Below are 72,089 nucleotides of genomic sequence, written 5' to 3'. Positions count from 1 at the left end.
CAATTTTCATTTTTGTTTATTTAAATTTTAAATAATACTAAAAATAAAATCAACTTATTAAAAAAGTATAAAACAATTTTAATATATATATATAAACATATTTAATTCTAACTGAAGAAATTACAATCTTTCATACTCTTGAAGTACTTTATTTGATACCACAAATGATTTCCTGTTGTCAGAAAATGAGATTGATGATGCTATTAATTCTCTAATTTATACTTAAATTGATTCTGTCTTTTAATGATATATATATAAAAAAATAAAATGGATGTTAATGTAATAATAAAAAAAAAATTAAATAAATCACTTTGTTACTAGTAATAAATGCCAGATAAATTCTAAAATTTAATGAATTCCTTTAAATCAAATTTCTTTATTCTCATGAAAGTAATAAAAATTATTATTATAATATATATATATATATTTTAATGTTGAAAAGCGTTACACCTAATTAACCATCTTCCTTACCTTCAATTTACACCAAGTATACGTATATAAATTTTTTATACTCGAGAAAAATTCTGATAATAAATTATTTTATCTATAATCTTTAATTTTTGACTAGAAAACAAATCAATATCAATTTTTATCAGTGGATATTATTATTATTTTTTTGTCTGTGTACATCTTTGCTTCTCATATAAATCGAAAGTCGTTGCTTCAACTGATTCACCATCAATCTCAGGCACGATATTCGTGACTAGAATAATTTCAAGTGAGAAATTTGATGTGAGAATCTAATTCTAAGAATATTTTAGTACGAAAAGAGAAAAAGGGGGGGAAAAATATATCATAAAGAATTCTTACAGAAACTTGTCAAGCGTTGAGAAATTTTTGGATTGTTTATAAATGCTATAATAAACTGTTTTTCCTTCCACGTCAGAAAATGTCTGAATGGTTACTTTTTTGATAGAAAGAGACCATTTATTGAAGACTTTGACACAGTACAAAATACATTTTACATGCACTACAAAGGAATTTTAAACAAGGCCTTTTCGTGACATGAAATGTCAATATATTTAACTAGAAGTATCCAGTTGTATGTTATTAACGCAACAGCTCAGTGATTCACATCGGTATGTACTAGTTCAACCGTAACAAATTTACAAGTTGTAAATATTTAAAGTATGTTCCTTGAAATTATTCAGACTATTTATTAACAAAATTATCATAGAAAAATATTGTTGTGAATATATAACACCGTATATAAGTTTAGTTTTGTAATTTTGTAGATGTTGAACATTGTTACACTTGGTTAATAAAAGAAGATATTTGATGGAATAAATTCTTTTATTATCGCTTCATATTGTAACTAGAATTTAGTTTTATGCCTTTACGATGCTTTGAAAGGGAGTAAAACAAGTACTTGCAGCTTATATCATTTGTAAATATTATCAAGATAAAATTCTTTATTAGCTTAGTTTCATTCGCTTTTATTTTCACGGTGTTTTTATCATGCAAGTTTCAGAAGAATTTTCTCAATTTTCTCCTTCAGATACAAGCATACTTGCATTGTAATATTTTGAATTTGGGCTATTTCTATTGAGAACTTTCTTATTGTTTTAAATTTTATTTGCAACTTCTTAGTTAACGTGAAAATTTATTACAATAGTTTTAATATATAAAAAATTTAAAAAAAAAAAAACGTTTTTATTGGTCGTATTTTCGAGTTTGGGTGGAGAATGGTGGTGTCATTCCACTGTATCATTACAGTCATTTACACACACACACATTGTAATTTAATATGGTTATGTTTATAGAGTTTCGGCGTGGGGAGGAATATGCGGCAACCCCCTAAAATATCATTAAAAATGCATTGTCAAAGTTTCAGCCTTCTATCTTAATCAAAAGTAGATGAAATTTGAGTTGCACAATTTCACAATTTGAAGATGATACAAAGCACACAGCACTTAAAGAATATATAATAAACGTACACTACTAAAGTGTATTGTTTTCATTAGAAAAGTGAGAAATGAGAAAATTTGTTCATGTTCATTTTAATACATTTTCCATTATATATTTATTAAAATACATACTGTACAAGGTGAAATTTATAATCGAGTATTAACTCTAAGGTAAGATAAGAGAGGAAGAGCTTCTTACCTAATATTTGAGAGAAATAGAAAAATTCTTAATATATTTATCTTTTCATTATCAAGTAATACATGTATTTTTAATTAATCTATGGATTTTGTATACATATCACTTGTAATTATGGGTTTCAAAGCTAATTAGAATGATAATACAGTCAAATTTCAATTCAGCGCTATCAGTTGGGGCACTAAATCGAGTGTAGCGATAAACTGAAGAATCTGAAACAATAAGAATTATATATAATAAGGTCGTTTATTAACAAGTTTGATTTTCGGAGTATGGAAGTCATGTAATTTGGTAATGGCATTGTCATATTTCCCATACAAATAGAACTTATACTAATTCACAGATGCTAAAGGATTTTCTATTTAATATTTAAAACAAAGAGTATTCAAAAGTATTCATTAGCGCTTTAAGAAAGTAGCGCTATTTAGAGGGATGCTACATCGAGATTTGAATATTAGAAACAGTTTTAGAATATTACCATTTAATGTACTGCACTTTATTGTAAAGTACAGCTGCATCTTTTGTAGAAAATCTCAAGAATAACTCAAAGATAAAAGTTAATTTTGCTTTAATTAAATACCAATTTTTATTTTTCTATAAGAAAATTTATACCTGCTGAATATATTTAACTATAAATTTAACAATTTATGATTTCTTAAAATGCATTTATTTTACTCATTTATGAATTATATTTTACCATTTAAAAACTTAAATAAAATTGTTTTTCATTCGAATTAATTTCCAAAATCAGAAAGTTTATACAATTGATTACTAATAATTAAATTTCTCTTCTACTGAATACTGAATACTTGCTGCTGATTGAGAAGTAAAATTGTTGGAATGCTTCAATTCGTACATTCGAATTTGTCTATATGCTCTCAAATATTAATTAAAGGAAATTAGATTAGTTAGGAATTTCCCATAATTGTAAAACTGTTAATAAATGCTATAAATATGTTCATTTTTTATCATTAATTTCTAAATTTTTACTTCCTTCTTCTTTGTTTATTCTTATTTATTTGTAAATATATTATTTATATTCTTTTTCCTTTGTTTTTCAATAATATTTTCATTTTATATATTTTTTAAAATCTTTTTCATTAATATATTATATGAAGGTATCCCGCAATATCCAAATGTTTCTAAGAAAAAACAATTGAAAATTTTATTTTTTAATTTACAGAAGAAAAACGTGGATATTTCTCATTTAAATGTTTTCGTTTAAATTATATTCTTTGATTTTTTATGAGAAAAAAGTAATTTTGTAATGTTTTTTTCGTGTGTCTAATGAGATTCTGAGATATTTTAACTCAATAATTTTCAAATAGAAACTTAATAAACACCGAAACATACATTATTTTAAAAGAAATTCAAGCATAACAACGAACAGACAAACAGATTTACTAAAATTCTTTTTTTAAAAAATTGACATTTATTTACGTTTTATTAATGAATTTTAAGTATATTTCTAATTAATTTTCTCGTTAATTTATTCAGTAAATATCAATGTTATTTTATTAATTATTTAATCTGAAATCAAGATTTATTCATGCATTTATGAAATATAATATTTCGAATTAATACTTGGTAATATAATCAATCATTTTATAGCTGAAACTACATTACTATTGTATACTATCTGCACATAATCACTGGAATTCATATTACAATTTACGTATTTGTAAGCATGATTTATTCTCATAACAGTAATAATCAGTTTATAGTTTTTGTATGTATATTCTATCTAATATAATTTATATAAGATATCCTGTATATAGGAGAATAGGGGTAACATAACTGCAGATATCTTAGAAAACATCACAATCGATTTTGATGAACCCCCTTCTCAATCGAATTTTATCGACAATTCTGACAACTGAGATTTACAGATCAAAATCTAATGTTGGAAAAAGTTCGTGAAATACATTTTTTTATACCTCTGAGATGAAATTTCATTTAATTTTTTTTAAATTGGAAGAAAATGATAATGATAACAAGCACATCAGATGAAGAAAAATATAGTTGTATATAGGAAAAACAGAGGGGGAAAACAGGAGCGATGTTGTTGAAAAATGAGAAAAGAAGCAGTTTTTATGCAGTAGAAAATTGTAAAATGAAGAAATATGATAATGGAAAATAGAAAATAAGATTGAAAAGAACAACAAATTGGTAAGAAAGTGAGAATGGTGCAAAAATCTATAGAGAAAAGTAAGAGCAGGAAGACCATTACAACACAAATAAAGCTATTCATTAACATAAGAATCGTGTAATGCCCGATACAAATGGTCTTAATTGTTGTTTCTTACGTTCACGAAAAAGGAAATTTATAAATACTGGACGTAAAGATAGAATTATCTCTGAAATTAATGTTTACCGATTCATTGCGGCTTTATTACTGCGTAATCCTCACTTTCTTAGGTACAATATATTACTTGCGGATGAAGGAGCTAAACTTCAGTAAATGGGCTAACTTGACATCGTTTACTACAGCTGCAATGCTTTTTCCAGTCCGTTTGACATTTGAAAAATGCCAACTTTTGTTCATGTGGATGACTGTAAGAGTCCTTTTTTTCAGAATAGGGCGAAAAAAAAAACTAAAATTTCTTATACATTTTTAAGAGACTAATTAGGTTTTTCTACGAAACAACTGGAAAAGTATACAAGCAGACGTCACACCCCCTTATGATTACATCCGTTTTGGTTAATACAATTAGTGCAATTTGTGGTTCAATGGCCATTTCTCACTTAAGGTCATTGCAACTACTGTGATAGAATGTTTCGTTGAGTGGCTCATGTACATCCGGTGCAGGATGCCAACGGAAGGGGAAAATGCTTTTATGGATTCTACACAGGAAATGGTTTACTGCACGCTTTTACACGAAAATGTATGTGCTTAATTCCTTACTAAAGAAATAAATTTCATAAATTCTTATTATATGATCTATAAAAGTTAAGAAATGTTGTTTCTTTTCCCGTTTTTTACTTATATTTTCTTCCGGTTAAACGAAACGAAACACTTTTTATCATTATTTTCGGCATTTACATGTTTAAAACATGCGAAAATTCCTACATAAAAAGTAAAATTAAAAATGTTTCTTAAAAAACGTAGCCACCTTTTCAAATAAAAAATCCAATTAATACCTTGTAAAGTGTTTTTAAGCATAAAAATATTTACCTTTTGCATAATTAAATTTTCTGCAACAACTTAAATGTGCAATTAATATTTTTTTATTACATGTAAATTTAGATTAATCAATTTTTTTTCCTAACATTTTTCAGTTTTCGTATTTACTTTTTTAATCAAACATAAAATTACTTCCATGGAGTATAATGTTGTTTCGCTAATTAATCTTTATATACATGAACTCTAAATTGGATTATCTGTAAATTTAATTAGTACTTTAAATGCTTAAGAATAATCTTGATTAACTTCACCATATTCTACACCTATTGTATCTGTTTTATTTACTGAGCAAAGAGATATAACTGAATGTTCTTTCTTTCAAACGATCACTAAAGAGATAAGTTGGATAAAGAGTTTCATTCATAATTTAAATAAAAATGTATTAATGTATAATATTTGTAATTGGTTTTGATTTAAAATACAGCAAAATGTAATAAGATAATTGGATTAGGAAGAAAATCCTATTAAGTACACACACTTTTCATAAGGATAACTTGGAGTAGTCAAATATTCTTTCATGATGTAAAGCCAATTTCTATTCATTATTATTAAATTATCGAAGAGAATATTATTCTAAACGTTACTTTTATTTTAAGAATTAAAAGAAAAAGACCAAAAAAACATAATAAAAAAATTGATAAGACAAATTTCTTTTTCAGATAATTATTACTGTTGATGCTTGCAACAATTATCTGAATTACGTGAAGAACTTTACATTAATTAAGATCTGTTCCTCAGAAGAAAATTACTTAAAATTAGTTTTCTTCTTGGTTTTTTTTTCCTCTGAAATTTTTTCTTATATTCAGAATTTATATTGGAAAGTTTTAAATCGTTCAAAGTAAACGAATATAAATTACAAAAATAATTTAAAAAATTATCTTAATATAATTATTTAATTAATTTGAAAATTGCCGTTAAAAAACGTTGTTATTATTAAAATGTACAGAATAATTAATATAATAATTTCGTTTTTTAATAATTAAAAAATATAATTATAGAGACAGTTTTATCTTTATAATTATTTAAGATAATAATAATTATTATTATTATGTAACTACAAAACATTAAAGTTTTAAGTGAATTTAGTAATATTGGTTAAATGGGAATAATAATACTAACTCAATCAGCTTAGAATAATTAGTTTTATGCAACTCATAGAATAATTATTAACTGGTAACAGTAACTTATGCATTAACTCTAATAGCATTCAATACCTTTTATGCTCTTTCTAACAACATGATTAATTTTAACTTTAAATAAACGTAGAAAACATCAAAGAAAATTTAAGATAAAATCTGTTTGTTTACTTTATACAAACTTTTATTTATTTAATTTATATAATTCTCACCATTTAAAGCTTTATTTACAGTTGTAATTTAAGATTTTAAAAAAATCAAGAATTCCTAGTTAAAATGAATAAAAATTCTTGCTTAAATTAAATCTTGTAAGCTTAATTTTTATATAAAAAAATAATAATAATAAATATATCCTATATAAAAAAATCACTTCTGTTTTTTAGAAATAAAGTTGAATAAATTATCTAATTTAGTAAACATTTCTTTATTAAATAGATTTATTTAAACAAGGCAAAGCGCTTATTAAAATTCATTATTCAGAAAGTAAATTAAATACAATTAATTTACATCAAAGCCTTTCTTCTTTTTTTTTACTCCTGACGTTAGTAAATGATCTAAATTTTAATAAAATTATCGAATGGTAAAGATATGTAAGCTAGTTTGATAAAGAGAAGCTAAATAATCGATTTTAACGTATGATTAGGCAGAAGTAGCCAGATAAAGAATTTCTCGTCGTATTCACTTAAGGCGGTCATCCATCTAAATCCAGTGGCTTGGGAAGACTTGATATTTACTGCTGAGTTTGTCTTTCCTATTACGTCATCGACTTCATTGAATTGCCAAAGAATAAAATAGGAACTAGCGTTACATCTCGTGCTCTTCCTTTTCTATTTTATACATTTAAATTTATGTCTCTTGAAATGAATATTGTCGAATATCTCTAGCCGACACGGAAGTAATTTTATTGATATTTTAATGCAAAATTATAATAAAATATTAATATTATAGTTAGGTTTTAATTATTAAGATATTTTCTACTTGTATAAATTATCTAAGAGAAACATGCCTAAATAATTAACTTTCAATTATAATGTTAAAAATAATAATTAAAATGGATAATATTTCATTAATTAATGCTTAAAATCAAAGGAAATATCTAAAATTTTTATTTTAACTTGACATATACATTTTGAATGGGGTTATATGGAGTGAGGAATGGAGCGAGCCCCTCTTACTCCTTAGCGGGTCCTTCTAGCTCTTTAGCTGCGCCCTTATGCCATGTTTTTAAACAAATTAACTACGTAGAAGATGTTTTTTTTTATTATTATTAATTAAAGGTAGCCTTAAACAATTTTATTTGTATTTAATAAAAATAGTATTAATTTACAGGTGTTCCCATCCAGACCCCTATTTTTTCTCTTGACCCTGAGAAAAATCCCCAATTTTCTCCTCTCGACAGACCTGTATATACCCCTCATTCCTCTTCAATACTATTATCTATAAAGATGATATAAGTTCTATATACCTCCCCTCATCAATAAAACTTAAATTATTCTTTCTTAATTCTTTATAGCATTAATTTATGTAACAAATATAATTAAATCTCAATATTTCAACATTTAACTTAATAAATATTCGTTTATAAATATATAATTAACAAGTTAACCATTAATTGTTAAAAATAATTTCATTTTTGTATACGGTATTCATGCTTTAAGAATATTTAAATAAAGTAGACACTATCAAGAAAGTTTTGTGGAAAATTACAAACTGTTCCATATGCAATTCTTGTCAGAAAACTCGCATGTTAACTACTTTGGTGATTAGAAATGCAAACTTTCATCGATGAATGGTCCTTACTGTACAGAACATCTGTGTAAATTTTAGTTTTGATCAATTCAGTATAGTTGATAGCGGTTAGGTAAAGACAGTATTATATATACCGAGGTGATTTTACTTTCAAATTACATTAAAATATTTTTATAAATATATATATATATATATATATATATATATTCATTTTTACGAGTCTGTATTAAATTAAACTAAAATCTTAAATATTTTATCGTGCTCACATAAAACGGATTTTTACAGTAAATATTTTATTAATTTGAACATTAGATGAAACTGTAAAGATCCTTAAAATATTATTTCATTTTACGCGAATTAAATTATATTAAAATCGGATTTAATTAATGCGAAAGTAAATCAAGCGCAACCTCTAACAGTGATTCTACCAGAGAGAGTTTCGAACTTATTCGAAATAACTCGAGAATTAAATGAATATATAACATAATCTTATCAGATTGCGCCTATGTTCATGTAGTTTCAGCTAAGCTGATTTATTTCAGCTATATTTTCCGGGTAAAGCGACGAATAGCAATTAACTAGCATATGTTGTGTGAGAAGTGCTCGATGAATGGAGATTAGAAGTAAGGTAGATCATCAGCTTCCTGTTTGTTATTGATCGCTGAGCAAAGTCTGGCATAAATTATCAAGACACCAGGCGGGTGGAGTTAGAAGAGCCGAGAGGGCAAGAGACAATTCATCCATCTATTGGAGACGACTGGACAATAGCAGTTTGACAGTGCTTCACCCGAAGGGGTAGAAAGATCCATAAATGAAACACACAGAAGCAGACACGATCGGAGAAGTAATCGAATGCATCGTTCTCGGAAAATTTTCCGCTTTCCAACTACATCTAAATGACATTCTGTCTTGGTAATCCTAACAATCACTCCAGACATACAGTGATTGGTTTCTCATTTGCCTTTTATGTATTTCTATTCTTTTCTTAAGTAGATACGCTGGAATTTCGATCGTTTGAACAAGAGGTCGAAGATGCATTCAATCAGTTCTCTTCTTAGTCCAACGTCAAGTAAACTTTCAAAGGAATGTTAACACCATCTTATACCAGTAAAGTCGTGTATACTTTAGAAAGATCCCTTTTTTTAAATATATATATTTATTTCTTAAAAACAAATTTACTCAATTCGGTTCCAGATACAAAGTTCTCATCTTGTAAGAGTTGTACATATATTAAATATTTAATTAAAGCTAACTTGTTATGTCGTTAGTTCTTAAATTTAGAAGAATGTTTAATTGAAAATTTAATTATTAAAAATAATTTGCATATATTAAGCCTATTCTAAACTACGCTCGTTTAACATTGATTATTAATTTTAAGGCAGTAAAGAATTAATATAATGCATTTAAAATAAACTGTAAGTCATATTTACTTTCCTTATTTAATTTTTCTTGTTTTAATTGAAAAAATATATGACAAATAAAAACATATATATATTTTTTTCAATTTATTTATTTATTCTTTTAATAATTTTATTCTATTTATTTAATTCGCTTAATGACAATAAATATGTTTATTTATACATAAAAAAATTTCCTAAATATTGCAGCAAGTAAAACAAATAAAAAATCAATAAATTATTATTCAAACAATAATTAAAAATTAAAAAATTATAAAAATATTATTTAAAAATCATAACTTAAAAAATTATATCATTTATATAATTTTTTTAAAATTTTAATTGTATTTAAATTTATTAAGGTAGACATTTTAAATATATTACAACAAATATATCACTTAGGGAATTAATATTTATAATTTAATTTAAATTATAATTATTTAAAAGATAACAATAAAACATTTTAAGATTTTTTTATAACTTTCTACATTATCAATATATAATAATTCTAAATAACAGTAATGTTAATTATTTTATGCGCTTTTTCTTAAATAAGCAGGTTAAATACATAAGCTTTTTAAGTAGAATCATATAAAATGAGAATAAAAAAAAATATTAATATAACGCCTTCCAGCTATCATCGTATATATTATTATTTTTTTCTTGTTTTTAATCTCTCCTTTCGCAATTTTTCTTATTTTTATTGTTAAGCAGTAGCGAAATTAGAGTGTTGATAACGTTATCCTTCATTATGTAACCCATTCATCATTCTTGTATATATGAGTAAATATGTAAACGATCAAAAAATAAATTTTTACTCGTTATAAACTTATCTGAGTAGTTTCTATGTAGCTACACAATATTTAAATCTATCAAATATTTAACCCGATAAAGAATTAATTTCTAGGATTTGTAGGGTCTGTATATAATTGTAGTAAGGTCATAACAACTCATATTATCATTAATTTTCGAGACATGCTTGACAAGGAAAATTGTACAGATAGTTTGACCTATGCCTCGAATTATACCCTTTAACTCATTTACAATATAAACTTTACGTGCTGATTAATTAATAACTGTTATATAATTCGATTTTATAAGTGTTAAAATGTTTTAAATATCGTGCAAGGAAATATGAGGGGAAAGAGAAACAAATATAAAACAAAACGAAACTCACTAATATCAGATTTGAACAAAGATTGTTTACTTCATATGACATTGGGAAAAGAATGGAATGTTGTGATAAAACCCGGGAGACATTGCTGATGTGCATCGAAAAAATAAAAAATAATAAATAAATAAAAGTATTCATATAAAGTAGATTTGTTTAGCGTGCTTACATTGAATAGTTTCAGGTTGCATGAAAGCTTTCACCGAGAAATAAACAGGAAACAGGATACTATCCAAGGTTTATTGATGAAAGAAAATTCGTTTCTTTTTATATTGATTGTTTTCTTTATTATTATTATTATTTTCTTGTTGTGTATTCTTTAAAAATTACTCCGAAAGTAAAACAAGAAAGTATAACGAAAAAAGAAATATGTATACATGAATATTCTTAGCGTAAAAAGTGATTATCGAACGTAAGTCGATAGTACTGTATATAATACATCTTGTAATAGTGAGAAGTGTAATATAAAATGTGAAATAGGTGTAGAATTTTTCTTTAAATGGTCGCTGTTACTAACCAATTTTCGATAAGTGGTAATTCGGCTTTTAGATACGACATTATCAATGATGTCTCGTAAATAATTTAATCGCAGAAAACACAATATAAGATTTTTACAAGGTGTAATATTATCTAGAAATATTTTTTTGTTCATTTAAATATTTTACATTTGTTATTATATAAAAATAAGTAATGTGATCGGAGATAAAAATCTAATTCCAATTTTTTTATCCATATATATATATATATATATATATAACTTAGGAATAAACATAATAATAAAAAAAAACCTTGTAAAATCTTATAGAATTTGTAATCCACTCCAAAGATTTCAACTTTGATTTTTTATGAATTCTTTCACATGATAACGTTGACTGAATTTAATAGATAAAATTTCGTTTTTAATGTGATATTTGAAGAAAATAACAAAGTTTTTTTTTTCTTTTATAAAAGCTTAAAAGTTTGAATGCTATTTTATATAAAAAGCTTTCAGGATAAATTCTTGTCTCCCTGTTGAAATCTCAAAAATTTTTCTTCATAACTTTTCTAGAAAGGTTATTACTTACGTGAAACTATTTATTTAAAGTTTGTGTTAAGAAAAATATAAGATAAAAGGGGAAAAATGATCTTTTAAATAACGAAAAGACTAGTTTAAAATTAATATTTAAAAAAATAATAATAATAATAATAATAATAAATAAAGGTTGTAAATCAATTTTGTTTTACATGTTTACATTTTACTTGATCCCAATGATTCAATGTGACTTTTGTAAACAAAAATTTCACTTACATAATATCAAAAAATGTACGTAAAGCCTTAAGTAAATATTCATAAATTCGTTGTGATCATATATCAGAGTTATTTTAAAATATATAATAGCTAGTTGCTCTTGATCGATAAGATTTGAGTTCAATATGCTTAGAAATCTTATTTTTAGATGAGAACATCTTTTCATAATATGAATAGCTATTCACAGTATACTGTCAGAAAAGTAAGAAACGATGAGAAATTTTTGGAAATTTTATTTAGATAACGGTGTTAAACATTATATATTTAATATTTTTAATCGAAAAATATGAATAATTTATTATAAATTCAACACTTTAACACAGTTGTAAAACATTCTGAAGTATAAGCGAAGCAGTATTTTAATATAGCATCATTATATTTTAAGATATTAACAGTAAAATGATCGTTAGTTTGATAAGAAAAAATAATAATAAGGTATAATTTAATTATTCAACGATAAAATTATATTTTCAAAATATATTTTTAAAGTTGCTTTAAAAGAAATTCTTTGATTCTTAAGGTAAGAAGTAGTGCTGTCCTTTTGATGTATACACGTCGACAACTTCCTTCTAGAAATTTCAAGGCTTTATATTTCATGATTATGGTAAAAAATATTGTGAAGATGTGACTCGAAAATATATAAGTCTACGATGAACATGTGCCAAACAGCATTTGAAAGTAGCAAAAATGTTTGATTTTCTTTTCAAAAAAATAGCACAGAATAACTCAGAAGCTCTGTAAATCATATTTTATTATTATATTTTACATGTTTAATAGGTTTTACATCAATACGTGATTTTTATATTATTATTTAATTGTTAAAAATATCGAATTGAAATTTCGTTAAATCAAAATTTTAATTTGCAATAAATTAACGTAATTTTTATATATATATATTTGTTACTCCATCGTTAAAAGAAGTTAAATTGTTTCTGAAGTGAGGATTATTTTTATCTTGTAAATACTTTCAAACAGTTAGAACACAACACAAGTTTTTATAGCAGCATATCTGGTAGCTTCCATGTAATTTTACTGCAAAGAACAAACATCATATATAAATTGTCACCTCAGTATTGTTTCTAATTGTATTTTTATGTGGCGAGAAGAACATTTCATTCTGATTGTTTCTTATTTTAACTGAGACAATGGCTTTTCTTTATCGTTTCTTTTGTATTTATTGTAAATTTAGTAATTTTGTTTCTCTTATTTCACCTTTCCAAGAGCACAAACATCTGTTAATGTGGAATTTATTCAAATGTAATAAAACTGTGAATACTGTAATGAAACATTGAGTGACGAGTGCAGTGTATAGAAACTTACAGTACATTACATTACGACATCCAGAATTAACTTGATGAATAATGTTTAAATTAAATAAATATAACTCGCATTTTGATATCAAGTTTATTGCACTTTCTTATTTAATACATTAATATAAAATTATTCTTTCATGATAAAAATTAAATGTTTTTTATTAATGTTACATAAAAGTTCGTTTTTTTCAAAAAAAAATATATATATACTTTTAATTTGACGTTATATCAACTTTCTTCTAACAAGAAAGTGTCAAAGTGACGTAAAACTGACGTAAAAGTACAATATTTTGACAGAACAAATGCCTGTGTAGGTCTGTTTGACTGGTCGAATCAGTACATATATTTACGTAAAATTGACGTCATTCTTTAAAAATTTCCATGCAAAACCGAAGACATGATGATAAATTGACTGTGTGCTAACTCGACCCAACAAACAAACCCTATTATTTGCCAATTACGCATAGAAATCTGTTCGTTTGAATAGCATTGAGTACATTATCACGCCATTACTTTACAACTAGAAATTTACGTAAAATATCTACTATTTCGCTTATAGATCTAAATTTAGAGGTCTGTTAGAATTAGCAAACGGTTAACTTCAATCAATATTAATAAAAATGAATTTACGTATAAATACCATTTAGTTCATTCATTTGCATTTTTGTCCCATTTTTGCTTTATAATTACATCGCATTAACCATCATTATCGATCTTTATGAAATGTGTTACCATCTATTATGAAAGGAATTCCTATTTAATAAATAACTGATACATCTCCATACAGGTTAATTAAATAACTCGAATGCCATACTTCTATCAAAATGTTTTGGATGTTTTCGTATCATTTCATTTTTTTAACCGGAAAAAAAACTTTTAATAAAGAATTATGATCCCCTTTTTTTATAATTTAAATCGGATTAAATTACTAAATCCATCATAATCCTATCGATATTTCATATAATATTCAAAAACTAATCACTTTTTTGTATGTAATTTTATAAGATTCATCAGTTTTATTACACTTTTTTTAAAAAAAAATTTCATTTTTATTAATTATAAAAAATGATTGTTGCATTGAATAAAATATTATAAATTAAAAAATAATAATAATATTTTGTTAATCAAAAAAGAAAATAATATATATATATATATATATAGTAAAAGTTTATCAAAAAAAAACCTTTTGTGTAATTGTATTTTATTTTTTCTATTTTATAATCTGTTTAAAAATAATATTACTATTTTCTTTTTGATATTTACAATTTTAATTTAATTTTTTTTTTCATCTTTTATTCACAGAAAATTGCATTAAGTAAATTAAAAATTTGAAAGAGGGGAAAAAAATTATAAATTAAAGAAATGTATGTTTAAAAAGTGGATTTTTTTAAGTTTAAATTTATTAAAAATAGAGATTTTTTTAAAATAAAACTTAATTATTTCCACAGAAAAAAAAATATATTCTATTGCATTAATTTATAGCGTTTTATTTTTTTATTTATCATTATTAAAGCTAAATATTATTAAACATTTTTTACAATATAAAATACTAAATTTTTATTGTTTTACATATAATTTGATGATGAAAAATTACATTTTTATTGATGTTTTAAATTTACTTTAAACATAATTAATTTTTTTTATTTTATAATGTAAATAATATTTTTAATTTTAAACAATTGTATAGTCTTTTTTTAAACAAATAAAAAAATCCTCGTAAATTTTATATAAAAGAATTTCATTAAAAAATATTTATTTTATGCATAATTTATTGAATTATTTATCATATGACCGCGTATCATTAATTATACATTTAAAAAAGTCTATTTATAAACAACAAGTATATCAGGTAGAAAATAAATTTTAATAAGAATTCCATTAATATTTAAAAATAAAGATTTAGATAACTAATTTAAATAAGATTTTTTTAATCTATAGAACAAAATAATTTACATTTTTATTTTTATTTTTTAAATATAGGTTTTCTTCTCTTCTGTCTTCAGCAAAAAGAAAAAAGAAAAAAGAAAGAAAAATATTATTGCTCAGTCAGCGTGGTACTTTTTAAAATGAAAATTAATCTTCTGAGAAAAGAAATTAATAAATATAAAGGACGGAAGAATAAGTAGTTCTATTGAAATTAATAGCCTCTTCTATTTTCTCATAAATTAAACCTCGATTAATTTAACAATATTGTAATTTTACAGTAGAATCGTCTAGGTTAAAGAATAGAGAATGGTAAGTCAATCAAATCGTTTATTAATGTTCTTAGTGATAATTCAAATGTCACGAAACGATTAGATTGTCATACCCAAGGGAATTCAAACTTCGACTCCATTAATATAATGACAAATATGAATGTTTCTCCATTAACTTGTCCTATTTAATCAAATTATCTTCTTTAATTATGAAAACTCACCAAACTTTTCTAGTAACATTTTTAAAGAAGTGAAAAATATTTATATATTTTTTCTTGATTTTAAAACTACTTTTTAAAACAATGTTTTCATTGATTAACATTGTTTTTTGGTCACTAAATCGAACTTTAACCGATTCTAATCCAATATTTTAGATTTAAGATAACAATAACCCTAATGTGTTGGATTAGAATTGTCCTTTTTTAAATTAATTTAATAAAGAAAAAATGAAACTATTTTTATTTCAGAACTTTTTAAGCATTTAATTTTCATTAAATACATTTATAATAAGCTAAATTTAATCAATTTTAATTCTAAATTAGAACAATTTAATCTACAATTTATTGAACAATATGTAAATCATAAGCATGGGAATTCTTTCTACTGATGTGTTTATGTTATTTATGTATAGAAAAATTTTAAATAAATTTCAAAAATTTCGTTTCAGTTAATTATTATCGCTTAATTTTCTTATATGATTAAAAATTATCAATTTTAGTTAAGACAAATTTGTGTATAGACGATAATTAAGCATCGAAATGAATCATTGATACGGACTAAGCGATAACACATTAAGAACGTTAATTGACTTAGTTGGACAGAAAATGTCTGATACGTCATACAAGATAATAATTATTACTACAGAAGATGTTAAGAAAAGAGAATTGGTTGGTGGGCGGAGCGGTTGAAGTGGGAAATGATGTCAGATGATTGACTGTCTCCTTCATCTAAGTGCTTTCTAACAGGTCGAATAAGCTCAATTGGGCCTGGTAACATCATGAAGAAAATTAACAAGATAAAAAAATTATTATAAAAAAAAACTTATACTGTAAAAAGAAAAGCAATGCCTGACTTATGTATGACGTGTTTTTAATTACTTCATTATGTATTGTGGATGACATTTAAAAAAAGGGCGAAAAGTCAATCATACATAATTTTTAATGGGCTAAATTGTTTCTGTATTAAAAACCTTTAAAGTTTTCAACATTTAAACCTATATAAAACTTTAATTTTAAGATTATACGTGTATAAAATGCATAGTAATTATGTAAATTTAAAGTACGATTTTTGTTTTTAAGTTTTAAATTCGTTGACGCATAATTTGTTTTAAAAAATGAATTATTAATATAAATAAATTGATTTAAAATAAAAAGCCAATATAATATTTAACATATTATTAATACTAATAAAAAGTTTATTTTATTTTTTTACTCAAATATATAGCATACAATATAAATAATTTCATCTGTATGAAACATATATTACAATATAGCCAAAATGTTCATTCAATAATTATGAAATATACCTATAATTATTTATAAAAGCTAACCATGTATCAATTTATCAAAATAATAAGAAAATTATATAAAAATTCAAGAAAAAATTAAAAAGATAATTCAAGAAGTAAAGAGAAAAAGATTTATATCTCAATTCAAACTGTAAATAAAATTACACTTACTAGAACGTTTATCATAACTTTATTCATTCTTTCAGCTCAAAAACAGAATAAAAGAGTTGAGCTATTATCACCAGTATAAGAAACTACGGCAGCATTATCTCTTAACGTGGCAAGAATTTACACGTGCACGCAACAGCATTATCATGACAATCAATCTACATGATCCAGCGAAAGAGTGGTGCAGATGCGAGCTGTTCAAAATGCACCTCATAGTCCCTACAGGTAACAAAGAGTTCGATTTGAAACATGACGATATTTTCTCATCAAAAATCATCACTGGATGAAGTCATGATATATATAAATTTTTCAACACTGTCCCTGTCGTGAAGGCAAGCAATGAATCGCATTAACATGCGATGTTCTTGATTTCATAGCGGTTTTTTTTAATTTTTTTTCACAAAGAGTGCCCGGTTTCTGGTATAAAACATTAAAATCTGTATATAGTCCAAAGACAAACAGATAAAGATAAACAGATATCGTAAGAAGGCTGAGCGAAGAAGCTCTCAGTCTCATAATAACCACCAGAGAGGGCATTTTTTTTTTAATAATAAGTTTTGTTTGGTAAGTTTTGAGGTTGATATTCCCAATTTGGTGGATATGGAAATACGATCCGTAGAATTAAAATTCAGTCCTTAGCTATACAACCCTGTTTGTTCGGTATCCGTATAAATATGGATTCTGAATCACAAAAACGGTTATTTTGTCACACTGGAGGAGAAATCCGGAGACATTCTCTGTCGGGCATTGAACTCTGCAAAGATAAAAAAAGAAAACAATAAAAATAAAATTTTACTGTAGTCAAGAGTGAATAAATGAAAGAATCAAGAAAAAAAAAAGGGTCAACTTCTAGCATGATTCGAAACTTTATTTTTAATCTACGTAACTTTGTTTTCGGGAAAAATATAATTTAATATGGATTCAGATTTATATTTTTGTAATATTTAAGGATTAAAATTTACCGTGCAGCCAGAGAGCTTGCTAGTAATCAATGGGGTCTGAACGCAGTCATCTTCTTCATTCTCGTTGCCTGGAGAAGATACGGTCTTAGTGATCTTTTGAAAATCAATGTCTGCGTATTCAGTTGGTGGATCTATCCTTTCTCTTACAGCTGCTTGTTGGTTGTTGGGAAGGTCCAACTCTGCGTATGTAATGTCGTCGTAATTCTGGAAAATATGATTGTGCCACTGAAGTAAATCAAGTAGAAGCAAAGAAAAAATAAAAAAAGAAAATAAAAATGCTTATACATATACCGAGATTGAATATAATTCAGATCAGTCAATAGTAAAGTTTTATTGGTCAGATCTTAAGAAATATATTTGTTCACTTTAGTAGTTTATTCCTGTCTTGTTTTATATATAAATATAAATTTTCAGAAGAAAATAAAAGAAGATAAACGTTTAACTTTTCAGATTTTTATGGTTGTTTACTTAAATAGGAATTTATTTGTAGCTGCGAGCAAAGTGGTATAAAGTTAAAATTATTTTATCTGATAAAATAAGATATATTTTTATTCATTTATGTAAACTACAAATATATATTTTAAAAAAATTTTTTTTCCAAATATATTAGAAACAGAATTCTTTTACAGTATACTTTTACAAATTTATTAATTAAATTTAAATTACTCACAAGTTTAGGTTTATATTTCATTCTTGGAATTATATTTTCATAAGTATGTTCTTTATTTTCTTCAACATTTTCATAGATCCTTTCGTTTCTGTAATCATATTCTTTCTTTTTACGAGGGCTGACTTCTGAATATTCTGCATCAACAAATAAAATGAAACTTTATAAAATATATATATATATTTTTTTTACAATACTTAAAATGAAATTTTTTTGAGAAATAGAATAATATACTAAGTATTTATAAAGTTGAAATTTTAAAATTACAAAATTTATAAGTGAGTATTTTTATGTAGTTTATTTTATTCAGTATCCTCTACTTTAAACTTAAATTATTGATATATAAGAATAGAATGGAAAGTAAAAAAGAAAAAAAAATATATAATTTAATTTTAAAACTACTTCCTTTACTTGTAAACTTATACAATATATATTATCTTATTTTAAAAAAATTTTACCAACATAAAAATAAATATCCTTTTATACAAATCATTATTCATTTTGTTTTTGTTTTCATTTTGTTTACTTTATAGATTATAAGAAATACTTTTGGTTATCTTATAAGTTATGAGTTTGCACTATTTTATATTAGGAAATTATATTTTCCAATGTTTAAAGATAATGTATGACTAAATTTTCTAAATCCCTTCTATAGCAGAAAAGTCAATAAAGTAAAAGCAACAATGACAACATTGCTTTATTGTAATTTGACCTTTAATCTCAGAATATTTTAAGGTTTTATTTTTTGAATTTTAATCTGTTTTCTCTTATCAATTTGTTTAAATTTGATTAGATTAGTAGTTATAAATATGCAGATTTTCATACAAAGTCTAAACTGTTAAAATATTTTAATATGTAACAAAATATTCAACAAGAAAAACAGTACATAATTAATTTAATTTAATAAGTATAATACTTAAAAACCCAGTAAACATGCTAAGCCAATATTAATAAATACCAAGGTAAAAAATAACAGAATATAATGATCTTAAATTAATATCATGAAGAAAAAATAGCATGAAGGACCATGTGAACAGAAATTGATAATATAAAGAACAAACACCAAGAGCAACAACTATCTATATAAATAATATTGTTTAAAAATAAACAAAGGTAAATGTCAATAAGTAGAACATATAATTTAATAAATATTTAATATAAATAAGAGAGGAAATTATTAAAAATTTAATAATAATTCAGTAAACAATGAAGGGGAAAAAACTCATATGTGAATAAAATAATATTGAGAAACGTCTCATAGTATGTAGATGTACAGAGGCATTTAATGATAAATATGGGATGTTATTAAATATATTGATTTTCTTATAATACCCAAGGCCAACAATTCAGAAATGAGAAAACAAATTAATTAAGTAACTATGAAAAACCAGTCTCGTTATATAATGGGGTAAGACAAATATTAGAAAATAACGGAAAAATATTCAAAATGGTAAACAAAATTCATGTAAATATGAGAAGGACAAATCGATAATAAATGAAAAATTCAATTTTTATAAAAATGTCAAAGATATGTTTACATATAAAATTATTTTATATTTTATTCGAATTTAAAGCGAGTAAGATAAGAATTAAAGTAATAATATTTATGAAAGTATGTAATATGAGATTTATATCACCACTTAAAGTATCAGATTTTCAATAATTCGATTTAAAACAATTTAAAATTGCATATCATTGCATAAAATTACATTTATTAAAAATAAAATTTGTTCCATTTACTTCTTGGAGAGGAATAAATTCATTATTCATTTTTCTTTATTAATGTGTGTTATTAATGGTTTAACTTTTTTAATTTAATAAAATTAATTTTAATTAATTATTCTTTAAATACGTTTATCACTTTTCGTTATTAAAACAATTAATTCAGACATTAATTGAAATTCCAAATTTTACAAAAATAACATAATTATAAATTTGAATATTTATGTTAATTATACAGAATAATGTGCTTTTGTTTTTCTTTTAAAATAATTATTCTATCTTTACCTGTTGAATAATTTTTTGATGGAATAACATCAGGACTACCATCATCAAACTCCTTCTTAATTGGAGATGGAATTCTGTAAATACGTAGCATTTCAACTTATTAACACTCTGATAAAAATATTAAAATATTTTAATAAAAGGTAATTAATATGATATTTAATGCTAATATCAACACAATTTACAATTTCAAATACTTAATTAAAAAATGTATATTTATTCATTTAATCATTAAAATATTCCATCACAATTTAAATTAAATATTGTATCTTCATTAACGTATATAATTAAAGCAGTTAAATGTTTACTATCTTGCATTGTTTTAATGTAAAATTCTAAAAATTTTAATAATTTTCATTTACATGATACTTACTTTTCTTCGTTGTCAATATTAGTTGATGCTCCTAATTCGTTAATGAAAAGAAAAGAAGGAGGTGAGAGGTCATTAACTTAATATTTATAAAATTGATTTATTTAATTGTCTTGGAGATAGAATAAACATAATTGGAATTCTAACAATTTATATTAATAGCTAACCTCTATTTTCGTTGCTTCCTCTTGCCTTCATGATGAATATAATGACAATAACTAACAATAGCAAAGCACCCACTGTACCCATCAATACAGCCAAGACAGCGTTAATTGCCACTGGTTGAAGTTCACCTAGACGAAAATGGAAGCTGTTATTTATTTAAGTGCAGTGAGAATAAAAGAATATATTATACTAAATATTATCTAAGATTTAATTAAACTAATATTATTAAATCTACGTTTTTAACTAACTAAATTATATCAAATTAAAAAGCATTGTAAAGAATAAAGGTGTGAAGATTTATAATCATTGTTTGTCTATTACTTTATTGGTATGTAAAAAATTAATTCTGTTAAAGTAAATTTAATTTTTATTGCAATTCTAAATTCTCTGCCCCCCTTTTTTTAACTTAAACGTTTATTTACTGTGTTACGAAATGCAGTTGTCTTTAAGAGAATTAATTAAAGAATAAATATCTAAATTGATTTTTATCCTTATTCTCTTCATTTTAAATAACTTAAAAAAACTGAATTTAAAATAAAAACAGAAAAATTAAATAAAAATTAAAGTAAAAGTAGTTATGTAGCGATTAAAGGCTCTCTTGCCTGTATGCCTTTCTGCAGAAAACAGGGTACTGGCAGTCAAAGTCACAGCTCTACTTCGACCTTGGGTATTGGAAGCGTATATTACTAAAATAAAAGAACTCCCAGAGGTAAGTCCTTGAGCTTCGAAGACTGGGAAGTCTACTGAAGTAACATTTGACTGAAGATTCTTATCATCCTTCATACTATACACTTCCAGGTGAAATACCTGTTGTAAACCGCCATCATCTCCAGCTTCACATCTCAAGATGACAGCATCAGATGTCAGGTTAGTGATGCTACAGTTGTGCACAGGATCTGGAGGACCTTCAAAGTACAAGGTGGTACGTGCCGATTATGTCAAGCTGAGTATTAAACTACAGTACATGTGTACAGTACATGTTGTGACGATAATACTTTACTTTCACAGATTTTTAACAATATTAATTTATAGTCGTTCCATTCATAAATGTTTATCAAACATTTTTTCCATTATTACAATTTTTATAAATATATAATTTTATACTTGAAATGGGATATATATATATATATATCAATGTCAAAAAATATAAATTATATATATATATATATATATTTAACAAAAACCCAAAAAAACTTAAAGAAAATAATGAAAATAAAGCATATTGAAACAACATAATAAAATCACAAATAAATATAAATAAAAAATTAAATAAAAATAAAAAAAAATTAATGTGTGCTGTTATAATTTTATTTATGTATTATTCTATTATAAAATTATTTTAAAAATTTCATTCTAAACTAATTAAACTTCTATGTAATTACGTATGTTATTTTATATTTTAAAGTTATATTTTAATAATTAATTTATTAATTAAAAATTATAATTATATTTTAAAATGATTAAAATATTGCATAAATATAAATAATTTCATGTAACATTTTAATCTCAATTAAGTATTTTTTTCTCCATTGAAGTTTGCATTCAAATTTTATAACAATTTTAAAATATATTTACAATAAAATATTTTAATGGAAATATATATATATATATATATATATATACAATTTTCTTCATTTAAAAAATAAATACTTTTAATTTTTTTAAATTCAGAAATTATTTCTAATTATTTAACAATTCATCATCTATTTAAAAATAGTAATTTGTAGATGTTACATGGAATTTTAACATCATTATCAACCACTTAATGGAAACATCATAATGCATTATATCATAGAAAATGGAAAATTAAATTCACATTAATTCAAGTATTATAATTAACGTAGTAAACACAATCACTGCAAATATTATTATTGTTAAATTGTTCTCGTAAAGGCGATCATTATGATTTAAAGATTAATTAAATTTTAATAACTCAAAAGTACTAAAAATGTAAAAATCTTTTCTACAAAGAAAAGCAAAATAATAATTTAAAAAAAAAATTTATCTACATTTATTTTATTTTATTTCTTTCATTTTTATGCATTTCTATCATACTTAAAATTGATTCTGAACTAATTATATATTTTTATTATCCTGGTTTAATAGATATTATTATGGAAATTGCTCAATTTTCTTTAAACAGTTTCCGTTTTTGAATTCTAATGACCTTAGCTATATTTTCTTAGAATCCATTTACAAAAATATTAAAAAATATTAGATCTTGTCTTTGTATTTAAACAGAAGGACGAACAAGAAAAAAAAAATTAATTTGTAATGTGGCTTATGTACACTTTTCTTCTATCCTACTCTCTTATATTTAAAATTTGCATAATGGTTTATACTACACCATTTCTCGTCAGAGGTCAAGTTAAAAAAATGAGGATTTAAAAAAAAGAAAAAAATTTACAAACTTCGTTTCGTACGAAACTCATCAAGTCTCTGTTGAAGCTACGTAAAGAACCATTGCTATCTGCATAATGGAATTTCTTTTTATTTTAACTTTCATTATTTTCTTTTCTTTTTTTCCCTCTACCTTGTGCCAACATAAATCAAATACCACGAAGACAAATTTAAGAAATACTGTTTTAAAAAATCACACTAGATATACTTAATTTAAAATGAAGATACGTCTACAACCCATTTATATAGCTCATTTACTATTTTCTTATTTTAAAATTTAACTAGTTGTAATAAAATAACAAATCCCACAACAAACAATTGAGAACAGAAAAAAAAAATATATATATATATATATACATATATGTCTAGAAAATTATCTTTCTCAGTTTTTATGTATTACAGTTTATTCTATAACCAAATTTTTGTTGTTGTAGTAGTGCATTTTTCGTAATTATTTTAATGATACTAACCTATGGGTACTATACTGAATATACACGGCTCTAATTGCATTCCAACTTCATTTTTTCCCCAACAGTACAAATAACCGTAATCTTGTTTATTTCTTGGAACATATTTTGCAACACTTTTCGTTCCTGATGTCGTATATGATACAATAACCAAACTTTCGTCTGTGTTATTAAATCCCCAACGAAATTCTACTGATGGTGGGTCAGCATCAACTTCACAGGTGACTCTGACATCTTCGTGTCTAGCAGCTCCATACACAACTTTTTGTCCACTACTGCAAACAGGAGCAACTGTCAACAGAAAGGGGGAAAAAAAGACAATTATTTTTCACATATGTTGTAGATTTGTCCAGTTCTATATATAGAAAACTTAATTGCTTTGTGATAAATGAATAAATAATAAACTATTCGTTGTATGATCTAGCATATATTATTCATTAAGATATAAAGGTGATGAATTTTTGATAAAGTAATGGTGATTTTAATTAGATGATATTATTCATTCATTTAATATTTAATATATTGTCTAGTATATCTTTAATTATAATATTTTAAATTAAATACACATCAGATTCTTACATTGTACCCGTAATAAAACTTCTTCGCTCGCTCCTTCTCCTTCTGCATTGCGAGCAACACACTGATACCTTCCTCTGTGAGATCTCCTAACGCCTTGTAAGAATAATGTATAGTTACGGACATTTATGCCCGATGGAGGATCGTGTACTAAAGTTTTTCCTTCGTATTTCCATCCTATTTCATATATAGATGGATTTGCTTGGATATTGCATTCGAAATAAACATTGCTTCCCTCACGAATCTGTTCGTGTTTATCACTAGCTCCTAGAGCTAACGATAGCTGTGGAACGTCTGTTGAGAAAAAATAATATTAAAAATATCAGATTTGAAATAATTAAAACTGAATAAATAAATAAATAAGATAGAAAGAAAGCGTTAAGTTTTAATTTTTTTTCCTCATTTAATTTTAATTTTATCGTTAAAAATTTAAGTTATATTTAGCGTTTTTAATTAGCTTTAAATTACATTAAATTTACATTAAAAAGTTATTACGAAAGAAATAAATTAAAAAATTTCGCAGTAAATATTTACGTTAGTAAATTGGTAGTTGAGAATATATAAACTTATAAATAAGATATTATGTATTAAATTTTAAAATTGTCTAAACTTAAAACGGAAAAATTAATTTGCTTAATGCATTACTGCTCGTAACAAAAAAAAGTAAAAAAAATTTGCTAACTTGCTTTTAAACATTGAAACTAGGTGCATGCACTAATACATTAGAAAGACACTAAGAATGTAATTCTCTAGAGATGAGGGTGGTAGTCTTTAACAGTAATACTAAATTTGGATAAGAAAAAAAAATAACACAAAAAAGAGGTTAAGCTTTCCAAAGCAAATAACCGAAATTCTTGTAACGACGCGAGATTTACAACCCTCATCTCACTATATCAAACTACATGTTACACCCATTACCACCTACAGAGAACATTCATCGTCCACTCGTCATTTAAGGCACTTTCTGGTAAATCTGGATTCTCGGCACGGCACAAAAGGCTTTTTCTGTTATCCTCGCTGGAGGGAACGAAAGTCAGGGTACTGGTAGTTGTGTCGCCATCCTCCGAAGTGATTTCTTGGGAACTGTCGATTTTGACGTTCCCCTTCATCCACGTGATCTGGGCAGGAGGTCTGGAACCCTTCGACTGGCACATCACTTCGTACTCTTTGCCTTCAGAGAACGTTCGGTGCGTAGAGATGATACGTACCTCCAACGGCTTCACTGGGCAAGGACGGATAGACTCTTGATGTTAATACACCTCAATGTTCCTAGAAAGGGTAGTCAGATGTGCAAAAACAATTGCTACCCGAATTATACTTTCATTGTGGGCTCTCACGTTTTTTTAAAAAAATTTTTTTCTTTATAATTCATAGCTAAATAGCCAAAAATTTGTTCAAAATTCAAATTTTTCATTTTAAATTTGTTCACAAATTTTATAGCATATCTGCTACATCAAATTTTATATTGTAGCAAATTTGCTTAATTTGAAAACATTTCGATAATCCCTAATAAATTTTGATGTCATTTTTGAATAGGTTTTCGGGTACATCTAATACTTTTTTTAATTAAATAAATTATAAAATATTATATATAAAATCATTAGAAGCAGATAGAGATAGAGACAGACAGACAACAGACAGAAGAGAAGGATATTTTCATTTATGGAAAAAAAGTAATAATAATAATAATAAAATTTCAGAAAAAATAATCAGCCGGGGAAATTTTGTTAATTTTTTTATTAAAATTATTTTCTCAATAAATTCAATAATTAATAATGTAATTATTCTAAATAATATTTTACTAATAAAAAATATATATATATATATATTTGTAATATAATAAAAAAGGTTTATTCTTATATAAATAATTTAAATATATTATTTTAAAAATAAACATTAAATTTAAAATTTAAATATTTTAAATTTATATGAATTTTTTTTTCTTATTCTTATCTTGATAAAAGGAAATAACCGAGAGTGAAAATGTTTATTGATCAACAAAAATAATAGTTTTATTATTTGCTGAAGATATTTTCATTGTCCAATCTTATCTAAATAGCATCTTTATAATAATAAGTATCTTACAAGGCAATTTATTAGGCATTTTTCCAGATACTAAAATGCGATATCCTATCAAAACATGAACTTTTATAATAAATCTTATATAATTTCATTCTTTATTTTTTACTATGATTTATCATCTCATCGAAAATACACCTTATATAAAATGCTACTGATTAACATTCTTTTATTATTGTTATTCTTCGCATGCAATCGCATTTTTTTTATTTAGTTAATTAATGAATTGAAAAATAATTAGGCTATAGTGTTCTTTTTTGTTATTGCAATAAATCATATACTGGTATTTATTTATTTAAAATTAATAAGTCAACAGTTATAAATTTATCTTAAAGATTTTTTAAATAATATAACAATTTTGTATGATTTTTGAATAATAAAGTAACGATATTACATAATTTCTTAGATGATAAGATGATAATTTTATTATCTAAAAATTTATATTAATGGTTTCTTGTTGAAATGTTGATGCACTAAACTATTGTAAATGAATGTAATGATTTTTTTTCGTCACTAAAACTTGAATTTTTGCTTGAAATCTTAAAATAAAATTAAAACATCACACCCACTACTAAGAAAAAATGTATCTTTGAAGGCCGAAGAAAACGAAATTCCAAACACAAGTTTTGGTTTAAGAAGAAAGGATGATGACATATTTTCCATATCAGAAATCACATCACATTGTGTTGTACAAGTCATATATGCTCAGACATCATCAGAAAATAGGAGGGCATTGCCCTTTGCTTAGTAAGTCTGGGTGTTTCGTATCTAATGGCTTTATCCAGATTCCTAAAAACTGCATTATACGTTTCAGCATTGATTATTCGTCTATGTGGAAGAAATTCCATAAGCAAGAGTCTAGAACCGTCCCGAAAGACCATCTGTACAATCGTTCTGGCACACTGTAAAACTTTAAACTTTCAAGTTTCGAGAATAAATGCCCTTTAATCTATCCACATCATCCTAATATTCTATTTTGCTTTTTTTGAATACGAATAGTTCATTAGGTATTATAAACAGTTGAAATACAAATAATGTTTTTAGTATTTGATATATTATATACGTTCAATAAGAAAATAAACTTGTAATAACAACTTTACCCAGATGAGAACCCCCTATAAAATATTAAACACGAATAAAAATAAATATTGAGATATTAGATAGTATTCTTTACATTATTTTCTATGCGAGTGTAGCACATTTATACTGATGTTGATGGACGATGTGATGTTCATACTCTTGGGGATCTGTCTTCTATTGTGACACTTCCTGCATTACTTTTTGTGTTTCTTGCAATTCTCGTATTTTCCTTTCTAGCAGTTATTCGTGATGAACATTACAGCGTGATTACTTTTGACATTTTTACTCGATAAGTCTTAAAAATAATAGACTAAACATTGTTTTGTATTCTCTTATATGACTTTAATATTCGTCATATAACAAAACTGACAATATAATTTAATATAGATAGAGATATATTTAAAGAAAACAGCGTATTTGTCTTTTTTATTAATTCTCCAAGTGTTCTGTTAGATTTAATCAAATAAATTTCTTGAATTCCTTGATGTAATTTTATACATTCAATAAATTTCAAGAGGTTCCATCATGGGAATTTCTTTGTCAACAATACAAAAAAAAAACAAATTATTTTAATAAATATGTTTTTGTAGAATATCTTCAAAAATATAACAATATTACCCTTAATAACTGTTTACATTTTAAAAAACATTTATTTATTTTACTCAAACCAATTTATATATATATATATATTGTAGAGCTGTAGAACTCTTCATCATTAAAATATTATGATAAATGAGAGGAAATTAGATTTTTCTTTTTGTTCGACACTCAGAAATAAAATACATTTGTAATATTAATATTAATATTTTTTGTAAGCTGTACAAAAATACTTTCTATATATTTGAATTTCTAGTTTTTTTATTTCAACATTTTGAAATCATTTCTGGAAAAATACCTTATATAAACTTAAATATAATATATATACAATCTATAAAAAATTTGACTAAATTTTTTCTAGATAAAATACAAATTTATGCTTCGTATAGCACCATTAAATTAATAATAAATTTTTAAAAAAACCAATAAAAAATAAAGATAAATAAATAACAAAAATAATAGTAAGTTAACAAAACGTATAAATAAATATTTTACTAATTTAACAAATTAAAATCGTAAATTTAAAAATACATTTAAAATAATTTTTTAATTATACAAAATATTAATTTATTTAAAAATTAAATGGTTCATTAGATGCTTACAGTTAAGGTCTATGGTGACTGATGTAGATATTGGCACCGTTAGATTTGTATTGGACGCCTGGCACATGTAAACGGACAATAAATCGTCTCTTTTCAAATTCGTCACCAATAATTCATTGATGACCAAACCTCGTTCTATTCTAGAATAACTATCGTCGATCTGGGTCGACTCACGCCACCAGGTTACCGCTGGAGATGGACTTCCTGGTACGAAAATGAATAACAAATTTATAAATTTAGTAATGGATACGTAAATATTGTTCTATTTATTCTCTTATTAAAGACTATGAACAACCTTGAGAACTATTTTAGTGAATTTAGTCAATACTTTCTTCACAACATTGCTGTAATGCAGAGTTGTTTGTTTGTTTGTTTGTTGTTTGCATAAGAAAACACGACTCGCGAGCGATCTTCAAAGAGGGATGCCTCTCGTGAGGACATTCTGTAAGAAACTGGCCCTTATTCAGGTGCTAAAAATGTGAAGAAACCAGGAAAATTCCACCTGACAGCCCGTTGTTGATGCGTGAACCCACTATCTAATACCAGTGCTCAGAGGTTTATTCACTCGTGGTGGGATTAAATTCATTAATTTTATTTTGGTAAATTATATTTTTTTAAATAATAAATATAAAAAATTAATTTAAACAAATTTTGAAAAATAAATATTAAAAATTAATAATATGTACACTAATAGAGTCTTTTCTTCATAAAAATCCACGTAATAATAATATAATAAAATGCTTTTCAAAATAGAAATTAATTTTAAAAATATAAAATATTCTTTATACGTAATTATGTAATTAATTCGATCATAAATTTAATTTAGTTCTCATATTTCTATATCTTAAATATTTTAATAAAATTTTCGTTCTTCAACTCCATCATCTAATTTCGTAAAGTGCTAAGTGTATCAAAGTCCGAATAATTTAGTTAAGTTTGACGTTGGATGTTGAATTTTTTTCCTCATTAACGTCAAGAAACGACACATTAAGTAATAAAAAGTTTTTAATAATCTACAAACTAAAGGTGTCACCCGAATGAATGCATTTTATTGCACGTCTAAACGTTAATACGAAGATGAAATGCGTTCGTCTTACTATAGTATCATGCAAATTACCTTTATATTTACAGCAGATCTTCAGAAACTTATAATTATGTTGTTGTAGAGAATGTCAACAATGTAAGATTTAATGCTTAATGCATTTCTCGCCATCTAATTTATCCATTAATAATAAAATCGTTGGAATATTTATTCCACCGACAACGTTCTTCTACGTTTTCCTTTAATATCATTTCAATGTATATACTACTTGAAAAATAACGCTTTTAACCGTGTTTATCGATTAAAAGATTGATTTTTTAAGTTATAATTTAAATTACATAATTGTTTATTTATAAGAATTTATAATACTTACCTCCTCTGACTTCACAGGTGAGGTTTAAATTTGAATTTTCACGAAATGGTCCGATCATACTTTTATTTTCATTATTGTAGATAAGTATTTTCTCAGGAGGCACTGAAAATTTTAAATAAAGAACACATTAAGATATTAATATTAAATCAATGTAGGGTTTTAAGTTTTCCTTACCTATAACATTAAGTTTCATAGCTTTATTCGTCGTTCTTGCTCTTTTAAAGTCGACACGACACCGATATTCTCCGGCATCTCCATCGACAATAGGTTTTATTTGCAGGTAAGCTGGTTTCGCTGTATGATTGAAAGTAGCGCGAGATCCTAGTATCTCGCTTGCAATATGTTTTGGCTCACCTGTATGTTGATCCCGGGCATCCAAACTATAAATGGGATTTCCCGAATCTCCTCTATACCATAGAACCAATGCAATGCTGTCATCTGGTGATGGCGGTGTAATGTTGCAAGGCAACTCGACTTCTGCATCAATGACAGCATTGTACTCTGGGTCATCTAAAGGATATAAGTATGAAAAAAGAATCAGTTAAGTAACTTACTAATAGTAAAGAAAATAGAGAAAAGATTTCAACTCCTCGTGATTAAATTACGATTGGTATTCTCTAGAGAATTTTTTTATTTACTTTATTTTTCGAGAAAAGAAAAAACAGGTATTCGTTTTGTATTAACTTTTTTATTAATCCAAGTAATCAGATTTAATATAATTGAATTAAGAAAGAATTTACAGCAACACTCATTAAAACTTAAACAAAGCAAACATCCTTTATTAAAAAAAAAAAGTATTTATTGTTATTTAAAACGAAAATCCTGTTTTAGTTGCGTTAATATTATACAAACATTTTCAATGAAAGAATTAAAATAAATAACCACACGTTGTGAATTTTAATTCGGTTTATTTATATATTTTTCCCTAACTTCTTTTTATATTTATTTCTAGTTCTTCTCAAATGTAATGTGCTGCAGCTACCTAATCTCTAAACTGAAAATATTGTCGACTTCCTTCGACTTCAAGAAATAGCTTTAAGGAAGGAGTATACTAGACACCATCCTCCGTCAAAAATATCGTTCTGTATGGATCATTTCCGACTTGTAAAACTTTTCGTTATCTTCTATGTACTCTCCATGTTAGTATAGCATTAAAGAAAAAATTTTATGCTGACAACAACCTGTAAACTACCACTGCAGCTACCCCATCCAGTGTTATTCTTTATAGCAGCCAGGAGGTAGCTTCTGGACTAGAGAAAGTAAAAAGAATATTCCACCGTTTAAATTATTCACGTATCTTTTCTCTGTTCACAAACTTTACATCCTTCAATGTTTTATTTGTATTTTCTGAACTTTCTTGGTGAAGACATGATTGCATTCTTCGTGAAGGATCGAAATTAATTTTCTTGTTTGTTCTCTTGCCTTTATATATAATACAAATAATTAATTAAATTTCGAAAATTTTATAAATTATATTACTGTAAAATATATAATATATAATTAATTAATTTTAAATTTTTTCCAATAAACATGTTTTAAAACTTACGCATAACTTTCTTCTAAAGCATTCTATTAATTATGATTATTGATAATAAGATAAATTTAGTATGATTATCTGTTAACTGTAGCGTATTAATTGGCAATCTATTCTATAATCTGGAATTTGTAATGCATGCTGACTACGCCACTTGCGTTACTAATGTGATATGTATTAATCTGTAGCATTCCTTCCATTGAAAACTATACATTGTACTGTTTTTAAAAGTCTTCAAGAATTCATATTTTTAAAGTTTATTACGTGTAATTTTACTACAAACAAGCAGGGAATTAGAAAGAAAAAGGGGGGAAAAAAGATTTATTGACTGATTTCGGATAAGTTTCCTGTAGGGAAGCAAAGACTGAAAATTATAACTTATGTCCTCATTTACACCAATTTCCTTTGAAGTCTTAGGAAGTATAATGTATTATAACCTATTTTAGCTTAATTTCCTGTGAAATTTCTGATAGTATTTACTCTGTGACACGAATTACTGTACACTAAGTATAAATTTCATCTAATCAAATACTTTAGACATATATAACAGTTCTTATTTGTATTATGAAGATTTAATTATTAAGTATTAGTCTCTAAATTTTTTTTAAATTTTGGAAGACACTTTCCATTAAAATTCATTAAAATTCGAACCATATTGATATAGAATGTCTTTCGAGAGTATAATTTTAAAGTTCTTTTTTTTTAAAGAAAAACTACGTATAGTAACCTACAGAATTCATGAAGTACCTAAAACTTTCACATAGAATATTCTGTGACCGAACAGCTATATTAAAAATAGAAAATCTTCTGGCAGTCACGAACATGGAAAATGGGCTTCATTACTTTATGAAACTTTCTTTTTCTTCCTTCTTTTCTAATTTTAAGTTTGTTCCAAACTTTTATTTGATTTCGTTAGATGTTATCTTTAATCTTGAAACAGATACATGTCATTTGGATAATAAGATGTTTATATGTTTAAAAAACCCAATTACGTAAATAAATTTGTTTATTTTAAAATATATAATTTATATTTTATCAAATTGTATACATAAAATATATATAAACAGATAGTATTAGACGTTATAAGAGATACTGGTCTGCTCTTTTTTTTTTCTTTGGTCAGCTAGTAGCTATGGACGAGCTTAAGAAGCTTAGTCTCTTGGCCTCGGTACAACTGTACGTAGCGGTCTTTAGGAATTATAGTAAATACCGTATGGCTGTCGTGGAATTCCTGTTTGGCCAGTGATCAGTCTCTCCTGAGGATAAGAAACTCACTGCCATTGATCAATATGACGAACAGAAAACATCTGTTGGTTAATATCCCTCTGCAGCTTATGGATCATTAATAAGAAGTTTTTGTCTTAATCGCTATATATATATATATATATATATATATATAGATTATCGAAAATCTTTCTTTTATTTTGATTTTACTCAAAAAAACTCGTTATTATATATAAATATTTATTTATTATTTTCTTTAATTTAGAATTGATTTTTAATAAATTACTCTTTTAAAATCGATATAAAAGTTTTAAAATTAATAAGATATCGATTTTTATCCAGGAAATTTTTAATTATTATAATAATCGATAAAAGAAAATTTAATAAAGTAAGCTCTTTTTATTTATTTAGCCTCATACATAGTCGTGCATCCGCACATTTATTGATTATTTGTATCAAATTTAAGCTAATTTTTGTCTTTTCACAACAAGCCATGATACGGAATATCTAGTTTATCAGATCACTTCTTACATTCCTTCTTCTGCATACTCATGACTTTTTTATATTCGAGTCGAAATTCTTTCTTGATTCACTAACAAGTATTTTCTGCATAAAGAAACACATTGCAGAAAGTACCCATCATCATTTTCAGTTCGTTAAATGAATTCTCACACTTTTCATTTTTAGTTAAAAAGAAAAGTGGGGGAAGAAAGTAGTTTTTTTAAAGATTTTAAGAAATGTAATTTTTTAAATTGCTTTCTACTGATTTTAAACTATTTTAACTAGTTCCATTTTTCTGGCAGATATAAATATAGGTTTCATTTTCAGAACTGCAACGAACGAATGCACGAATTGTATCTGGAATTTTGCCAATCGAATGCAAGTAATTATTGCAATTCAACATTTCCGTAATTAGAAATTATTATTATTCATTCGTAACAATTTTCGAACTATAAATAATTATAACGGTTTAATACCTAATAAATAGAATAAATTCCTTAAGATGACCGAAATGAATATATATATAATTTTAAGAATTACATGTAAATAGTTATCAAACGATATGAAAATTGTACTTTAAGTAAGTATTTTATAATTGGCATTCTTCCATTTATAAAGTTGCTCTTAGTTTGGACATTAAGAATAATCCATCTTCCGCCGCAATATCAGAAACGTTTACATGAGTGACATCTCTTAATAGTTAATTTGTTTCCCGAATGCAGTTGCTCTTGCTCCATCACCTCTTTCGTGAGAGGTGTGGACCACGCTCGAACCTGAGGAGCATTAGCTGGACATTCGACCATACATCATGACGACATTATCACAGAAGTAGAGGCAGTTCTCACACCCTAGAAGGACAGCCGGAGGACAATAGGTAGCAATTCCGAAGTGAAGAATCGTGCCTGATAGAAGGTAATATTTTTGCGCTTCGTGTCAATTGTACAGCTTGGAACAAATTTTATACAGAATCTCCAGTATATGACGTGAATTCCGAGACTGCTATAGAATTCTTTTACTCTATAAATTTTGCTGCTATCACATGAACTCTTTCAAGTCTCTCTCTTTATAATATTGGTAATCTAAATTGATTTTTCTAAAAATTTAAGACTGGAATTTGCTTGTTTAATAATGTTATCAAGTAAATTCTCTTTATTTGTTTATAAATTATAGTTAACAGAGTGTTTTTCTTTCCCTTATATATTATTCTTCGAAATAATTTTAAAATTTTATAAATAGTTTTTAATTATATTTTTAATCGATTCTGTAGTATTAATTCGTTGTAGAAAATTGCAAAAATCAACTTTTCTTAGTTTAGAATTGGAATTAATTTTAGTTCATGCATTTGTTAAAGAACATCTCAGAATTCTTATTTTTTTGAAAATAACTGAAGTAACATTTAATTAGAATTTAATATTTTCTAAGTGATGTATTAAAAAATAACAAAAAGTCTTTCGAGACGATCAATAAATTCTTTTCCACTATGTAGAAGTTAGTAAAATTGATTCGTTGATAGAAAAAAATAATAAAATCCCTAATTAAAAATACTTATTGAAATATATATATATATATATCGTTTGAAACTTGTTAATTTTGAATTGTCCAAAATTCTGACAGTAATAATAAAAATAACTGATGAAGATTTAAACTTATTCACGACATAAGAGGATATGCCGGCTCCAAATTTCTTGTAGATTGAATCAAAGAAGGCTATGAGACAGAACAGTAGTTATGAGTCACCGATGTAGAATGGAGACATTGTTGACTATAATTGATATTAATGACCAAAACCTGCGAACTCTCACATTAAGTTTGGTTCGTTGTCCTGCTAAAAGACAAATTGATTCTCAAGACAAATGAAGTGGCATTCCCACACCAGGCTGATTCTTGACATATCTGATAAGTAGAAAAATATGTGGCAGAAAAGGCCAACATTCTTACAAAGAACAGTGAAAAAAAAATTATGCTACAATTCAAGGCTATGCCTTGCTATATTGCCCGCTAGTAAAGGTTTCTATAGTAGTTTTCTTCACAACTGATACCAATATTCGATAAAATATTTTTACAGAAAAGCACCTTAAGCAAAAGCAGAATATTGTACTTGTGCTTATAAAAACATTTATTTATATATAAGAACATATATTTATCAGTTAAAACCAAAAAGGGAATACGACATTTGTATCGAACATGCAATCATTGAATAAAAATACAGGAAAGGGTGCACGGTTAAAATAAAAATAGTGACAAAAACAGCACACGGGTATACGAATAGCATGCTATCTGACAAAGCCAAACGGAATAAGTGCTTTTCTCTTGGGATATGTGCGTATTCCTGGTAGAACATAACAGAAATAACTTCAAACACAAGGGATTTGCCATATCACACAATATGAGGATATAAATGTCCATTCAGATAAAGTTTTTCCTACCTGAGTGGTCACTGAGCACATTGACGGTCCTGAGTTTTATGCCAGGAATTCCTGAAGTGATGGATAAAGTATAACATCACAACATTATGACATTCAATGCTAACTTTATGATAGTATAGTAAACATTAAAAAACTATATTTAGTACATTTATATATATATAAACAAGATATTTATCGGTTAAAGCAAAACAAATAAAATATACATCATATTCAAAACACTCTCTTTAAATTTTATAACATAAATTTTTTATTATTATTAATTCTGTACTGTTTTATGTATAAATTTTTGTTTTATTTTTTAATGTATTTTTCGATTTAAAACTTATACTTGATAAATTGTAAAGAAAATACTCGTACGTGGCCTTTGAAAGAGTGCAGAATCTTTATTTACTATTTTCTTTCTTGAAAATTATAGATGAGAAATCGAAGTAATTGCAAGGTTTTCAGAAACAATTTACTGAATCCGAGTGTGACGGGTATTACTCATACGACAGGTTTTGAAATAAAAAAAAAACAAAGTGAAAAGTGTAGAAACCATTAAGAACAAAGAAAATCATTTTCTTGTTCAATCGAAACAGTTACAATTGAAAAAAAAATTGGTGTAGTGTTTTCCAGTACAGGCAAAAATAAATAAATGTGATCATCATCCTTACAAAACGATCATCTATCGACGTTTAGTGTTCGATGATACCTGCTAACCTAATGGGCCAATAAGTCCGGATGAAAAATGGCCAAAAGACGACTTTCGACAAATGAAAAACGTTAAAAAAAATATCTATAATCACCTAGACCCTGCTAGCCTGACGAAACGGGTGCTTAAACGGACAAAGGAAAAAAAACACTACAGAAGATATGATAGAAAAGATTGTTTTTGACAACTCTTCGTCTGTTTAGCTCCTCTAACGTCTAAACAGAGCAAAGAAAAAATATTCTGGTTGTAATCGATATTTAGCCAGAAAAATAAGATAAGAGGAAAAAAAACTATATAAGATATAGGAGAATAAGAATATAACTGAACTACGTCAGATTGCTGGAACTAACAGTTTCGCCAAAAGAGAATTTTTAGAAAGAAAGAGTAATCTATCAAAACTTCAAGGACATACCGAAGAGCTTCGGTCATTGATCTCGTTTCTAGTGAATGCGGAGATTTCTAAGTCTTCTCAGGAATTAGAATATCCAACTACATTACTGTAATACTACATCGATTTATTCTTACTCTTTAACAATGACTACGAATGTGCTTAGAGTCTATTTGCATTAAATGCCGGATTTATTAAAATTACACGATAAACCATAAATAAGTCTTTGGTTCTAATGTGGGATTTATGCTAATTTATTTAATCTTCTAATAATTACTCATATTAAGAGTTCCAGTAATTAAAATATGGAATGTCAACATTTTATTCAGATATTTTGAAAGCTGAGAAACACCAAAGTAAATGCCGTTTGTCGAAAATTTAATGAGGTTATTTATTAATATTAAGATTAATGGATGATCTCATCCGAGGAGTCATTTCTGAAGGACATTTTGAAATTTAGTCGAGAGTGATAGTAACTTTTTTAACAGCATATCTAGTTAGTTCCTAGTTTGCTTTAATATATAGCAAGAAAACATTAAAGTAAATTTACATGTAAAATATTAATTTCCATGAATATAAACTTAGTAAATGAGCAACCTTGGTAAAGCATTCTTTAATTATTTATAACTAAAATAAGTAAGTTTTTTTTTCTTTAATTTAAAATGCGTACAGTACACGTTGTAGTCAACTAAAAATGACAATTTTTATATATTTTTAAATAAGATTTTCTTGCAAGACAAGTCAACGTGATTGTCAACCATGCCATTTCTTACTGCCAGAATAGGTACAAAGTTTTACAAGCGTTGTATGAAAGAAGGTTTACAAGGAAGGTTGTCCTTCAACAACTAACCAGTTCATGTCAAGCGAGAAAAGATGGTTGAAGAGATTTAAATAAAATTCTTATTCACTACAACGAACAAATTATTTTCAATATAGGAAATGTATATATGTGTGGAAAGATGAATGAAATTCTCAGCATGTTGGTAGAAAATAAAAGGACATTTTAATAATTAAAATCTTTTCCTTCTTCTTGACCATTCTAGGAATTTTATATAATAAGAAATTTTATTTATTATCGTCTTTTTATTGAGTATAATATGATATACTTCAATTACTTATTTATAAAAGTGATTGAATAATACTCTTTTGTCTTGAATAAATTTATTAAAACGGATATCCTGTTATTTTTATCGAGAAGAAATTTTCTAGTATTTTATTATTCTCGTTGAAGAACAATTAGACATTAATCTTATTAATTAATTGTTTTACAACTTCCTTCAGATGAAAGGCAATTTTTCTTTTTTTCGAAAATCTCCATTAATTAGATGAAATAAATTAAAATTCAATTCTATTTTTAAAAAATCAGTAATTCTTAATTGTATATTTTCATAATATATTTATTGTTAATTAATAATGTTATTGTTATTGACTCTAAAAAAATCGTGTTTGTTTTTTTATTTATTGAAAACTAATTGTATTTTTAATTTTAAAAAAATCGAATAAATTAATTATTTTTCTTTAAAATTTATTTAGAAATTAAGCAACTTTTTTTTTTATTTTCAATTTTTCTAGAGGAATTATTATTATTATTATTTTAAGTTGTTCCTTGATCAATAATTTTCTGATAATATTTATGAGTTAAAAAACTATAAAAATCTGCAATTAAAGCTTAGAAAATATATAAAAAATTAAATTATTTATAATAAATTTTTGCATTTAATAGCTTCGTAACATTAAAATCTTACATGGTGAATGGTTATTATTCTTCTAAGATAAGAGATGAAGTAAGCGTTTAACACAAAATAAATTAATTTCAAAAAGGAAGTAATTTTATGAAAGAAATAATTATTAAAGAGATATGTTGTAATCTAGAGTTGAATGGGTTCTTAACTTTTTTTTCCATTTAATCTAACTCATGATTTAAGAATATATGCGAGTTGTTGAACTTAGAATGACTAAAAATACTGTTGGAAGTCTATTTTAACATTTATTTAAAGTATATTCAATAAAGAAGACAATCAAAGAAGGTGACTTTTTTTTTATTATTTCCTTTTTTATCCATCAGCATCTCGAATTTTGCTTTTCCTTTATTCGAAGCTTTAAAAGAATTTCCACTAGATCTACATTTTCGAAGAAGAGATGCTGACGTTAATATTACTGCCGATGTTACTTTTTTCTCCTTTTATTCCTTTTTTTCCGTAGATTTAAAATGGAATTTCTAGAAAGAAACAGAATATAACTTCCAGAATAAAAGTTAAATTATGCAGAAAAGTTTTAAATTCATTTTTGTTTTCGTTAATTTAAAATCAAACTGATGACGATGCAATTTATTAGATTGAGTATATACAGTATTTTGTAGATATATACTTTACGTATCTAGAAATAGAAATGGATAAATGATGCAGAGATATGTAGCATCTGTATACCATTAATCTACTGTAGATGATGTATTGTTTTGATGGATGATAGAAGGATATATATTTATATATAAGGATGATACAACGTTATCAAACGGTGGTTGGCATGAAAATTTTAGTTTAGAATATCTTCAAAGACAGAGAAAATTAGAGAATAAAATTAATGATACGTTTGGTAAATTTAAATTAATGAATGGAGGAAAAATGAACGAGTGTATTTAAACTTAAACTATTATAGTTTATTTTAAATATACATACGTTCATATTTGTTTTATTTATCGAATAATAACAAGATAAATGGCTCGAGTGTTGATAATTTTTAAGAAATTGCATGGAAGTAGAATTAAATTTACTTTATTAAAATTTTCACTTGAAATGTTAGTTTATTAAAAAATAAAAAATAAAAGCTTTTAGAAAACAGTTTTAATATATGTATGTATATATTTATTTATTTAATATTTTATCTCTCCGGTCTCTTAACATCTGAAAAGAAGGAAAATTGATCGAGAATAATATATTAAATATTGTAAAATAAGAAAGATAAATTAATTTTGAAAACTTAAAATAACTTTGAAAATATATTAAAAAAATTCTAAAGATATAATTAATTTAATAAAAAAAAGAAAAAAGACGAAGAATTTTTATAAAAATTCGTGCGAAGTTATATTAGTTTTGATATAAGATGGCTTACGTATATAATTTTTATCTTCTAATATACCTTAAAAAAATATTATTTTATAAATATGTAAATTTTAGAAGTAGGGCGCATATCTGTCTATTACACTAATTAATATAAATAAATCAAGTAACTTTAACCAAGCTAAACATCATTCAATCTTAAATTTAACAGTATATTTAAACAAATAACGTATTTATTCTCTTTGAATATGTTGCTAAAATGAGTTACTTTAAACATAGATGAGATATTTTACTGAATAGGTTACTGTTAAATTGAATAAGGATTCAAAATGGCGAATGGTCGTATGACTCTGAGCATTCTCTTGTATTCTATCGAGAACAAAAGATATCTACATCTATGTCGGCCGACATCATTGTTCTGAATTGGACAGTCTATACGCCGCCAGACTCCTCGAAAATCTGTAGTTTCTCCCCTCCTTTTAAATTTTGAAAAGAAGTCGTTAGTGCACCCATTGATTTTCTACTGGTTATTTCGTCTTCAAATTTTATATATATAAAGTTAATAAAACAGACAATTTTTATTACTATATTCATAAAAATATACATTTAGTTTATGATAAAATATATATATATATATATGTGTGTGTGTGTGTGTGTGTTTGCATATTCATTTATTTATAAAGAGTAGTTAGCCTATTTATTATTTGTCTGATGACTCATAGGACATTTCCGTTGTTCATTGGTAAAAAGAAAATATGTAGAACCACCTACGCTTCATTGTTCAAATATTTTTACTCTTTCTAAATAATAGAAAATTGGTTTCATGAAAATAATTTAAAGGAAGAGTAGAGTGACTTTAACGACCTTCAGCAATAGAATGAATGATCAGATGAGGAAATTATTTCATGTATAGTACTTGAAAACATGTTTCACAATCGAAATGGGAAAGTTAGGTTATTTTAATTTAACAAATGGATCGAATTTTGTTATTTTTACTCTATATAAAGTTAATATATATATATAATTTCTTAAAATAAAATTTAACAATAACCCCTAAATAACGAAATTCGCTATAACATCAAGTGGGAGTGAGAATTAAGTAAATCAAACTGTGTAAAACTGTTCTTTACACGAAATTCAATCTTTTTTCTCTAAATAAAACAGTTCTGTGTGTAGATAATCAGCATAAACAATTCAAAAAAAGCAGAAAAATTACAAGAAAGTTCAACCTTAATACCTCATAAAAACCGTTTAAATATAAATAAAGATCATTATTATTACTAATAATTCCTTGTTATCAAGAAACGCCTTATAATTATTTGTCAAAACCATAAAATATGACAAGCATTCCTGATTATTTTCAACAAAAAATTTTTGTTAATATATATATATTAAGAAAACTCAATACCGTACTCATCTCTTGCAATTAGAGAAAATATTTCAAATAATTTAGATTATTAGTTGACGTTAATGAACTCTAAGAATTTTGCAAAATGAGCAAACAGGCACAATGAAGAAAGAAAAAAATTATATATATATTGCACAGATATGATTAGCTGTCCCTTGACGTAGAAGAAAAACCATCTGAGTGCAAAAATCGATGAAGAGAAGTGTAATGAAAACAAGCGAGCTACTTGATAGATTTAAAGTAATGAAATAATGTAACTTCTACTATTTTCTTTTCAAACTAAGTAGATAAGTAGTGAATCTCATTAGCAAATTTTACTATCTTATGAATAGCATTATATTAATATTAATTCTTTTATAAATAAAACTATCGATTGGATATTATGATGAAAAATATAAGTCTCTATAGATGCAAATTAGAGCACAGAATTTTTACTTAACATCAAAAGAAAGATTAATCAAAATGGAAAATTGATAAAGAATGTTCAATCTTCCTTTAATTTTTTTCCCCTTTTTCTTTCTCTACAAAATTAAAATTTAATTAGTCCTGAAATTAATTATGTTTTGTAGATAAGCTATTGGAAATTTCATAAATGCAAATTATGAATTTCTTTATTTTAGATATCTTCAATTATTTAAAAAATAATAATAATAAAAGTATTTATAGGTGAATCGAAGTCTGTGTTATAAGCTGGTGAAATTTTGCCAAATTTTCTTTTATTTTATTTTACTTTTTTTGGGCAATTTTCCAGAGATTTTCTTCATTATAAGTAAATATTTCTGCATCTCGTCTGACAGATTTTAAGTAAAAAGTTGCAATTGTTTACTATAAAATGCTTTTTTCTTTCACTTTTTCGTATAAAAAATTGAAACGAACGTAAAAAATTAAAGTTAAATTTAAGAAATTTAATGTTTTTTTTTCTTTACATCATTTAATTAAATTATAAATTAGATTTAATGAATAAAATGTTTAAAAAAAGAAAGGAATTGTGCAGGTATAATAAGGACAGAAAATGTAAAGTTTAGAGTTGTTTATAATAAATTAATATATATATAAAAAAAATAGAAAATCTATCTGTTTTGTAGAATAATAAAATTGAATATCAGAGAAATATTGAAAAATCTGAAAAAATATATATATGTATGTATATATATATTGAAAGGCAGAAAAAATGATACTTTTCTCGTTCGAATGCCTAAACTGAATTTTTAGTTTCACCGTGGAAATGCAAAAAATATAATAAAAAGTAAAAAACTGCGGAAGAAATCTTTTCTAAAGTAAGAAAATGATAGAAAGTGTCAAAAATCTTGCTGAACCTCGAGAAAACTTTGATATGAGATGCTTAAAAGATAAAATCCAAACACGAAAGAAAGGGGAGAGAAAGTAATAGCCTATAACAAGATAATAACTTGCTGTTGGATAAAATTGTTTATAGTAAATATATTTCTACAAAAAGTGTTTCATCTTAAAGCCCTTAAGATAAAACATCTTTTCACCTTCCTTTGGTGTGATCACATCAACCCTACAACAAATAGTTTATCCTCACAACATCTATCTTTTCTATGCATCCCATCATTTTAAACAGAACACACCAAGCAATAAATTTTCTATTTGACATCCTCCTATACACGAAACTCTATGAAATATTTACAAAAGAATATATATCATTCGGACAGAAGGAAAAAGCTAAAATATTTCATAGAGTTTTGCGTAAACAAAGCGTTGTGTGTATTAAAATATATCACAAAGAAAGAATTCTTTCTCAATCCCTCTTCTTCTTTTCATATCTATAAAGCTTAAAAACATTGTTAAAGGCACTTAAAAGTGTTTTCAGACAGTTGTTTGATTAATTGCTAATTTTCTTTCTTTTTCCCACGAGTATCTTAAGCATAGATGTGAAATGAGCCTTATCTTTTATCATTGAAATACACGTCAGTGAATTTTCCTTCAGAATTTGACGCAAGAAATAACCTTATACTAAATAAAGCATGGTGATTTAAGATAAGAGTACGAAAGTTTTTATGCTGCGATCTCTTAGAAAAGATGCCATTTGTAAGAAGAGATTACAAGGTTGCAATCTAGTTCATTAAACATTGTTTAGTTATGTGGTTAATGATCCGATGACGAGCAGATTCTCTTAACTTATTTGTTGTCTTTTCTTTAAATATTTTCATCCTGATCAATTCAAGGGATAAACGTAAGTTAAATTCGGTAAGAAATTAATAATTTTATGCTTAAAATCATTCATATTTTACCTTATTTTTAACTTAAAAATTTTTAATATATTTCTTCGGGATAACACATACTTTTCAACTGATTCTCCTCTATTTACATTATTCTTTTATCTAAGTTATTATATTGTTATGAATGATAGCACAAGTAATTTATTTTTAAATTAGTATTTTCCACTCCAGTAATACTATTTTGAAAACAAAATTAATTTGATAAACCTAAATTTATTAAAGTTACAAACCAGAATTATTTTATAAACATTGTTAATATTCTTTCTTTCTTTTTTAACAGTTTTAATACTTAATAATACATTTAAACATAAAAATCTCATTAACATTTTATTACATAGTATCAAATTCAAGAAATTTTAATAAGATAAAATAATAAAAATAAGTGTTAAAACTATAAAAATTAGGTTTAAAAATTTATCTTAATTAATAAATATATATTTTGTAAAGTTTTTTTCAAGAAGAATAAGTTTTCTAACTTAAGAAAAGAATAATAAGAGTATTGAATGCCTGAAAAATATATTAAACTAACAAAAGGAAATTATAATGAAATTTCTTTCCCTTCTTTTCAATTTTATTTTACCCAATGTGCTTGTATAAAAATCTAATTTTATACAATTCTATACCAAAAAAATAAAAAACAAAAAATCTTGAGAATGTGATCCTCTATTTTCTTTTAATCCTGCTTAGTTTTTATATTAATTAGTCAACTCATTTTTCTTCGTTATGTTCTATAAGATATAAGAATCCTCTTTGGAAAAAGTGATGAAAATTACTAAAATGTCTTTGTTACAAGGACAAGAAACAAGCTAATTAGTTACAATTTTAAATGTTTCTATTCCTAATGTTGGAACCGTCATTACACAACTTCTCATTAGGATAATTTACACAAAATACGTTTCTTTAAATAAAGAAATGCGTTTTAACCATTAGTAATACTATTATGGTTCAAGCAAAGATTAATTAACATCCGCACATTTACTATGCATTCGTGTCACCTTAAAAGAACAGATGTCATTTGTGAATTTAATGTTTCAATGAATATTCAGATAATGAGAGCATCAGGTTCTCTAAACCCATTCGGTGTATCTATGTAATAATATTATTAAAGAAGAAAAATTTATATATTATCATTATTTTTGTATTTTTAAACAATTTCTTTTCTGGTATATTAATCATTTTAATTACTTAAATGTACTTAAAATGGTTTTTTGCAATGAATTTTAATCTACAAACACTTCACCAAGGTTTTAATTATCATTAAGTAAAAGGACATTTTTGTTTTTAATATTAATTTAAAAAAAAATAAAGAATAAACGAATGGCAGAATATAAAATAAACATTTATTTACGTTTAAATTATTTGGAAAAGTGTTATTGTTATAAATTTTAATGAAAATTTACCTTAATAGAGAGAAAAAATTCTTCTGGCTAAATCTAATTATCTCTCTCCATAAAGATTTTGATAAATTATGAAGGATAGAAAAAAAGGAGACAAAATCTAATTATCCTAGATTATATTTAGTAAACTATCACTTTGGAAAGTGAAGTTAATATCAATTTGTTAGCACAACTGCTCGATAAGATCAGGTGCGTTCACTAAAAACTCTATGGCTTGAATAAAACGGAAGCAGTAGTTGTATTCAGGTGAGTAAACTTTATTTCAATCCCATTGCTTCCCCTGCTTTATAGTAATTTTCTCTGATCGGTTTTCTGAAGGAAAAATAACCATTGTGAGTTTACCAATCTTTTCCAGCATTTTTGCGTTAGAAAACGTAGGAAATAGAAGAAAAAACATCGAGGTAATCCAATAAGAAGTTTGGAAAGATACCCGATCATCTGCAGGCATGTGCAATAAATGTATTGTTCAGACATTCTATTGGCCTCAATTCTAACCTCTATTGTAATCGTGTTAAGAACAAAGTCCCTGCGTTACCTAAACAAACAGTTTAGGAATTTCTGAGAAACTTTTCCTCTAGATAACACTCTTTCAACACTGTGCAAATATTTGAAAAGAATAAGTAGAATAAATATAATTGCCTTCGGGGATTAACAGTTTACTTCCACCCCAAATCTTTGATAAATTTAAATAAATCCGATGATATTTTAAATATAAAATTATTTTTTTAAATTGTTTGTAAATAGTAATTTTATTCCGTATAACTTTAAACCTTAATTTTTGACATCAGCATCTCGTCACTGCCTTATAATAATAAATATTTAATAATTTATTTTAATAACAATAACGATAATGACTCCTCTACGTAGCAACGATTATAAATTTATATTATTTATAAATATTAACTTTAAAAAAACACACGAGTAAAGTAAATTGTCCTTGAAACAGTTGACATTTTACCTTTACAAACAAAATCTTTACTTATAATCTTACTTTTTTCAATTTTTTAAAGCTGTTTAAAAATATTTTTTATATAAATGTTCAAAATAAATTTATTCTTTTAACTATTAATTATTTCTGTAAAGTATCTATTCAACAATTCATAGAGTTATTTGATAACCAGAGGTGATAATATGATATAGGTATATATAATAGAATGTCTTTAGGGTAGAAGTATAAACAATAAAATTAAAAGAATTTTATTTATGAAAATCTTTTTTAATTCTGAACATTTCTATTATATAATAATCATTAAATATATCTTTATTATTATGCAAATTCAATAATAATTATTTATTTAAAGTATAGATTAAATTTTAAAAAATTAATAAAAATTTAATAAAATTTTCAAAGTTTAGCTAGAAGCAATTTCATTCTTTATTTTATTGTATTAAATCAAATAAATTATAACCTTAAATTAAATTTTAAAAATTTATACATACAAAGTAAAGAGCCATCATTATAAAGATAATTTAAGTATATTCATTATACATTTAATCATTAAAGAAAGAAAACAAAAAAGAGAGAGAATGTATATAAAGAAAGGTAAAATTTATAAATTTAATATACTGTATTTAATAAATAAATTAATTTTCTTACTAGAAATATATATCCATTAAAAATTGAAGTTAAGGTAATCTAAATCTTATATATATTTTCCAGATAATTTGAGATTCTTAAACGTTATCAGCATACATCATAAAAATGTGAATTTTAAGACGATGATATTGAAATATGTTGAAAGTAATTTCGTGTTCGCTTTTACAATCGTATAAAACTTACATTTAGTCAATTTTGATCTCCCACCGCAACATATTGAAAAGACTACAAACATAAATTTCTCCTAACGATGTTACTTTAGCAATAATTTTGATTAACAGTAAATTTGATGTATGAGTAGAAAGTTAAGCTAATTTAAAAGTTAGAAAGAAAATTTTAAGAGAATAACTTAACCTTAAAATCGATATATTTTCTTCGATAAAAAGCTTTAAATGAATCGAGTGTAATTATTAAATAAATCGTACACTAATTAAGACATTCAAAATTTATTACTGTATACTTCTTTAATTATTCTTTATTATATATATATATATATATATATATATATTGTTAATTTATTTGTTAAATTATATTTTTGGCAAGTTTTTGAAAGGTGAGTAACAAATTACATTGGTTTTATTTATAATATTTTTGTATTTAAAATATAAATAAGATTTTTATTAATAAATAAATAAGTATATAAGATTTAATTAATTTTTCAAAATTCTGTTCCGAATTGTTCGTAGTTTTTGAACTTCTAACTCGCTGACTCATCAAAAGTTTTCTGTCCTTTCGGGGGTAGATTGTAAATTAGACTTTGGCAGTTTTATGAGTAAAAATGCCATTACGAGTTATACAATGACAAATTGCACATAATGCATTTTTCTGCTTCATTTAAGTACAATTTTATGAATCACTTCATAAATTTAAAATCGCTGTACAAATAATAGTAATCACAAACACAAACTGATACAAGAGTGATAAAATTTATAACTTCTTTCTCCTAAAGGGCATAAGTAAAAATTTACTAATAGGAAATAATGTTTAAAAATAATAATTTTTAAGAGAAAAATATCAGTTAAGTACAGAAAAATATTCCATTTAAATTGAAATCTAAAAAAATAACCTCTTACAAAAAAGAAGCAAATTTTATAATAAAACAAATAGGGCTGTATTATCTCTTTCTTTTCATCGAAACAGCCTCATAAAACCTTCAATATACAACAGACCATTGGATTTGTATTATTAACAACCCGTTATATGAGCTTGTGAGATGGACCATATAAAGCCAATGAAACTTGATTCCAGTTGGCGAGACAATGGCGTGAAATTCTATATAGCGACTTGCACTGTAATAACGCACTTGAAAGTTGAATGAATTAGATATGAGAACACAAAAAGTAAGAATATTATATTTAAAATCGCTTTCTATCATCATTAAAATGCGACAAAAAATACATATAATAATTATAGCTTCTGGCAGTTTGCTTTATAGGCTCGAATTTATCTTTAATTTACTTTTATACCTTTTCAAAAATTACAAGTAAGTAGGCTTTTTTGTGAAATAAATAGTACAGAAAAACTCGTAAGCAACAATAAATGATAAAATAAAATAGTAATAATAACTGTTAAAATTTATAATTGTATTCCTTTCACTTTTATTCTTAGCACTGTAGAAAAAGCAATAAAAGAATAATAATTTTACTACATTTTACTACATTTTTAGATTAAAAAAATTAATTTTTTCTTTATTTTTACAGTAAAATAATTAAATAATTAACGAGTAAACAATTGCTGTAAAAAAAAATGTTTTCCTCTTTTATACTCAACTTAAATAATTAAACACCAGATATTAAGTGGAAAGTTAATATTTACACATTTTCAATATTTTAACAATGTATAAAACAAGTTAATTTATTAAATTATTATATAAATGTAAAGTTAAATAGACATAAATATAATTGTTTTTCCCCCTTCGTCCTCTTCTACTCATCACTTTAATTAAACTTGTCTTAATTGGTCTGTTTAAAAATTTCTCTTTGTAATTCTCTTTTATCAGATATTGAATGAAATCCTACAAATAAAGTAAGAGGGAGAGAGAGAGAAAGAGAGGAGAAAAGTAAAAGGAGGGAGGAGGAAAAAAAATGCAAATTGTCTGACAAAACGTAAGAGAGAGAGAGGGAAAAAAATGTTTAAATATTGAACGTCGTATATAATAAAAGAAAGTAATTACTGCTGCATATAATATGATCGATTAGAAAGGAGAAAAGTAACTGCTGTTGAGAATTAAAATGACACTTGCTCCCACGACGTTCCTTCCATGATCCAATGCACTTATATATCATAATCTCTCTTTTACATCTTTGAGAGATACTTATGTGTAATTAACAAAATTAACTTATTATATTCAATCGTATTACGGAATATAAAGAGCAATTTTTGACAGCTTTACTTGACAGGTAGATGGAGATGCCCTCGAGTATGTCAATCACGTAGGGAAGTCCTTTGAAAAAAATCAAATATGAAATTTGCTTCAATTAAAGATTTCTAAATTAGTGATTGTTGGAGTGTAAAGCTGACAATCAGTGTCAGCATATCAATGTTCTTAAAATCTCTTTTGACATGAATGTAAGAAAATATTTAAACTAAACGAAACTAGTGAAAAAGATATAGTAGTACCTTGGGAAAACACAAGATTTCGCTGTTTAAAAATCCATTTGTCAGATTTCTTCAAAGTCGTTGAAATAGTTTCTTTTCATTATTATTATTATTTTTTGTTAGTTTCTTATTTTGATTCGAATTAAGTAAGTATAAAGGAAAAAACTTCTCTTCTCCCTCTTATTTTCTATGGCCATCATCATTACATGAACGTTTAAAAACTACAAAAGATAGGTTATTTTTCAGATGATATATTGCAGATTACAAACAGCAAGTCATAATTCAATTATAATTGATGTCTTATGAAAATTAGAAGAAAAAACAAAGTTTGAATTTCTTTTCCTTATCTTTTTTCAAAGTTATAAATGAAGTTTTTGTAAAATATTTAAATGTATAGCGTAAGAAGATTGCAAGAATGAATGTTAATTACATAATAAATAAAATTTTCTTTATTTTATAAAAGACTATGTTATGCGTAATTTCGTGATACTAGAGCTTACTTCTACTTATGATATATAATCATAAAAGTTTTTAATAAATTCACTTTTAGCTCATTAAACGTAGCACAATTATCCTACAATATTATCCACCTGCAAAAAGTTAATCTCAATTAAAAGATAATTTAATTCTTAATCGAATTTCTGTTATATTATTTGAGAAATTTAGACTTAAATTCGCTCGATATTTTTAACAACAATATAAAATTTGTTTTTTCCCTTATTTCTATAATTAATATCAATTTAGAGATAAATTACCTACAAAATAATTTAACTTATACGTTCAATTAAATGTTTTATAAGAATTTGCCAACGTAGAAACTAATTAATTATAAGAATCGGTTGATTTCGCTTCTAATTTTCATCGTACTTTCTGTCCTTTTATAATTAGATTTAATTCCTTTGGGTGATACGTTTTAACTATCTGAAAGCAATGAAAAATCTAAGAGTTAACATCCCACATCCAACTAAATTAGTTTTGGTTAAAAGCTGAGTCCCATTGGCATAATTTTATATTTCTGTTTTGGGTTTTATTATTAAACAATTTATTCAATTTTATTTTTCTATGTAAGCATTATTATGCAAAAGGGGATAAGGAAAGAACAGCAGAGAAGAAAAGCTCCTATTCTCTCCTTATCCCCTTATCCTCCTCATCTTCTTTCCTTATCCCTCTTTTAAAATTTACTCTTTTTCTTATAAAATTTCATAAAAGTCACGTTTTAAAATTCATAAAAATAAAAATAAATCAATCCATAATTTTGATAAATTATAAGACAAATTAAGTTTTATCTATTTTGTCATCTTTAATAGCAATCAATCATTTCAAATGTTACAGAGAGAGAGAGAGAGAGGGAGAGAGGGAGGAAAAATATTTTCAATAAATTTTAGAAAATTTAAAAATAAATTTTTAATAAGTTTAGATTTTTAAACTAAAAAGTTAATTTTTACTAATTTTTTTTTAATTTTAATATATAAAAATCTTTCTAATAGATGAAAACTTTGCCAAGAAAAATAAAATTCAACAACTTCAGAATATAAAATTTAATTTCTGTAAATTCTAAACTGGAAATTTGTTGTTTTAAAAATCACTTAAATTAATTTCAGAATGTTAAATTTATCAACATTAATTGTAAAAATTTAAAAATACAAAAATATCTTAAAAATTTATTCGAAATATCCTTCACTGAAAAAGCTTAAAGAGAATTTGCTGTAAAACTTTAATGAATAATCAAAAAGATAAATTAAAAAATAAAAAATAAAAAATAAATTAATATTTACAATAATTTTTAAATTTCAAATAAAATTTGAAAAAAGTTTTTCATTTCTAAATTTCAAAATTTCAAGTGAAATATACTTAATGAAATTTAAGAAAAAAATAATAATAATTTTAAAAAATTAAAATTTTATTCAAATAATTTTAAAGATAATATTATAAGAAAAATTTTTAAGTTATCGTGTTAAATATTAAAGTAATTATTAATTATATATAGTATCATCAATTATTAAATAAAAATTTAATGTTACATCACAGCTTCAAGAAACGTAACAAAAATAAAAATAGAAAAAACTTTTGATGAATTTATTTTTACAATATCTAATAAAATGACTTTGAGTAAAAAAAAATAAATAAATAAAATAAATAAATAAAAAAACAGAGAAACCTTCATTCATAATATATTTTCTGTTACGAATTTCATCAATATTTTCTGTTTTTATACAACATAGCCTGTACGAAATGAGACATTGTAGAAGCGAGATGAAATATCAGAAGAAATATAGTTTTCAACCCCTTCCTCCCTTTTTTTCAAGAGAACAGCATCGGTTACACACCATTCTAACTTTAAGAATAACGAGAAAGCCGCTATATCCAGCGGAAACAAGGTTCTATCTACAGGATATGACCAGATTCTATTTTATCCAACAACCGAATCCGAGCAAAATGTTCTATATGACAATTTTTTCTTGTTTGTTTGTTTAAATTTTTGTAGGAAAAAAAATAACTTGAAAAAAACTACATGTACACTACGTTATTACTTGTATATATATTTTTAAAATATTAAATAATATAATAACAATAGATTAAAATCTTATAAAGTTTCTTGATACATAAAATTTCTTCTTTAATTTTTTTAAAAGGAGAAACTTTACTATTTAAGTAAAATATTTTCTACGGCTAACAGCAGTTCATTATAATGAGATATCTGCTTTTATTTATCTTTATTCTGATAAAGTAAGTAATAAAACATTTATATCCCTTAAGGCAGAAGTATTTAAGAATATGGTAAAGTTTTATCTTAATTCTATCGAGTAAAGTAACATTTAATTAAATACTAAACGAGTTACTCGGTTAATTTTTATAATTTATTTCGCTATTTTTAATGCTTATTTTTGTAATTTTTTTCTTCGTTAAATTAAGGCATAAATTTATTATTTTTTTTATTTATTATTTTATGCAGAAAAAAAATAATAAGAATAAAGTTTCAAAATATTTCCTAATAAATTGGTGATTTACTATTAAATGAATGAAAAGTCATGGACGTAAAGTGAATATTAACGAAGGGGTGGTGTTAATTTAATGTTTTTAAATGAGCTTAAAAAGAAATAATAATAAAAATTTAAAAAAATAATATAATATAATTTTTGTTAGAAAAATAAACAAAAAGTTTGGAAAAATAAAGTTAAATATTTGAAAAAGATAAAAAAAAAAAAAAAAAACAGGAAGAATGAAATTCTGTAATAATAAAATCTCATTTATTTTTATGTTTAAAAATTTAAACTTACATAAATAAAATTATCAAGCATATTTATATGTAAATGTATTAAAAAATAATTCATTAAAATAACCTAAAGAATAAAAAAAGGAAACAAAAAGTTTGAAAAAGAATTAAACTCAGAAACTTCAAAATAGAAACCTAAACAAAGAAAATGGATCGGATAAATATGATAAAATTTATCTTTAGATATTTGATTTATATATATTTTGTTACGAAATCTCCTTTATATATTTTATGGGCGCACTAAAAAGAAAAGAAAAAAAAATCAAGAAAAATCTTTCCTGAAAATGATACTATTGAATATTTGCACTTCTCGGAAAGAATGTTATTTATAAATAGATTTCTGTGGACGTTTTAATAAAATATAGACGCACTGTCGACCTTTATATTGTATATCCTGTGGTATTGGAAGTTTGCTTTGGTCGGTTACATTTCTTCAACGCTGAATGACACCTGCATAAGGAGAATGAAAGGGAAATGCAATACAACAGGATAAAAAAATAAACAGTTGAAACTTTCCGCTCAAAAAGTTTCGAGTTGTCGAAATAAAAGTCGTTTCAATTTTGTATTATCTTGTTGTTGTAAGCTGAGAATCGATAAAGTTCTCTCCTATCATTTCTTCTATGTTTACAACTGCTGAAACATTTAAGAAATTTATTCTATATCATATATTACCACATTTACTTCCAATCTTTTAATTTATTATCCCTTCGAACGTGTGACAAGTTTTCCAAATTTGAAAATTTCATGATACTCTCGTCAATATATTTACATATATCATAAATATAAACAACAAAGATTAGTTTACTCGTGTAAATTGGCAAGATATTCGACTTTATTTTTGCAATTTATGATAAAAGTTTACTTGGAAAAATTACTTAAAAAAATTATTAAATTTTTTTTCTCCCCCTTTTTCTAATAAAGTTACTAGTATAAAAAGTTTACGAATTTTTATTCTAATTAAAGTCTGAAGGAGAAAAAATTTCTAAAGTGTTTAAAAATTGTTGATATATTCTCGTATCAAAATTCACTTTTCTATTTTTAGGAAACATATTACTATTTTTTTTCCTCTCCCCTTTTTAACTGATGCGTAACTGAAACTTATAAGGAATAAAAAAAATGATTAAAATTTTCTAATATTTTTTTTTCCTGTTAAAATATTTCTAATATATTTTTTTAAAAATATATAAAGCTTATATAAACTATATTGTTTTAAAAATTTTAATTTATGAATTAATTAATTTTATTAATAATTATTCAAAGTTTATAACTATACTTTTTGATAAAATATATATATATTGTAGCTACGTCTATAGATGTAAATACATAAAGCATGAAATATTCATTTATGCATAAGCAATATCGAACAAAGTTCTAAAAAGGATTATCATAAAATAAATAAATAAAAAAAAACTTTAAACACAAAACTTTTTATATTGATATTTTTAAAGATTTATAAACATTTTTTTTTTCTTTCAATTTAAAAATTTATTACTTAAAAGCTTTTGCAGTGGGGAAAAATTTTGTTTTATTTTAAAATATTATTTTTTATTTATAACTACAGACGAATTTAAAAATTTAATTATGTATAGTAGCAAAATAAATTATTTTATATTTAATCGTAGGAAATTTATATTTAAAAATACACTTTATTAATCTTTTAAACTTGTATAATAAATAATTAAATAAATCTTATAGCCTATTATAATGATAATTAAAAATATCATATATCAATATCTTCTATGATAGAATACGGTACGAATTAATATAATTATATAGTAGAAAATACCTATGTAATTCGTTATTGTTAGGGAAAACTGTAGAAAATAAATATATTTTAATATATAAATAAGTTCAAATAAATTTTATATTAGTAAATTCGTTTTAGAGTACTAATGACTTCTCTTTTCTTGCAAAGAAATGTTTAAAGTGTAAATTTTAGAAATTTCTAAACAATCTACCAGGCACAATAATAGAATTTAGTGTTTAAAGTGATTAAAAACGTTACTCAGATCTTATCTACAAGATCTTGCTTCATATCTTGTGGATGTGTTAAGTTAATTTTTACATAAATTTCGTTAAAAAACAGTGTTTATTTTTAGTTTTTCAATAGAAAATAATACCGAAATGGAACTTGACTCTTATCTTTTTATATTTATTAAATACAACAACAACAACAAAATAAGATAATATGAGATTCTTCTATTCTTAGCAATTTACATAATTAAATATTTACAACACCAATTATGAGATTATAAATATTCGTAGATTAATTATATAAAGAAAATTCTATGACCATTTTCCCATATTAATTACGTTTTCAAAATTTTATTTTACTAAAACTCTCTTTAAATCACCCCATTTGACTTATCGACCAAATGTATTGTCCACAGCCGAATTACATACTTTACTTACCTCACCCTAGACAAAAATTCTCTTTACATTTATATGAACAAATATGAACTTTTAGGCTACATTTGATTAAAAATAATATTTTAATTATAATAACATAATAATAATAAGAGAACACAAAATTGCAATAATACTAAAACAGTAACAGCAGGATGTGATATTAAAACACTATTTTAACCTAACATCATCAACACTCTTTCAGCTTCACGCTGTTAATAGTAACATTAATATTAAAGCAATGTAATCTTAATAACTGCGTGATATTAAACAATAATATTAACATCGAAAAAGCATCATGATAATAACCGAATGTTATTATTATTAGCATTATCAGTAACTTATATTAATGTGCTACATTAATTAATAAATAAATAAAAATTTTATATCTCTTTTTTGATAATTATAAAGAAAATTTATTATATCTTTTTAGAAACCACAATGTAATTTTCTGTAAATAGAACTGTTTACGAAGACCTTCGATCAATATCTTGCACTATACTTAAATCTTGTTTCTGTTGGACAGTTTCTTAAAACAACAACATCTTAAAAAAACAGAAATAAAAGAACAAAAGAAAGATAGTATTAAAAAAAATAGGAATTTCTTTCTGCTCGGTAGTGAATTTCCTATTCAAAGTCAACGTCGTTTATTTAATTAAACGAAGAAAAAAGAAAGAAAATATGGTTGATTAGAAACTGTGTTCAAACACTACTTCGCAATGGAGAGTATTTCTTGAGAAAGCTCGACCTTTTGACTGATTAAGGTTACTAATGAGTATGAAGATTAACCGTGTTGAGATCTTTTGTCTGATCATTCCTAGAAATAATGATTCGATAGGTTCAAAGTAATTATATCTTTGATTACACTTTTGCAATCATTATTAATCAACGTAAAATTTCTTTCGCAATCCTATTTTTACTTAATATTATAAGTTTAACATTAGAAACTAAAGAAATTTCTTTATTTAGGACATTAAATGCAATGTTAAATTGGTAAATATGGTTTATTGTTAATCAAGTGATATTGATCTTGAGTCAGTAAGCAATTAAAACTATAATGAAATATGTTGACTAAGTGTCTGACTCATCTGTTGTAACACTTTTGAACTATGCTACAATAATTTAATATTAAATGACGTAAGTTTTAATACGTGCAAACTTCACGACGAGTGAGAAGAAATGATATTTTTCCTTCATTTTTTTAATTGTTTACAAAATTTCTAACAGAAGAGAATGAAAAGAAACTCTATAATTTAAGTCGGTGGGTGTATAAATGGAGAGTGATTACTGTAAGCAGGAAGACGAAATTAAATTATATCGGATGCCCAGGCTGGTTATTAGCCAGTTGAACAAGGCTGACGTGTACAACTCACGCCACTTCGACCTTTATTGTTTGTATCCACTGGACGAAAATGCCATAAGCACTTTACGATGATTATGGAAATTTCAATACCGTGGTGACCACTACCTCAATCTTAAGTGGCAATTGACGGATATTGTCTACCCCCTTATCGAAACCGAAAGTGCAATAGGGTATTGGATAGAATATATCATTCTCCTTTTCTATACATTAACGTTAAAGTGATTTTAAGTCGATTTATTTTATGCCAGAGGTATTTTCTACTTAATAGAACTATCTTGTCTTTATGATGTAAATGTGGTAAAAAATTTTAAAATATATCTAAATTTATCTAGTAATATTTTTCTCGATTAATTTTTTTCTATGAAGAGAATATCATATTTTGTATAAGAAAGGAAGGAGATCATAAGTCTCGGTGATTAAACAAGACTTCTGCATTGACTTGAGATAATCGATATTAACCAATCTGCGGAATGTGACAAATTATTCATTATCTCTTCATATGTCCAATGAAGTGTGAAGGGAATTGCAAAATGTTCCCTAATTGTAAATGTGATTAATATGGAAAGTTTCATACGTGTCATTATTTTACTTTATCCAAATTAAAATTTTACATGTTTTAATAACAAATTTTCAGATTAATAAATTTATCTTTTAAATCACTTCAACATTGTATTTTTTTTATTTAAATTTTATAACAAATTAAATATAAAAAACAACTGTTTAAAGAGAAGATATATGTAACATTTTAAAATTTTTTCTAAACTTTTTAGGCAAAAAAATTTTCATAATTTTATATTAAAGTCTCTGAACATATGTCATTTTTTCTAATTAACTTCTTATTTTTAATATAAAAATTTTTTGGATAAAAATAATTTTTGTTCGTTTAAAAATACAAATACAAAAAAATTAATTTATACCTTACGACTAATAATTATAGTTAATTATATTTAGTTTTTTCCGTAAATAATTATTAAAATCGAATTTATCAACGTACAAATATAATAAACAGCAATAAGTTTTTCTTTTGAGGAAGGAAAGAAGGGGGAAGAGAGGAAAAAAATCTGATTAAACATCATCGAAATTTTAATCGCATTATAATATTTTTATTTTCTAAAACTTATAAAATTTCATTAACACGTATTTTACATAATAAAACAGAAAGAGAGATCAAATTAGTTCATAAAAAGTAAAGTAATCATGCTAAAGACTAAACTCGCTAGCCATAATCACTCTAATATACACGAAAAAGCGATAGAAATAATGTACTAATACTCATTTAAGCGCCAAAATCTCTCTAGGGAATAAAAATATATCGTGAATCGCTCCGAATACAAATGAATAGCTTGCTATAATATTCAAACCGAAAAAAAATTACCTTAATTATAATACGAGTTGTACCGCATTTGATGAATATAAATGCTGTATATATATTTTCTATATTTTGTGGTATTGCGTGGTAACCCAACCTGTTGTGTTATGATTTTCTTTTTTTTTCCCCCCTTTATTATTATTATTTTTTCCCATTTAATTTCTGGCTAAATCGCTTTGCAGTTTGTTAGTGCTGACGTGCAAGATACGTCTTCACTCTAGGCTATCCATTACGGTAGACAAAAGGATGTGTTTTAGCCACTATCGTAATGGAAAAAAGTAACTCCGAGCGTACGGTAATTGACACAGTGGTTATAAAGCTAATAGAAAAAATAATCCACATTTGTTACAAAAAAATAAAGATACCGTTCTTCCATTTTCTTTAATGATGGTCATTTCATACCCTTTTCTGAAAACTTTTTTCGGTTACTTACCAAAAGAATTGTTTAACTAAATACTATCAATCAGAAATCTCATTAAACTACGTATATATTCTAATATGATTAATTATAAATCTGAATAGGAATTTAACTTTAAAAACAGCTCAAAAAATGAATAGCCTATCAATTAATGTAATTTAATCAAATTAATTCATCTGATTTTAGAAGTTAATTCACAATTTAAAAAAAAATAAATAAATAAATAAAATTTATATTATTCCTTACCTATTGTCCAACTGAAAACTGTAAAGGCACAGAGTTGTAAAAGAAACCAAAATATGATTGCTTTTAGTAGAAGGCATTTCTTTTTTCCCATGATTATCGAGCACCCAGTCAAATGTCTACCACGTTTAGTTTGACGAACATGGATAACTCGATGCGTGACTGAGCCGTGAGTGATACGAAATTAGTCAGGACGACAGGATATAGGTCGAATGAGCTATGACACACGATCTTCCCCTAGGATAGCGACCAATAAATGGCTCGGGGTCACGTGACAAATGGATACGTTAGCGGCGCAGCGCCTCTTCTTCACTTGTTCAGCTTCTTAAATTGGTCTGAAGATTTGCAGCTTCCTTCTCTTTAAGGTGGCAATATATATTGAAAATGCGATTCAACCGCTTTAATGTGAAAATATCCAGGAAATGTGATTCAACAGCTTAAAGAAGGAAATCAATTTAAAAATGTGATTCACCAGCAGACTTTGATAGAAAATTTCTTTACCATTAAGGACTATTTCTCCATTTAGGACTTTATCTGGAAGATTACGTATGAAAATATACGCCTAAAAATGCATTTATAAATCGATTTTAATTGTCAATTTAAGTAATTTAAGCGTTCTAAATTCGTAATACTAATTTTAAGCATTAAAAAAAAGAAAACTGCTTAATATTAAGGTTAGAAAGTTAACCTAATCCCGATTATCCGGAACCAGCCAGCAATTGACGTGGCGAAAACCCGGAAGCAGCTGACATCATTAGCTTTATTAATCGACAAATAAACATATCTTCTATATGTAAATACACGGTACATGCGACACGGATAATCGGAAATCTATAACAAGTAAATGAATAATTTCTTCTCTTTCATATTACGAGAAGAAAATAGTAAGTTTTTAAATATAATTAATTTTAAAAATAATAAATCACTTATTAAATTTAACACACGAACTATTTAAAATTTAATTAATTTACTTTTGAATGTACAATTTTTTAATTTATTATATAAATTACACTAAACGAAAAACACGTAGAAACACTAATTTACTCCAATGGTGAAAAATAAGAAATATATATATATATATATATTACACATTTTTTTTACAAAAAGATAATAAAAAATAGGGTAAAAAAAGGAGATAGAAAAGAAGGTTAAAGAGAGTATCGCAGCAGAAAATTAACAGAGAGAGTTTCTTTATAAAACACATTTAATATCGCGCTTAGAAAATAAATGAAGTAAAACCAATAGTCGATAGAGTAAAGCTGTTCCCAGGGTAACAGTTTCTACAGTAGAATCCTTTAGCAAATATGACACTTTCCTAGCTTCATGCTCAAAGTTTAATTTAGAAGTTATTTACTCACACAAGATGCTGAACGAGCGAACTTAATTAATGCACTCATTAAAGTAATACCTAAAGCAGATTTAAAATCTATACATAATAAGTTTAGGAAGAAAGTTGTCTTTTCCAGATTTTTCATTCTTTATAGTAATTGTAAAAGTTCGCATCACCAAGGGAAAAAAAGAGAAAAAGATAATTCGCTTTCCTATTTTTCTCCCTCCCTTTCTCTACTTATTGAACATTAAGAAATTTATTTTTTTAATATATATTTTTAAATTTTTAAAAAGAATTATTTCATCATTATATTGCCCATTAAAATAACATCGAATGATGAAAAAACATTATTTTTTTTCCTCCTTCTCTTCTCCTTTCCATTTTCTTAACAATAAATAAAATTCTAATCTATGTAACTTATGCTTTAACTCTGATAAATGTTTAAAATATTTCATTTTTTATTTTTCTTTTTTAATTTTAAAGTATAATTATATTAAAAATTTATGGTCCATTATTTTTACTAATGTAATATAAAGATTTATATGAAGTATAAATATATTACGTTTCTTTTCTTAGAAATTAAATTTTTGAAATTATTTTCATAAAATTCAATGAAAGATGTTTTAAAATATTTTTTAAAGAAATATTGATAGTAAAATTATTATTATTATTATTATAAATTAAATAATTTATAAGCTGATTATATTTTATAAAAATATTTTATAGAAATAAAATGCTTATTTTAAATATTTTGAGTTATTAGCTTGATTTTAGATGTGTATAGAAACAAAAAATATTTAAATAACACTTTGAAATATTACTTAAAATATCTATTTATTTAATTTTTTATTATAAATATTTTATATGTTTATTTAAAATTCCTTAAAAAATGTATAGACTCTAAACATCAACAAAATCCTCTTAAATTCTTTATAAAGTTTAAAATATTAATTAGAAAAATTAATAAGATGTTTTGTTTTATTTTGAAAACTAAAACCTTTCCTTCTAGCTTTTTTGCTCTTTAATTCTATTTTCATATTGGATTATTTAAATTTTTACAATTTTAAAATTTATATCAATAAAATACATTTAAGCAACCAAAAATTTTGTTAAGAACTCAACATATGACTAAACAATTTCACACAAAATAAACTTTCTATTTATAATATTTACTTGAAATTTTAAAAACAAATAATTTAATATATTAAACACGAGAACAATAAGTACCATTTCCTAGATAAAAGACAAACAAATGGAGAGTGGAAGTGAAACAGTAAGAAAATCTTTTACAATATATATTTAATTACAGAATATTTATCATAAGGAGCTGAGAGTTTTGAGATGAGAGCTGAGCTTATCACGAATATGGAATCCTCTTCCTCTCTAGAAACCATAAAAACTGATGAGTAAAATCAATAAAATAAATAATAAAAGATTTTTTACAAGTAATCAAATGAAATTTTAATTGTGATATCGTGTGCTATATTCTCGCTTCATATTTTTACGTAAAACACTGAATTTCGGGCCTTGTTGGCCCCTCGTAATTGCAAGACAACTTCATTAGAATAAATTTACTGATTTATGATGTTAAAAAAAACTAGATTAAACAATAATATAAATTTGAAAAATACAACAACTTAATTTATTCCTGTATATATGAGATAATACCTTTCAGTAGAATATTTTTAAAAAGCGATCGAATTTAATATTTGCTTTGCCCTGATATAATAATAATAATATCAATATTTGTTTTTAATTTAAGGCAATAATATTTGTATAAATTAAATTGTCCGTTTTTTTTATTATTAATTAGAAAGAATAATAAGCGAGATATAACTGTTTACACAATTATAAAAATCTTAAAAATTAGTTATTATATAATTTAATATAAAAGAATGTATAATAAATATTTAGAAAAGTAATAAAGAGATAAATTACTAAAAGAATTATAATTTTTTACATATTATTGCCGGAAAAATCGCAAAAAAATCAAATATATTTTCGACTCTGAGTGAAAGTAATCGTGAAAATATATTTACTTCAAAAAGATAGACGAACGTCACAGTCCATAAAAAATATGTGCTGAAGTAAAAAGATTGCGAAGATCTTATAAGACAAGATTTCATAGAGTTCGAAATAAAATATTTGAATTGTTAGAAAAATTTCGTATGAATTGCGTCATGAGTTTAATAATGCTAAAATTTCACATGCTTAAAACGTACTGTGATATACGTATACAGTATGAAGAATTAATGTATAAATTTCTTCAGTTAATAATAAATTAATTGATTGCAAACATAATATCTATGCATCGAAAAAAAATTTAGTTAATTCTTGATTAGATACTTATAATTACTTAATCTTATAATCAAACTTTTTACAAAAATTGTTCGTATTAATGTTTACTTTCTCCAGATTGAAACAGAATCCCGATAGATCTAATTTAATCAGTGTTTTAATAAAAATATCGTTCATAAAATTGCCTAGAATTAATTAATTAAAAAAATTTCGTTTTATAATTAGAATCTTCAGTTATTCGATAAGGAAGCTATTGATGAATTGTTGTATATGCATACACATGACATATATATTCATTATATATCGTCATTATGAAATAATAATGCTTGTATATATATATATATATTAATAATTATATATATTTAAGCAAACATATCAGGTTATGTCTAACAGATTTGATAAATATCAATAGATCTGTTATATATATCAAAACTATTTATTAAAATCGTTATATATATACATCATGCTTATATATAATACACACATATGTATATATATTACAGAAATATTTATATAAACATAAATTATTATTTCGATATATATTTATATTCACATGACAAATATACTGCATATAGTGTTATTCTATTACAAATATTGAGTAGAGTAATAATTGCTCCGTCTTCGAGCATTTATTTTACGATTAAAATTAATTATTGGTTATTTTTATTATCAATTTCCCCTTTTATTTTATGACATTTTAATTTTTACACTTAATATCTATTACTGAATATAGTTATAATTTTAAAAGATTTATAGAATATCACAAAATTACAAATTCGAGAAGGAAAAAAAAAGATTCGAATGTCCTAGATTAAAAGAAATCAAGCAAACAAATCATTTGTTGATCATGCTCTAAATCTAGATTCAGGAAAATAACTGAACTGTTTTAAACAAATAACGTTTTTCAGTTAGGAAAACAATTTTTATCAAAGATTTAATGTTTATTTTATTGTAAATGTGTGTTTTAAATTAAACTTTTGTTTTTTCTAAACCTTTGAATAGTAATTATCTTTTGTTAAAAATGACTATTGATTGATTAAATACGTTTTGCATTTTGGTGCTAACGAGATAATCTAATATAAAGAGAAGAAAAGTAAAGAAACGAGATATTGCTTTAGATTTTTTTTAAATATATTTTTTAATTCTAGCATTTTTTTGTCATTATTATTTTTAAATTTACACGTTTAAAAATCTACAGGAAAAAAATTGAACGACGTTTTAATCGTAAATAAAAAAGAAGTTTCGAATTTCTTAAAATAAATTTCTAACGTACAATAAAAATCTATCTGGATAATTGGAAAAGTTTCATGACTGTTAGTTTCTAGAAAATATTAATGCAGTGATATTGAATTTCATGGCAAACATTTCCGATATAATGACTTTGTTCTTCTATTTTCTAAAGTTAATATCTAAAGATATTATCCTTTATCATTAAGAGATAAATGTTTACAGATAACTCAAATTTAAAAATTTTATTGTTAAAAAAGATCAAACATTAAGATAATCATTTGAATATTTACTACATTAATATTACAATTACTTATAAATAAAACACTATACATTTAAAAAATAATAATAAAATGAAAATTTTATTTTGTAAATTATTTTTAAACTTTTGTTTGTTTTAAAATTTCTAAATATAAACATTCTTCTTTTAATCTATATGACAATTTGAGTTGAACGAAAGTTTATTAAAATTTAGAATAAATAAAATTATTTTTCTAAATTGTTATATTCTTTATTTAGAAATGAATTATTAAATAAATAAAATAAACAATTCAAACTTGATTTATTTCATTCTTTTTCAACTAAGTTAATTAATTTGTTTATTAATTATTTATAACTAAATTAATTAGCACTACTCTGAATGTAAATATTTAGTGTAATCTTTCATACGAAACAAGTCGACATTAATCATTTATTATTTTTAATGTTCCTATTGATTTATATTACTTTTCTTAATGTAGAAAGTAATATTAAAGAAAAAAAATATACTTACAGTACATAAGATTATTTATATTCTTAGCAGGCACTTATTTTTGTATTTAAAGCTTTATGGAGATGCTTTTACATATTAAATTATATAATTATATTTTTATGGTTTATAGAGTTATTTCCTAGATAAAAAAAAATGATAGAAACTTCTTAGAAATGAAAACATGCAAAAGCGAGTGTTTATTTCGTGTTCGTTCAATTACGTAATGTGTTTCATTCATTCGAATTTTCAGCGCGTGAAAAAGAGTGAAAGTAAACGTTCTCTTTCATTCCATTTTGCTTTCATTCATTCATTCATTCATTAAAATCACTAATTTTCTTTTTTTTTCTACTTTTTTTCAATTTTAATTCATAAAATAACTAATTTGTTTAATTCAGAAATTTTAATAAAAATTATTTTACAAATTTAAAATGTGATTCATACAAAATATACAATATTTAATTTATTTTACAATTTACTATTATAAATATGAGATATCTGTTTTTATGACACATTCTTGTATTACTAATCAAGTAAATTAAACGTTTTATTTCATATTTAGCACTATCATAATATAATGTTATTTTTAAAAAATCAAAAGCCAACTCCAAATTGAATTTCTACTATAACAAATGACAGTCATTTTACTTATTTTTATATACAAATAAATATGGAAGAAATTATAACATTTTCCAAATCGAATTATGCAATTTCGCATACACGTCTTACTCAAAACTTCTAACGATAAATCAATGATGGAATTTCCGAAGAGCAAATATATATAATCATGCATGAAAGATAAAGGGGCTAGATAAAACAATATATTTCACAAAATGTTCAGGAAATAAATAAAACAGATCAAGTGGTGAATTATATACATTATTGCAGAAAGACAGGAGAAATATGTTATCCACATTTAGTTGAAATAATCGATGTTATTTGTGCATTTGAGCGAAACAAATATCCTTTTCTGTTCACTGAAACATTATTTTCCATTAAATTTTAATTATTGAAGTTTGAAAGATAAAAGAAAAATTCCATTTCCACTAAGAATACTAAAAATATATTAAATTGCTTTCCTGCTTTTATATCATAACAGTTCATTAAAGAGTGAAACTTATCCAGTTTCATGTATTAGTAGCTTATCACGCCAAACTTTAAAGCATTGAAGAATAAAATTCTGTCTTTTTATTATTAAAACATTGCAATCTCCTTCGAAATATTTACAATCTTCTTTTGCATTTTTGGAGTTTTCAAATTATTAAAGTATTATTTTTGTATGTTTTAATGATTAGTTAGAGTTTCTGTCTTTCTGTAAAATGTTGTAAAAAAGTTTCATGCAAAATAAGTCTGGTTAATCATTCAAAAAGTTTTACATAAAGTTTACAATAATATGTAGAAAGTTCTTAGATATTATTGTGCACTTACAATAGATAACAAGCAAAGTTCGAACAATAAATTTCTTTTTAAGCTGTTACTTAAGAGCCTGAGCAATTTCAATAGCATAGTAACGAGTAAATAACATTAATAACACTCTAATCATTTGATATTTTTAAGTAAAACAAGCAAATTAAGCAACAGATAAATTTTATTTTATGGGAATATGCACAACATATTTTTAAAGGGGAAAACAACTTTAGACACTTCTCTTCTCAACATTGCCTTATGATAATTAAAAATAAATAATACTTGGAATAATATCATTACACGGAATAGATTTTCTAGATATGATAATATTATCCTATAGATAACAATTCTTCGAATGTATAAGTTTAGAATCAGATGATAAATACAAGTGAATTATAGTTCAAATATTTGAATTTTGTATATATAGAAAAATTTTGTTGAAAAAGATGATAACGTTTTATTATTCATAGAAGATTCATATAAATAAAAAAAAATTCTTCTAGCAATCATTCAAGATTTTGTTTGTATATAAACATAATATCTTGTATTGATGTATGGAGTGGAGTTTGGTATGCAGACAAAACAAAACTCCACTTCTATAGGATATAGTGATAAGTTATCGAAAGAGATCTCTGATTCACTTTTGTTTTTATAACAAAACAGAGATTCTGAAACGAAACTATACATAAGGATGAACAGAGAAGCAATACGTGACTGTTAAAATGGTAACGAATGATAAACAGCACTTAAGAGCGAAAGGAAAGTCAGTTAGAAAAATTTATACTATAATTTATTCATTAGGGAATGTTTAAAATTAAATGAACTGTATGAATTAATATTATGGAAATAAATTTTGGTAATTAGAATTTATGTATTAATATTCTTACGCTTATCAGTAATCTTTATCTGTAAAAATGAAAGCTTAAAATTTCTTTAAAAGACAACGTTTTTAATTAGAGAAATCGAATAAAAAATTAAAATTAAAATGTTTTTTTCGTATTATTTTTTATAAAAAATTTCCTAAAATATTTATTATTTTATAATATATTTTTAAAAAACTATATGAATAAATGAAGTAAAAACATTATCGTAAATATTTTATAATATGAAACTTAACACGCTTTAAAAATTAAATTTTAATAGTCAATTTATTTTCATGAATAATTTTTTATGCAAAAATCATAATTTTTTTTCTTTATCTCGCTTATAAACAGTTTTTAAACTTAAAATCTTTTTAAGTGCTCTCAACATAGTTCTCAATTATCCTAATGGATAGTAATTTTAGTAAGTGAAAAATATCTTATAATAAAATAATCGAAAAAAAATTTATTTTATAGACAGATATAAAATTTCATATTAAATAAAATTCTTAACACTCCATTAAAACTTCATGCAAATATTTACAGTAAATCTTGATCCTAAGAGCGTTTAAAAATATTTTAAAAATCTACGCCATAAATAAATTATAACAACATATATATATTTTTACTTAATTTATTTTACTGAAATGAAAGGGGAAGAGGAAAAAAATGATATTACTTAAGATGAATTTAATAAATTTGTAATTGATATTAATTTTTTTATTATGATAATAAATATTTTTCTTTGAATCTTACGGTGAATTATGATATATTGTATAAGCAAAACTAATATCAGATGTCACTAATGATGCATTATTTTATTCCTGATTATGAAAGCTCAGGAATGAATCACTAAGATTGAGAAATGTGTTCCTACCTTCCATAAATTCTTAGTAGAAGTAAGACACGCACCTTTGTCATTAGTTTTACTTATTGTCGTGTGTTTACTTTCAACTCTACCTTCTGTCAGGTAAAGTTGCAGTAACCATTCGATTTCCAATATTATCAGTTTGTTGCTGTTAGACTGTTGCTGTCGTTAATTGCACCGACTTTCTGTATATATATATATAGTTTTTCTCTATCATTTTCTCGATTATTTATCTTCTAATAAATTAAGAAGAAAACAATTCTATCAGTTACTTAATAAAGTTGATACTACTGCCAAAATCTTAATGATGTATCTGTTATCTTATATACCAAGTAAATGATATTTTTAACTTTCGTAATGACGTAGCTATTGATGTAATTATTTTTCACATTTTCTACTTTTTAAAAATAATTTAAAACATTTTAATCTATTTAAAATACTATAAAATTAAATTGTTTTATAATCTGTATATAATGTATTAATTTTTATGTGGAATGAAGATAAATATTTTAAAGGCAATGCAGAAGACAACATTACTTTCTATAATGAACAAGAAAATCACATTAAAAATGAAATGGTTGGCTAAAAAAAATTATACGAATTGCCATAAGTTGTTGATATTGTCACGCAATTGAGATTACAGTAACAATCTGGAATAATTACTTAGCTTGTCATACAACAAAGCATGAAAAAAAACAAAAACATATTGTCATGTAAAGACTATTGTATCTGAGTACTAAACCTATTTAGTTTAAAATTTAGTGGAACATAAACAACATTAATCACAGAATTCGTAATTTATTAATTTGTATTTATATACAATATATGAGGCTATTGAGGAAGTCATTGAGCACGTGAAGAAAGATGGTTTTGGTTCCAAATCCAAGGATTGGTATCTCCGACAAATTCTATTACCTGCAGAAAGATGGCTGATAGTGATCGAAAACAATGGTCTATATTTTCAAAGATTAGTTTGCTTTTGCTATAGAATAATTTATTATGAAATAAAAGTTAAATTTATGCACAAAGATTCTTTACAACTTGATATTTTTCAAAATTTTAAAAGACATTGCAAGAATAATTTTAATTACATTTTTAATTGTAAATTTTAATTTAATATACAAAATACTGTACTGAAGCTGTTTGAAAATAAAAAATACAATAACTTTTACCTATATTGAGAGAAAATTAATATATTTTGATATCTCATTTGTTTATTTTTGTTTTCTTACTTTTGTATCCTCGGGATTTGATAAATTAGTTATTAATTAACAAATAAATAAAAGTTTAATTAAATTTAAACCGAAATAACCGCACGATATCCTACAAGGAATTGGACATATTTTAATTATTTTTATTTAAGACGAAAAAGAAATACAGTGGGTGAGCGGTTAACGAACAGTTTAGACTGCAAACAAATCGGACAGCGAACACTTTCGCGACAAATTTTTATGTTCGGATAACAAACATTTCACAGAACAAACACAAAAAGAAGCGACGTAGAATAACGAATGCCGATTGATTTTCCCTTGTCTCCAAGTGACAATTCGAAACCTTTCGGGGCGCAGGAGAGGTCGACATCAACCCTCAGCCCGATACCGATCAGATAGTATTTCTCCGAACTTTGAAACTCTCCTTTGTAATTTCAGCTTTTTGTTTACCTTTCTGACAAATAATTTTTATAGTCTTTGCGAGACTGTCGGGCACTTGTTAAGTTTTGCGTCGGTTTCGAAAGGTGACAGTTTAATAGCCAAGGTAGAGAGTGAGCAGATGTCTGATGTTGCAGTATGGCTTGAACAGATCTACAGTAGGCACAATCTTAGCTAAGAAAGATATAATCAAGAAGACTCAAGCAGCTAAAGAAGTAACGAAAATCACATCTGAGAAACAAAGAACATTGAAGAGCTCATAATGGAACCTGAAACTGATCTGATGGTAGAAGAACTCCAAGAACTCTTGAATGAAGAACACCAAGAAACTCAAGAAGATGTGTTTTTCTTCTGAAAAAGGAAAAGACGAAAGAGGACAGATTGGTTTACGCCCCACAAACGAAAAAAAAAACATGACTGATAAAAATGCAAGTCTGTGTATATGTATATTTTTATTGTTACATATAAATAAACATAATAAGAAAGTATATAATTTTTATTTACTTTTTGGGGTCTCCAAAACAAATCAATCAAATTCCCATAAAAATTTATGGTAAATCGATAATTGGTTAACGAATAATTTGGGTAGCGAACATCATCTTGAAAGGATTATGTTCGTTAAACGCCCACTGTATTGAAAAATTTATTTATTTCTAAACATCTATCATCTCATTTTATATTTTCAATATATGTGAAGAGATTTTATACTTAATAAATTATATTTTTAATCATAGACCAATTTTCTCATTATAATAGAAATGTTCTACCATATTTCTCTTTAATTATTTTATCAGGAATTTAAATTTAATATATTCCGAAGTTATTCTCAAAATATAGAAACTTCTCATTATCAAGATTTCTTCTTTGTTTAATATATATCTCTTCGTAAAGAAAGTAACTGTTGTCTTTACTATTATTAAGAAGTATTAATCAAGATATATAATTATAAAATATTCTTAAAGATATATAAGTACAAAATATTCTTAAAGATATATAAGTACAGTACGGTACGTTAATTCGAATTGAGACTAGTGCTAGTCCGAATTAACGGGAGTATGATATTAGAGATATAATGCTTACACTTTCAGAACATTTTTCACTGTTATAAGATACATTACAGCAGCAAAGGTTAGAATTAGAATTGTTGTTAAATCAAACAGGGTTACAGAAAGAATGGGCATAAATTCTCACGTGACTTATGCTTATTACTTTCCCGCTGTTATATATAACAGTGGGAGAGTATGGCAATCGGTAATAAATGATACCCAAACATTTTTACAGTTTTGGTCTTAAGACACCTTGAAACGTCAGGAAATGCAAAAAAAAATTGAGGTTGTTTTCTGTATGTATGAATGCTAGTGTGTATGGAGGGAATGATTTTGTTCTTCTCATTTGAAGCTTAATAACTCCTGTGCTTTTTGTCGAAAATTTCTGAAATTTTGCAGGGAGATTTATTTCTTAAGAGGATTGATGCTATTAAATTTTGGTGATTAAAAGTCGAAGGGGTAGGAAGATAAAAGTGTGTATCTCGAGTATGTCGGACTTAATGACTATTTTACTCGTTATTAGCATTTAAAATATTTTTATGAAACCCATCTCTAGCCTCAAAATTAAGCTTTTTGTCATTTTAAAATATAAAAAGCTTTTTAAATAAACTATGATAACAAATGGCGCCACGAAACGTTACCAGGAAAGTTAAGCAACTCGTTGCTGGATTTTTTCCTTACAAATTCTCGTAACTTAAACAATTAAAACGGATAGAATAATGTTTCCAAAAGAATGAACTGTGTTTCTGCATTTGCTGGTGTAAGATTTTATACTGCAAGTTATTAGTTAAAAAGTGAAAATAAAATTTAAGTTTTTATTCACATTCTAGAACGTAAATATATTCCAATTATCTATTTATATTCCAAAAAGGAAAAATTTCTATGTATCAATTAGTGCATTAGCACAAACATCAAACGTAGTTAATTTAATTAAAAAATTAGATATTACATATATAAATTTTAAAATATTTATTAACCAATTTTTAATACTTTTTCCTTAAAATATTCTTTTGTGCCAATTATAAAACGAAGGTATCATTTTTAAGACATGGAAATTTAATAAGATATAAAAGCAATTAATCGTAATTTAATAATTAAATTTATTATAAAAAAAATATTATTCATGCAAAATAGTTAATTTAGATAAATACATTTTAAACTATTAAAAAAACAAATTATAAGTTGACCTTAATGATATATTAGTTGGTGATGAGGAGCTATGAAAAGACTTTACGGGTCTTTGCTCTTACTGTCATTAATTTCTGTCAACTTGGCTTCCGTCAAAACGTGTTTGGCTTCTTAAAGGCCAATTCCTTAATGTTTCCAACTTTGTGATTAATTTCAAAATAACCATAATGACAGGATTCTCATATATTATTTTTAGATACTCAAAATGTATTTTTTCCCTTCCTTTCTTCGTAAGAAAATGCTTTATAACAGCATAGATATAAAGCTAATTTGTGTCAAACATTGAAGCTTCACTTATGTTTATCGTCAGTATTCGTATTTAATTTGAATATCAATAATTATTATATTATCTTTTCTTGAGAGAATTTACTATTAAATATTAAAAATTGATCGTAAAAATATCAAAAAATTTAATTTAGTTCTTAAAAGAAAGAGAAGAATGTTATTAAAATTTATTTTTATTAAGTAACCCATCATATTGAAGAGAATAAAGAAATTTTTCGTGTTATTATTATGTTAAAGCAACAGTTTTAATTTATAAAATAAAATAAAAAATAAATTATTAATGTTCTTAGACAAAAAATAAATATTTTGATCGAATATTAAACATTATTTTTATGTTAAATGATACATTTTCAGACATTATTAAATTTACGTACAAGCTAAATAAGCTAAGGCCTTAGGGCTTCACCTACAATATATATATATATATATATTTTGTTGACAATTTTTGATAG

At 24.8% G+C, this 72,089-nt stretch overlaps 1 protein-coding gene across 2 annotated transcripts; it reads right to left on the bottom strand.

Annotated features, from left to right (window-relative positions):
* Positions 1-17,217: 17,217 nt before the first annotated feature.
* On the bottom strand, positions 17,218-59,099 carry LOC136984742 (synaptogenesis protein syg-2-like). 2 transcript variants are annotated; one of them, XM_067281848.1, is made up of 14 exons: positions 58,735-59,098; positions 30,770-31,105; positions 30,596-30,697; positions 29,181-29,384; positions 25,748-26,044; positions 24,826-25,116; positions 24,250-24,537; positions 21,982-22,284; positions 21,382-21,507; positions 21,218-21,248; positions 20,848-20,921; positions 18,844-18,977; positions 18,174-18,377; positions 17,218-17,965 (listed from the first exon to the last, which is right to left on the bottom strand). In XM_067281848.1, exons 1-14 carry the CDS (start codon positions 58,823-58,825, stop codon positions 17,918-17,920), a joined length of 2,529 nt encoding a protein of 842 aa, XP_067137949.1. In that variant the 5' UTR covers positions 58,826-59,098; the 3' UTR covers positions 17,218-17,917. The 2 variants fall into 2 exon arrangements, with proteins under 2 accessions (XP_067137949.1, XP_067137950.1); XM_067281849.1 differs by lacking the exon at positions 21,982-22,284 and having other exon boundaries at positions 58,735-59,099.
* Between the last annotated feature and the right edge of the window lie 12,990 nt (positions 59,100-72,089).

This window comes from Centruroides vittatus, unplaced genomic scaffold (assembly GCF_030686945.1).
Source record: "Centruroides vittatus isolate TY-2023 unplaced genomic scaffold, ASM3068694v2 contig_927, whole genome shotgun sequence".
In the NCBI taxonomy this organism is placed as follows: Eukaryota; Metazoa; Arthropoda; class Arachnida; order Scorpiones; family Buthidae; genus Centruroides; species Centruroides vittatus.
Note: the sequence above shows the minus strand (reverse complement) of the source record. Positions and strands in the feature narration are given on the sequence as shown.

Coding starts and splice junctions, on each gene's coding strand:
- LOC136984742 (XM_067281848.1), bottom strand. CDS start 58,825: ATGGGAAAAAAGAAATGCCTTCTACTAAAAGCAATCATATTTTGGTTT. Junction 29,385..30,595: donor CACCTGTGAAGTCAGAGGAG/GTAAGTATTATA, acceptor TTTTCGTACCAG/GAAGTCCATCTCCAGCGGTA. Junction 22,285..24,249: donor ATTCAGTATAGTACCCATAG/GTTAGTATCATT, acceptor TGTACTTTGAAG/GTCCTCCAGATCCTGTGCAC.